This window comes from Hibiscus syriacus, unplaced genomic scaffold, assembly GCF_006381635.1.
Source record: "Hibiscus syriacus cultivar Baekdansim isolate YM2019G1 unplaced genomic scaffold, ASM638163v2 tig00008843_pilon, whole genome shotgun sequence".
NCBI lineage: Eukaryota > Viridiplantae > Streptophyta > Magnoliopsida > Malvales > Malvaceae > Hibiscus > Hibiscus syriacus.
Window position 1 is genome coordinate 560,560 of NW_024062175.1, and position 64,885 is coordinate 625,444.

General features: G+C 32.7%; 3 protein-coding genes and 2 non-coding genes across 6 annotated transcripts; 3 read left to right on the plus strand and 2 right to left on the minus strand.

Moving 5' to 3' along the window:
• The first annotated feature begins 8,355 nt into the window (after nucleotides 1-8,355).
• Nucleotides 8,356-8,482, plus strand: LOC120202526. The gene has a single exon (XR_005523739.1). It is a non-coding gene; the product is annotated as a small nucleolar RNA SNORD14 (small nucleolar RNA).
• A 211-nt stretch (nucleotides 8,483-8,693) lies between these two features.
• Nucleotides 8,694-8,820, plus strand: LOC120202527. Its single transcript, XR_005523740.1, has one exon. It is a non-coding gene; the product is annotated as a small nucleolar RNA SNORD14 (small nucleolar RNA).
• Nucleotides 8,821-19,677: 10,857 nt separating this feature from the next.
• Nucleotides 19,678-41,790, minus strand: LOC120202525. 2 transcript variants are annotated; one of them, XM_039202948.1, is made up of 4 exons: nucleotides 41,763-41,790; nucleotides 22,349-22,515; nucleotides 21,588-21,668; nucleotides 19,678-20,168 (listed from the first exon to the last, which is right to left on the minus strand). In XM_039202948.1, exons 2-4 carry the CDS (start codon nucleotides 22,505-22,507, stop codon nucleotides 19,770-19,772), a joined length of 639 nt encoding a protein of 212 aa, XP_039058879.1. In that variant the 5' UTR covers nucleotides 22,508-22,515; nucleotides 41,763-41,790; the 3' UTR covers nucleotides 19,678-19,769. The 2 variants fall into 2 exon arrangements, with proteins under 2 accessions (XP_039058879.1, XP_039058878.1); XM_039202947.1 differs by lacking the exon at nucleotides 41,763-41,790 and having other exon boundaries at nucleotides 22,349-22,602.
• On the plus strand, nucleotides 30,131-34,084 carry LOC120202524 (protein BRASSINOSTEROID INSENSITIVE 1-like). Its single transcript, XM_039202946.1, has one exon. It carries the CDS (start codon nucleotides 30,379-30,381, stop codon nucleotides 33,937-33,939), a length of 3,561 nt encoding a protein of 1,186 aa, XP_039058877.1. The 5' UTR covers nucleotides 30,131-30,378; the 3' UTR covers nucleotides 33,940-34,084.
• An 8,391-nt stretch (nucleotides 41,791-50,181) lies between the features above and the next one.
• LOC120202481 (probable WRKY transcription factor 13) lies at nucleotides 50,182-52,941 on the minus strand. The gene is made up of 3 exons (XM_039202893.1): nucleotides 52,568-52,941; nucleotides 52,198-52,410; nucleotides 50,182-50,371 (listed from the first exon to the last, which is right to left on the minus strand). Exons 1-3 carry the CDS (start codon nucleotides 52,795-52,797, stop codon nucleotides 50,200-50,202), a joined length of 615 nt encoding a protein of 204 aa, XP_039058824.1. The 5' UTR covers nucleotides 52,798-52,941; the 3' UTR covers nucleotides 50,182-50,199.
• Nucleotides 52,942-64,885: the final 11,944 nt, after the last annotated feature.

Below are 64,885 nucleotides of genomic sequence, written 5' to 3' on the forward strand. Positions count from 1 at the left end.
TAGATTTCTATACAAATGAACACCACAAAGTCCATGAAAAACATCTGGGAAACACCTTCTAACAGCGTTGTCAATTGAGTTTGCCCTATCGGATATGATTGTCAGATTGCTAATAGGACCTATGCAATCCCTAAGATACCCCATAAACTATGTCCATGAATTAGAGGTTTCAGATTTTCCAACCCCGTAAGCTATTGGCAATATCCCATTATTAGCATCCATGGCTACTGCTAATAAGTTTACTCCAAGGTATCGACCTTTCAAATGTGCTCCGTCAATTATAATAATTGGGCGCATGCAAGTAATAAACGAACGAATCTACAAAATAATATACACAAGAAATATAATCATTTAAATGTGAAATGCATGTAACTAACAAAAATGAGTCAACAAAATTATATTGATTTACTAACCGCAGCACCAATGGCGATAAACAGCAACTCAAACCGTCAATCTCTATCTGTTTTGATATGAGTTATCGACCCATGATTTTTCAGCTTTAAATTGTGACAATAAGCCGGCAGTTGGGCAAACGATGCTTCTGGCGACCCCCTCAACAATTCCAAGGCATAACATTTGGCTCTCCAAGCTTGAGAATATGATATACTAATCTTGAACCGAGCATTCATGTCAGTCATAATTTCATGTCCCCGATATACCCTGCCATTCAAAAACATTAACTCAGCCAGAAAACCACCCAACACCTTTTTGTTTGTCTGTCTATGGTGAGGAAAAACTTGGGTTCTTGAACATGTATGTTTATCAATAAAAGTCCTAACTTGAAACATTTCGCAATCTTTTATCCTCTTTGCAATCATACGCCACGTACAGGTTTTATCAATCATACACCTTGTTTCGAAACGATCTTTGCTTGATTTGTTAACTTTTAGTTGATAGCCATCTTCCACACATTTCGTATACAAAGCTATCTTCAAGTCTTCATTTGTATCAAAACAATCATCTTTCTTGATACGAATAATTTTTGTGTAACAATCAACTGCTTTCTTTACCAACTCTTCTTCCGGTATCTGAAGTAATTCTGGCATATTCCAGTTATACTCCCGTGGCATTTTCTTTTCTTCGGGGACTTTTTCTTCTTCTTTTTCTTCCTCTTTTTCTTCTTCAGGGTTATATGAATTACAGAATGGATGTTCAATATGTTCATTCACAGTCGTAACTTCTTCCCCATTATCATCAACAACATCTTCCTCGGCAACGGTTGTTTCATCATCAAAATTCGGGTATTGACCAATATCAAAATCATTACACGCAGGGTCTGTTTCTTCTTCTGAAACATCATCAAAATCCGAGTATTGACCAATATCAAAGTCCGGGTATTGACCAAGATCAAATTTCGAATACTGACTAGTACTCACAATTTTTTTTGTTGGCTCATCATTGTCTAATTGGTCAATACGAAAATCGAAATTTGGTGCTGAAAGTTGATTGGGATTTGGATTAGAGAAAGGTTATGGGTTTTGAGAAAAACTTAGTTGATTACTACCCGCTACTGACCCAACAATACTACTTCTAGGTTCAACAACATACAATGTAACATCATCACTTGAAACACTAATGTAAGCAATGAATCGTTCAACATCTTCATTGTCAGTTAACAAATAAACTTTACCATTTCTCTGATAAGATAGCCTAAATCCACTTAGGGGCTCTAAATTCAATTTCTTTGAAACACGTAACATTATAGTTTCATAAGTTAACTTTTTTAATGACAGTTTTAGTTGAAGATTCATGGGTAAAGGCATATATTGTAAAACACCATGAACATTCTCCCATGACCCTCCAAAACACAAATCTATCCAAACATGATCAACATTAGATGATTTCATGGTTGTAAATTAATTTACTAAACAAACGAGCTGCGAAACTAAGACCTGTTGTCGGATGGGGAAGGATGTAAGAACGGATGTCGTCGGAGAGAGTGATAGATGGAGATAGAATGAGTTGCGATTTAGGGATTTAGGTTATGAGTTGTTGCTGCTGCGTAGATATATACAAAAAATATTTATGTTGCGAAACTAAAACCTATTGCGAACTTTGAAAATCGCATTGCGATTCTGTATTATCGCGTTGCGAAAGTAAGTATCGCTTTGCGATTTTCCTAATTCGCAATGCGAATAAGTAAATCGCAATGCGAATTTGGAAAATCGCAATGCGATACTGACTATCGCAACGAGATAATACAAAATCGCAATGAGATTCTGAATTTCGCAACGAGATTCTGAAAATCGCAATCATCTTCAAAATCCCAATCACAACCGGCTTCACCTTTTGGGACTGTTAACTTAGGTGATTTTTAAATGCAAACGTTGTATTCTGTGTATTTTATGTGCGCACTTTTAACATTTTCAGTTAGACATGTATTAGTAACTTGAGTTTGAACATTGCTATGATCTGTTCAGTTGTTATCACTTATTAGACATTCATTTGACTATCGCAACGGGGAAATCGCAACGCGAAAATGGCTATCGCAACTAGAAAATCGCAATGCGAAATGAAAATCGCATTACGATTTTCTCGTTACGATTTTCATTTCGCATTGCGATTTTCTCGTTGCGATAGTCAGTTTCGTGTTGCGATAGTCTGTTTTGCCTTCAACATAATGCAGATTGAAAATCAACAAATCAACTATTACATTTCAATCAATTAAACAAGCACAAATAAGAATTATGTACACACCAATTAAACAAATCAACATTTACAAATCATTTTTTACAAATCAATTAAACAATAAAAAAATAATAATAATTCTTATTTCCTCATCAATTATTGAATCAATGAATCAACTTTTGCACCCGTACATCCATTTCACGCAGCTCACTTAAGGATTAACCTGCAAAAACCAAACATTTGCTCAAACAAGACTTCCTACACATCTAAAACCTACAAACAGCAAATTATTGAATTCTAGGTACTTAACCAAACATTTTCAAACCAAAAGGAGTATATATGTTAACAAAACTTGCATTTGACTTACCAATTAACAATGGATACTTTCATAACGCGGATGTAGGTAGGCAGCGTCTAGAATATATCGCTCTAGCCATATAATGCCGAAACCACAAGCCTACTGCAGCTCTATCTCTATTGGTAGGAGGTAGAAACTCTGTGCTTCCCGTCGTCAAACGCGCCAAGCACATGCATACGAGAGGACCACAATCCCCTCTGGCTCCCGGCGATTGTTGTGGCACAGTCTCGTCTCTGACAACTGTGACATTGAACTTCTTTGGCTTCTTGTGTCCAGAATGAGTCCAATAATTAATCTCATCCAAGAATTTAGCCAAATGAGAGCTCCATCCCTTGATAATATCTCTCAAATCAGACAGTGATATGTAATTTATCATGCTGTCATATACTATTATCTTCAGGGATGGGAGCTGAAATTGGACGAGAAGCCAATGACGACGTTCCAAAACAGGGATAAACACCTGCAATCATAAGTAATAATTCATTTATTTGCGCACTTATTTATGAACACCTTTAAAAAATTTAAAAAATAAACACTAACTTTATCGACCTTCCACCATGCAGGATAAAGTTTAGCTTGTCCATTGCCTAACGAAAACGATTCATCTTGTTGATTCTTCAAGTGAACTGCGTGAAAAGCCGCCGGCATTATTGTATATCGCGAATTTTTTTTATTTTTCCTAAGCTTCCTTATTATTAGAAGACGTGACACCCACGCATCGATATGTTGTTTTACAAAAAAAAGACATATATTAGTGAATTACATTAATTTTTAAAAAAATTAATCAAAATCATATATAAGACAAATATAAGACTTGCCTCCCCATCGAAATAGCCACTGTCTTCAACCCCTAATAACACACCCCACCAATACCGATTAAGCAACAAATACATCTCATCGTTGAGTTTACTTATGTCAGTGTAACACCCTTGGCTCCGCTCATGTAGATAAAAATCAACTGCGGTCTTAGCCCAAAGGATATTATCCAGAATTGTTTCCGGTAGTTGTCTCCTCTCCACTTCAGATACCGGAAGGGTACTAGCCGGTAACTCATACGAGAGCCAACTCTCATCCATCATGTCCGGCAACGGTGGGGGTTTCTCAATAATTCGATATATTACCCCATGTGAATCGGGCTTTGGAATGGTGGGAGGGACCTCTTCAACGATGACAGTGGCCTCTTGAACGGTGGAGGGGACTCTTGAGGGATGATAGGAGCCTCTTGAATGATTGGAGGGGACTCTTGAGGGATGACAGGTGAGTCGGGCTTTTTCTTGCAGAGTCTCCGCACCATTGAGGTGAACAGAGACGTAATAGCACGTGCACGCCGTCTGATGCGTGAACTCTGTCGTGCAAGGAAAACTCGACGTAAAGCATCCACCTTATCGGGCCGCTAAAAAAAATTAATACATAAATCAGTAAATAAACAGACATGATATTAAACAAAGACAAATATGTTTCAAACTTGCATTGTATTTACCCAAGTCATTATTCTATCATAGTTCACAAAATGCATCAGATAACATTCCAGAAGTAAGCACTTATATAAACATTTAAAAGGACAACATATATAAACATTCAAGAAGAAGAATAGTTTACTTTCGCAACACGAAACTTACTTTCGCAATGCGAAAATGACTATCGCAACGCGGAAATGGCTATCGCAATGCGAAATGAAAATCGCAACGACAAAATCGCAATGCGAAATGAAAATCGCAACGACAAAATCGCAATGCGAAACACAAATCACATTGCGATTTTCATTTCATGTTGCGATTTTGTCGTTGCGATTTTCATTTCGCATTGCGATTTTGTCGTTGCGATTTTCATTTCGCATTGCGATAGCCATTTCCGCGTTGCGATAGTCATTTTCGTGTTGCGAAAGTAAACTATTCTTCTTCTGTAAATTGAAACTTGAATGGATTGCATTACTTCAACCAAAAGACAAAAAAAACCAAAAACAAATACTAACAAAAACAGTTTAGCAGTATTGGCAGCAACCGAATGAATTTATTAAGCAATCTAAGTGAAATGGTTAATCTAAGTGAAATTAGGAGTAAATTTATCATCAAGTTAAATATGAAAAATCTTAAACTTACCTCGTTGCGTAGAGTATGAACCTCATTCTGCAACGATGCTACCATCTCACGTAGAGCGGCTACCTCACCGCGTAAAGTAGACACCTCAACACGCCATGCACCATCGACTTTGCGTAAAGTACCGACCTCCTCACGCAAGGCATTGACCTCATCACGTAACTCTCCTAACTTATCCCGTGGAGGTGGAGGTGGAGAACAGGGAGATAAACGTCATGGCATCTTTGCCGGTCGCCTATCTTGCGGTGATGGTGGAGAAGAGGCTCGATGATGTGATAGAATAGGTGATGGCTATCGTTGTGGAGGTGTATAGTCGGGTCGATCAGGTGATGGCTCTGGGTGAGGTGATAGCTCTGGGTGAGGTGATGGCTCCCAAAGTGGAGGCTGCTCATCATCCGTGCCATCAAAAAAACGCTTACTAGCTTGCCACCAATCAGTGGCAAGCTCAGCTTCCGTGGGTGTCAGCCTCTGTAATGGAGTGTTGGCCTCCTAACAATATAAAAGCTCAAACAAAGTTAAACGTGTACTAGTAATAACTTGTTTATAAACATATGGTAGTATTTATGTTAACTTACATTATTTATTGTCGTATACCGTAGTAAATCTTCCCATTGCAAGGTCCGTTTCCTCTTCCAGGAAATAGCCCTGGGAATATCATTTGAAGTTTTTATTGCATATGTCTTCATGGCGGGAAATGCCTCAAATATCCAAATCTACAAACAATATAATAACAAACATTAGTAATTGTTAAATAATTACTTATAATTTTGGAAACATTATATAAAAATTCTTACCTTAAAGGCCCAAATAAAGCCTGTCAAAGTGTATTTGGAACCATCGCCATGCAAACTTTTTTGATCATCCAAGGCAGACGATAACTTATTCCATGTAGCTTTCCATAAATACGAGCCCCACGGAAACAGGTTCCACGCATTTAGGTCTTCTACCAATTTGATTAGATCATTCGGAATAGGTTGTCTGGCCTCTCTGCCTAAAAAGTCGGCATGCAAAAGTATTAGAAGGCATACTCGGACAACATCGACGTCATCCATCCGAGTAAAACCATCTTTCTTATTCAATAATATCGTCAGGTCTTCCACGTGTAGATTCGGCCTCTCCAGCTCAGGAAAAACCCGGGATAACCATGATGGGCGGGTAATGTGTCTAGTGTACCGACCTACATCATCGTGTCCGAAGCGTAGACCGGTGATTAAGCAAAACTCCTCCCGCCCAAAACACGTATACGCCGGTGGAAAATCAAACCATATCTCTTCATCACGACGTTGTATAGTATCTGGTAGATCCCTAGTCATGGTTTGAAGAAACAGGTGTGTCAACATCGCATCTCCACCGGGATGTTGTACTTTCAGCCATGGCCCGAAGCAAGTATCCTCAAACATTTTTCTTTGTGTAGGTGAAAGCTTCGACGCAATTGTTTTGGCCAGGCTGACTTTATTTTTTAAGGTCAATTGAGCCGAATAAAAGTTCTACAAAAAAAATAAACATACTAAGTTAGATATACCAAAAACTACACTGTGAAGATATACCAAAAACAATAATAAACATAAAGAGTAGTAGTTTATTCTTCAAACTTAAATTTGCAACACTGTGAATTTCTTATTTGTCTTTGTTTTTTGGTTGAAGTAATGCAATTCATTCAAGTTTCAATTTGCAGAAGAAGAATAGTTTCTGAAAATGAAAATCGCAACACGAAAATGACAATCGCAACGCGAATTTGACTATCGCAACGAGAGAATAAAATCGCGTTGCGATTTTGTCGTTGCGATTTTCATTTCGCGTTGCGATTCTCGGTTGATTTAATAAGCAATCTAAGTGAAATGGTTAATCTATTATTAAAATTACCAGTAAACTTATCATCAATTTCAATATGAAAAACCTAATAATAATGCAAAAATTTCAAAAAGAAAATAATTAAAAAAACTAACCCTCGGTGGTTAATTTGGTTGATTTTCCATTTCTGATTGTGAGGGTGGCTCTGAGAGATGGAGATAGACGGATTTCGCCGGATATGGGGACGGATTTCGTCGGAGATGGGTGAGAGAGTGAGAGATGGAGATGAGACTGAGTTGTGATTTTAGGTTTTAGGTTATGAGTTGCGATTACGGGATATACTGTGGACGGTTCAGTGTTCCAATATATTAATATTCGTGTTTGAAATTTGAAAATAAAATACGCTTTGTGATACTAATGGCGCTTTGAAAATCGCATTGTGATTATGTATTATCTCGTTGCGAAAGTTAGTATTGAGTTGCGAAATTAAGTATCGAGTTGCGAAAGTCAGTATCGCGTTGCAATTTTGTATTATCGCGTTGCGATAGTCAGTATCGCGTTGCGATTTTCCAAATTCGCATTGCGATTTACTTATTCGCATTGCGAATTGGGAAAATCGCAACGCGAAATTGGAAAATCGCATTGAGATAGTCATAATCGCGTTGCGAATCTGGAAACTGATTTGCGATAATGGAGATCGCGTTGCGAATTAGCGATCGCATTGCGATTTTGTTGGTCATTTTGGCAAATCCGGAAAAAGTTGGTTAAAATCGTATACTATATGGGATTTTTGGTCACTGAGGTTATTTTCTCTAATTTAAAATATAAAATAAAAATAGAAGGTAGTCGTTCGGTCCCAAATTTCATGGGTGGATTCACCTCGACCTCCTCAGTCCGAATCTAAATTCATGGTTGTTTCACCATCAGTCCGAATCTTGACTGAAAGATTTCGACTTCCTCACTTTTGATCTTCAATTCATAAACTTCAAAGCAAATTATGGCAAAATGGAAGTCAGATTTGGCTGATGGTGTCGAGACGAAATGACACATGAAATTTGGGACCGAACGACCACATCTACGACAGACGACGATGGCTGACAGTGGTATCCGATCCCCCTTTTTTATGTTATATTTTAAATTATTTTTATATTAAATAATAATAAAAATCCATGTCATATAATAATAATAATAAAATTATTCAAATTGATCAAAATATGAGTAATTCAAAAATTCATTAAGTAAATTAAAAAAAGATTAAAAGTACAATGAAGAATGGTGTAATTTACCCTAATATATGTAGTAAGAGAAAGTGAGAAACCCTAACTCGTTAGAAACGGCTACAAACCTAACTGCGCTTCTCTTTATAAACCCAAACTCAGCCATGTAACTCTCAGCAGCCCCCAGAACAATTCATAACCTAATTTCTCTGTTTTTAATTGTTTGGCATTTTTCTTTCGAAATCGTGTTGATTGGAATGAAATTGGTCGATGATGATAAATCCAAAGGGCTTGTTTCTCAGAAACATTCGCAGTTGCCGCCTGAGAGCTTTCGCCTTTCGCCGGGCTTGAGAGCTTCTGCTGCTTAGTTCCTTCCTTGGATGTCTGAGTCTCTTACTTCATCCTCTTTTTGTTTACATATGTAATTCGCAAAATCACAATGCGTTATCCCCTTCTGTTTTATGTTTAATCGAACCAAATCATTTCTCCCCCAAAATTTCCATATCCGTGTATCATCTTTTCGGGGTTTTATTGATTTTGCTTCTTGATTTTTATTTGCTAAACGAATGTGATTAATTGAATGATTGAAGCGAGTTATATATATGTCTATGATGATAACATGGAAAGGCTTGTTTCTCAAAAACATTCGCAGTGGCCGCCTAAGAGCTTTCGCCTTTCGCCGGGCTTGAGAGTTTATGCTGCTTTATTCCTTCCTTGGATGTCTGAGACTCTTACTTCACTGTCGCCTACTACTCTCAACACTGCCACTATCTCCGGCCGCCACCTTTGTTGTGGTCTTAATACCTCTAATCCCTTTGTAACCTTATTGCCCTTGCAAAATTGAATCATTGGAGTCGGCCGCAGTAAATTAAAACTCCATTGCAAAGTTAAATACTAAATCTCTTCCAAGTTTAAATTTTTGCACCTTGCTGCTCGCTGGTAAAATGCATGGCTATGGAAATTGAAATGGGATTTCAGGGGACAGTGGATTTAAAGATGATGGAGAAGGTAATGGCTGGTCGGTGGGCAGTGATAGAGACAATGGCCAGAGATAGTTGACGGTGGCTAGTAATGGGATTAGAATGATGAATTTTAAGTAATGGGTTTAGAATGATGAATTTTAAGGGTTTTTTTTCCTTTTGTAATTTTAAGAAGATATTATAGTTTCTTTCTCTTAAAATTAACAATATTTTTAAGGATAAAATATAGTAATGGTCATTGAATTTTTTTAAAGCTTTCAGTTAGGTCCTCTAACTTTTAAAACTTACAATACAATCCTCTAACATTTTGTCCGTTTGTAATATGGTCCCTAATGTAACCGGTCTTTTTTCGTCGTTACACTGCCGTTAGTATGGTTGCAATATGATTACTAAACTTTTCAAGCGCTTGCATTTAGGTCCCCTAACTTTTAAAACTTACAACAATGTCCTCAATTTCATTCTAAATCTCAATTTCTTTTTGATTTCGAATTTCCTTTTTCGATTCTCTCTTCTCATTTCCAGCGTAACTTTTCAGTCGGGGATGCATGAGAAGTTCTAATCTAACTTTGAATTATGTTGAGGTTTGACTTGAATAAAGGTCTATTGAGAGAAGACCCGACCAATGGACTATCGGGACCATCAACGATTCAAGGTGTAATGTTAGATATAGATCATCTCAGGTGAAACATAGATGTTCGATGAAATGCTTGTGAGAAAAAATGGGGGTTAAAAATGTAGAGTTGACAAATACTACTAAGATGAACTAAGTATCATTATTGAAAGTCACCAACAAAGATGAAATTTTATTGTATAAATGACATAATAATTTATTCGTTTAATCCTTATGGTTAAAGATTTTCCAATAGATGATCAAATATAATAAAATCTCAAACAGCGCATTCACCTCTCAGTCTCTTTCGCAACTCGAAAAGCATCATGACAGGGTCAAGTAGATGCTCCAAATATACTACCCTGTCATGATGCCTTTCGAGTTGCTTGCATGCAGAATTGTCTTCTAAAGCTATAATTCAATACAATTCAACTGTAAAATTTCCAAAACATGTAAAAAAAATCTAATTCGTTCATGATATATCATTACCATAATCAACATGAACTTATTAAAAATAATACGAGCTCACAGGACGTCGAAAACCACATGTCATATCAATACAATTCCCAGTAAACTGGTACCAGCAGTCTCTCGGATTGAGCCTGACAATTTCACTATTTCGATACCCACAACCAATTCACTGATTTAAAGAAAAACCAAACAAGATCAAAAACATTTAGCCTATGACTCTCTTTCACTTCTATTCTGATGGACTGAATATCTTATGAGCATTAAAAGTTTTGATTAATAAGAAAAAAAATAAAATTAGATGGTTTTGGTTCAAAACTAATACTGAATGTCCAGATCATTGTCATGCAATTCCAGAAATATAAAAATTTCAACAAAAAAACACAATACGAGCTGAAAATGGAAAAGCGCGAAAGAGGAAAAGCTTACTTCCGGATAGCACAAAAGAAAAAATAAATATATTATTGCAAGTGAGGGGAGAGGCTAAGAAATAAACGCAATTGGTGTTGCGTTCTAACAATTCTTCTTCCATTTTTTCTTTGTAAATAAAAAGCTGAAAGACAGAGTACTGCTTGGGTTTACAATTTTACATAGTGGAAAATTGATTAACATACCACATTCATGTTCGTTCAGTTCATTTACAAGCCTATAGCACCGAGACAAGATTTCTAGCACATTCTTTTAAAGTGCTATAATGTTACTTTTAATGGGCATGTGTATTGTTTTGGTGCAACCGTAGCAAGCAAGAAAAAGAAAGAACAAACTAAAAAAAGTTGCATTCCTAGAAAGCAAGAAATTGCTTATAATATAAACATGTAAATATATATGTAAATCATTTCTTTCATTATTTTAAACCTTTCTACCATGTATACATGTATGCACTCGAATACAAAATCAGTATCTAGGGGAAAAGATAGAAGGAGTTGAACTAAAACTAAGGGGTTGTTTGTTTGCCTCTTAATAGAACCATTCAGCACTGAATATTGAACCGTTCAGCATTCAACGCGTTTGTTTCGCACCTCTGAATAATTCAGTGCTGACTGATTCAGCAAAACAGTGCTGAATGATTCAGCACAGAAGTACATTCTGAATGATTCAGAGCCATTATCAAACAGCATGTCACATTCAGAGCTAATTCATACAGAGCCTCTGAATCATTCAGTATTTGAATCATTCAACGCTTAATCATTCTGAAGTAAACAAACATCCCATAAGCTAAACCAGCTAACACTTGTTTTTACAAAATTTTCCATTAATTATGGATCGGTGGCTTTCTTGTTGCTGGAGTGTAGTCCATAGATACTAATTCATCAACACTAATATCAGTTTCTCCTTCATCTTTTGTTGATGTAACCTCTTGATGATCAATGGGTTTTTGAGTTCCCTTGGCCGCCGGTAGATTTCGTGCTGAAAAAGCAAATCAATAATGCTAATATCAAAGAACATATAAAATTAACAGAATAAAGATATATAATTAATTGATGGATTGGAGACTCGAGATGTACCTCCAGCAGTCGTGGAGATGAAGAAGAAGAGGAAAAAAGCAGCAAGAACAAGATGCTTGTAAGGGACCCTAGCCATCTTAGAGTTTGGGTGTGAACAAACATCTTGAAGTTGCCTGATCTTATATAGAAGCAAATCAACCGGTACAGGTTTTGTACACTGATGACAGACATGGATCGACAAGTGGTGCATCAGTCGAAAATGAAATCAAATTTTAGGCGAGTGAAGTGGTCTTTTAGAGTCTACATCGATGTCTCCTGCTGTCTTTGGCATTGAAAATAGTAGCACAAGGCTCGGAAAAGAGTTTCCACACAGTAATGGAGGTGCCATTTGGACTATCATATTGGTTCAAGCGCTAAGTAGTTTAATATCATATAAGCGAAGTCTTAAATTTGAGTCATTGTGTATACAGAAAATTCTAATTTGGAGACTTATCCACCAAAACTAAATATTATATCCGGGTGAATCCAGATTAGTCATGTCAAACCCTTGGAATTAGAGGGGAAAAAGCTATGGGGGAAGTAGTAATAATAAAATTCAACTTAATTATATAATTTTATATATGTTTAAGTGAAAAATTAATGGTAAGTTATACTGAAGGGACTGTTATGCCTAACTTCATTAACTATAAATCCTTAGTTTTTTATATGAAAATTTGTTCTACTCTGCGTTGTTTTATTGGTCTTGTATAGGGTTGTAAATGAACTGAGTTTGAATAAATAAAGTTGTATTGGTGTTTGTTTGTTTATTTTTTGAGTTTCTGTTTGGTTCATGTTCGTTTGTTTGGTTCGTGTTCATTTGTTTTTTTTATGTTCATGTTAGGTTAAATTTTCAGTCTCGTGTTCGTGTTTACTTATTTAGCGTTCGCAAACATATTTGTTTAATTTTTATGAATATATTCGTTTAACGTTCGAGAACATGTTCATTTAAAGTTTGTTTAATGTTAGAGAACCAACACTCTTTTTTTACCATTTTATACGCAAGCCAAAGAAAAATAAAGAAATTATACTACTAGTATCTAAGTTCATCGTGATTCACAATTTGAACTCTTAGGATCACCTTATGTATAATTTAGTCTTTATCTTGATCAATATTTAAAATATAAAAAATAAAAGAAAAATGAGAACTTAGTAAACAATTTTATAAACAATTCGATAAACGGGTCGATAAAAGAGATTATAAACGAGTCAGTAAATAGGATTATAAACGAGTTTGTTCGTAAACATAAACGAATCAAATACACTTCTATTCATATTTACTCGTTTATTAAATGAACATAAAAATTTTATTCATACTCAATAAACAAACGTTATAAAAAAATTCACGAATAATTTATCACTATGATCATCCAATAAATTTTGCTTACTCGACTTGTACGAAGAATAGGGACCAGGGAGCAGCTTCTAGCAGACTTTTGTGGACCTAATTTTCCCATGCACTAAAAGTACGACAATAATGGTTCTACTTATCTCACTTGTATTTTTTATATTTATTTAATACACATTTTAATATAAATATAAATTATAAATCTTTCATGTATATTCATAAAATATTAAGTATACCCTTCATCAATTTTTTTTATATTTTTTATTATATATATATATTAAAAATTTAAAAATTTATTCATAACGTAATATTTTACGTATATTCCTACTTTGAATAAATTATGTACATACATTGCTTCTTAGTGAAGAATGATTAGATCATAGGGAAAAACAAGTCATTAATTGATGGAGGAGAAAATTTTGACACAAATCATTTTCAGATAGGGTCGCGTACGAAAAATCACGTGAAGGGTGCTAAAATGTATCAACTCAGGGGGTCCTCCTAAAACTAAATTAAATTAAAAAAATTTAAACTAAATTAAATTAGAAAAATAAAACTCATAATCTCAATTAATCCGAATCATTTCGCTCAACTTATTAGTGAGTAGTGACCCCTACTTCAGAGGTCACCGGTGCTAGCAACCCCCCAGACCAGCAGGCCCCAGCTCCTAAAACTTTTATTAATCTTGTTTTGGCATTTTTCCTACAGCTTGAGGGATGAACGCTGCATTAAATATATCTGCTCTTTAAATCAAATCGATTTAAAATAAAAATCTGATATATTAAATTTACAATCAAGGATAGATGGAGAATGATTGAGGGTAGTCTGCCCTTTTAAAAATTTTAAATCATCATATATTCTTTTAAATAGTCTTAAGATAATTACAAGATAATATATGTTTAGAATCTTTTTTTAACCAACAATAACACGTACCAACAGACACAACTGCTTAAACTTAATACCTCTAGAAAAACAATACTCTCTTTAAACACCGATGCTACTTAATAGGTCCAAATCTTTATATATTTTAAATATCTTCTTTGTATTTTCTATTGATATTATTTCAAATATCATATTGTGTTAAAAGGATTCTAAAAGTACTGAGATATCTTAGATATACTTAGAACTATATACCAATGGTAGATGTATGCAGCTCCCATAGGAAGCAATTGCACACTCATTAGTTTGAGAAAATTACTAAATTTAATTTATTGTATTAAAAGGAAAAAAATTGCACACCCATTGTTTTGAGAAAATTACTAAAATTAATTTAATGTATTAAAAGGAAAGAAAAAACAAGGAATTGTGCCTGTCCAATTTTTTTGGACCCCATTTTTAAATTTTTAAATCTATCACTGCTATGAACTAAATTATTCTAAATATCCTACCGTGTTTGAAAGATTCACTGATGCTAGTTGAATATCTAATATTTAAAATACTAAAGGCATGAGTTGATATATTTTCATATTAAGAGGAGTTGTGTCATGAAAATCCTCAAAACAAATGATTATAACTATATACATAATAAATTTTGAATTTATAATTTTTAACAATTTTAGAGAAAAGGTGAAATGACTAACTTTTTAGAATATATTCTTGAATGGCCAAAGTTTGTGCCCATAAATCCATAATATGTATATATTGTGATAACCAAACAATTATTGATAGAGCACAAAATATAATATATATAATGGTAAGTCGAGATATATGCACTGTCGACATACTATCATTAGATAACTGATCTCAAATAAAATTATATTTATTAATTAATTTTATAAAATCAAAATATAACATTACAGGCCTACTAATCAAAGGGTTGAATCGATATTAGGTTGATAAAATATCAAAAAATGAGATTAAACACATGAATGTTTTAAGGCGCTATATGAAGGAAAATTCAATCTAATTGATTAGAAGTCCCAACACCATGTTCAAAAGGACAAAAAGCACAACTTACTTGCATTCATTGTAGGACTCTTATCCCAAGTTCATTCCTATGATGAAATAATAATGAAAATGTGGAAAATATTAAACAATAATTTTAATGATCATTGTGTATTTTGGTGAACCGAACAACATAAATAATCTATGTGAGAGTAAAACGAAACTGCTTTAAGAAACTACGAGGACATAATTCTCTAAATCTCTTGCAGAAATCAGAAGATGTTCATGACTATATGAACATACTCATGAGAACCAAAATCATGTTTGAGAAATATTTGTGTGAGATATATCATCGTTTATACAAATAATAGAATAATTTAAGGACATTGCGTCTATTGATCCGCTAATAAGTAAATATTCTTTTATAACGGAAGGTGCAAGGGTTGATGTCTACTTATCGTATGTAAATATTTAACGTAGATTTTATCATCACATCGAATATTGAATTTTTTTTATCTATCAACTTTATCCATGTGAGAGATTGTTCAAAAATAATAAATATTTTAAAACTTTAAGGTATATTATCCGTAAGTAAAATTAAAGGTTTGAATAATAAAATGTCCAAATTGATTAACCCTAGGTATGATCTGTCAAAATTTTTGCTCTTTTTAAATATTTTTTTTCACTAGATTTTGTCTCTTAGTGTTCCGAAGATGGATTAAACAATTGCTAGTAGTTTAATTTTTGCTATTAATTCTTTTAATTATTCACTCTATCAATATGTCTATTAATATTCATTAATTATATTTAATCTCTTCAATTGATGTCTTTTCGTTTTATCTTATCTCTTTTACAAACAAGTTGACAACATAATATTCATACACTTAAAATAATTCCTTCTAAATATTCTATTTTTGTTCTAGTGATAGAGAAAGGTAAGGTTGAATTTCATTTATTTATTGGTGTAGTGTTACTGTCAGTGAACGATTTTGGTTATACCTTAGGAGATAGACACTCAACGTTTTCAAGCATTGAGGATATATATATATATATATATATATGTGTCTCAACAAATTCTGATTTAAATTATTTTTATATTTTTGAAGTCACCTTTGTTACTGTCATAAAGAAATTTGGATTTCAGAATAGGTGTATACTCACCTTAAAATATACATGCATCCGCCACGGATTACATTTTATACGAAAAGGAAGAAGAAGCATTACTATACGTTCAATGATACAAGAATGAAAGTGGGGAATCAGGTTGAGAAGTAGAATTATTATTACAAAATAATGATAAGATCTTAAATAGCTCTCCCCTTAGTTGACAAAACAACTAAAACATTTGTATTTCATGGTGCTCCCAAGTCAATAGTGTAGAAATTTTAATGAAAAAAATGTGGAGTATGGTCCAGGCAGTGATTAAATCAGCCATGCTTCAAATCAATAGGGTTGGTATGTCAAAAGAGACAATATAAATGTGATTTGGGGTTACCTTGTCCCCAAAACCTAAGACAACAAACATCCTCTAGATGTAACTAGATGGCCTGGACTGTGATCATTTCTTTCTTAATATATAAATTAAAGGGTAAACTGCACATTTAGTATTTAAACTATCAATTGTGACTTTTAAAATCATACCTAACGTTTAATTTCATTTCATTTTAGTATCCAACCGTTAAAAACTTAACGTGTTTAGCACTTAAATTATCAGTTTTGGTCCATTTTAATACCTGAATTTTCAATTTTTTTAAAACTTAACATTAAATATTAAACTGGGTACTAAAATGAAACAAAAACTAAAAGTTTTTAACAACTGTGTACTAAAATGAAATAAAAACTAAACTTTATGTATGATTTTGAATCTTTTTTAAAATTTAGATACTAAAACATAGATGATACTTCAGGTACTAAAGATGCAATTTACCATAAATAAAAGGACCATTCCATAAATAATAAAAAAGATTACAGATGTTAATATTCAAATGTAAAATCAATTGAAACTCAACTCTCAATAATTATTATATAAATAAATTGAAATAGACAAAGAAATTACATATGCTTGAATTTCAACAATTAACTTATTTAATATCACTTACAAAGATTATTAAATATTTTTTTACGCAAACTCATCAAGGCCTCAATAGTTGCTCGATGACCCTTTATTTGTTTTGTTCGATGACCTACACATCTGTAATTCTGCCTAAGTTTGGATGTTTTAGTGTCAAAGGGTATTTGCAGGTGCTCTAGTGGGTATTGGTAGGTGTTCTTTTGTTGCTATGTGGCTTGTACCCGGATGCACTTTGGTCTGAAATGTCATCCTTCGTTGTATCTTGTGGTTTCGTTTTAGCTTACCGATTGAATGTACCCTTTTCCTCCATCTAGGGTTAAGGAGGTTTTTAACAAAACATACTTCTCGAGTATTTTATTGATGATGCTCACCATGAAATTCTATTGTGCCCACCCTGAAATTTGAATTTTCTTTGATTAGCAACTCATTTTATTGATGGTTTCCACCTTGAAATTTTATTTATGTTTACCTCGTTAAAAAATTTTATGCTGTTAACATATATGTGTCCACCAAGGCTCATATGGTCCAGGGCTGGCCTGCATGGCATGCGGAAGCTGGCATGAATAGACACACAGATCTCATAAAATGACTTGAAGAATCCTTTAGAACAGATGATTGTTCCATTTATGTTTTGTGGTCGGAGGGTATGAATGAGCCGAGGCTGTTAATACAAAGGGTTCACTTGCCTTCACATTTAATTCAAAGAGCTCTTTTTAGGGTGAACTACGTACAAAAAAAATTATAGCACGTATTTTAAATCGATTTAACAATTTCAAAACATTCCATTATTTTTTTTATTATTAAAAATATTTTTAAGCGTTTGCAAGTGTTCTAAAGATAATAGGTTTCGATATTAAAAATGATTTGAAGGTGCTTTGACTTCATCCACAAACTCAAAATATTTTTGAAGTGTCAAAAACACTCAAATTAGTCTATTTTTTTACTCCTAGTTTTGAAAGCCTGAGTCAATATTAAACAAAAATTCCAATCTACCTTTTAGTTTTGAAAACATAATCTCGATTTTAAAACTGATCAACGAAATCTACGTCTCAACTTAGGATATTGTCAGGGTTCAATGATTATATTTTTTTTAAAACTATTGATCAGTTTCGAAATTCATCATTCGATTTTGAGACTGATGAGTTTCGAAACTCATCATTCGGTTTCGAAACTAATAATCGATTATTGAGGATAAAAGAAACCTATAAGTTTTTTTTTTTGAGGTAAAAATCCTATTTCTACTTAATTTTTCATTTTCTTATTGAACACTACTCTTATTCTTTGTTAAGTATAATATTTTATTCTTATTGAATTTGTGCAAACACATGTGGTGAGGATTTTCTTTGCTTGGTATTTATAATTTTTTTTTTTGAAAAAAAATATATTTGAAACTTTGGATATTAACTTTAAAAGAAGTTGTTTGATGGTGTATATTTTTGTAATTCTTTACCCAAAAAAAATCATTGAGTTTTACTATTTGGCCGCATTTATTGATTAATTGACTCAACACGGTAAGAATGGAAAACGGTCGGGACGGATGTGATACTTCTTCCTCGTACTCATCTATTTTTTCTTTTTGTATTCACTATTTATTTAACGTAAAATTTTTAAATTCGCACCCACTCACGCAGTTACTTTTTTAAATCTATCCTAACACTTATTATCAAATTAGATACTCACTATTAATCCCGTACTCGTCTGTGCCAATTTAAGATAAAAAAGACAATCTTCAATTCTAAAAGTATTCATATATTAATATTTGGTTAAATTACATGTCGTGTCTAATAGAATCTTAAAATTCACATAATAATCTCTAAAATTATATCTAAATTTATAGTGATCCAGAATTTATATGATAAGTAGTTAGTGTGAGGGCTGATGTGGGACAGACGTGCTCAGGAGATGTACGCATGATAAGTAAGGTTTCAAACTCATCACTTACCCACTATCCACAGCTAGAGGTGTACAAAAAAATCCGAATATCCGATTTTGGGTAAAAAATATCCGAAACCGGATTTTGGAAAAACCGGTTTTTTTTAAACCGGATCGGATATTTAAAAACCGGATAGTATAACCGGTTTGAGAAAAAATTGAACGACCGGTTTTTTTACCGGATTAAAAATCGGTTTTTTCAAACCGGATAAAAAACCAGTTTTTTACCGGATTAAAAACCGGTTTTTTCAAACCGGAAAAAAATCGGTTTTTTATCCGGATAAACAACCGGTTTTTTAAAAAAACTGATTTTTTATCCGAAAAAATCCAGTTTTTTTTTAAAAACCGGTTTTTTGCAAACCGAAACCGGTTACACCGGTTACACCATCCGACCCTCCAAACCGGTTAGGATCCAAACCGGTTTTTTTTTAAATCCGGTTTTTGGGTTGGGAGAAAAAACCGGATCGGTTTTTATCCGATCCGGATCGGATTGAAATCCGGCTTCTGTGCATCTCTATCCACAGCGGGTATAAATTTTTACATTCACACTCGCCCACTACCCATTAAACTTATAACCATCCCCGCCCTAATTGGAGCAAAATTGTATCCATGTGCCATCCCTACTCAACAGCAACTAATGAAATGACAGCATGAATAACTTGTTTGCATACTGAACTTTCATTAAACAAATTTTACAGGGGAGGATATCAGAAGTTTGATAAAATTTTAACAGAACCATATTGGATGACAAGAAGGCAAAACCATTATCATCATGCGCATTGTACGACAACATACCATTATCAAAGAAATATGACAAGGCAAACATATGAATTGAATTTTGCACTATTATGAAGAGGATTTCAGAAATTCTAACACCACAATAAAAGCAGATACGATATATTTTATTAGGGGGAATCACGTGCAGGGCTATCAGAATGCATGTCCATGCAGTCGTTGGAGGTTGGGGAATTGGCATCCCTATTTTGTTGGTGAGGGTAGTTGCTTTCGTTGTTGCGTTGTGCGTTCAGTGAAGATAAAACGTTGTTCGAGTTGTAACTGCCCTGTGTCAAGTGGTAGTGCTGAAGGCTCCGGCGAACGGGGCTTGAGAGGGCATTCGAGAAAACCGAATTCTTACCTTGGTTATCACCAGACCGAACTCCCTGCCCAGTAATTGCGGATGAGAATGGATTGGAAGAAACAGGGGCGCCTAAACTGTTCAACTGTGTTGGAGTTTGGGAATGCGGATGCAGCAAAGGCAGCCTAGGGGACATTGGCGGCTCCTCTACTCCATATTCGAGCTCATTCTGCAAAAGAAAATTATAGAAAATTCGGAAGCATAATCTCATTGAAACAAGAGTAGGTAGATCTATATATACAACGGCATTAGGAAAATGTAGATGAAGCAAAGAATTTGTTCAAATGAGAAAGCTCAAGGATAGAAGGATGCAAGTTGAACAAATCCACAGGAACAATCTTACATCGGTAATGAGAAAATAGGTTTTCAGAAATTCATTTTTAATCCGTTTCCACATGATATTTCCTCATTTATCCCCATGATTTTCAAATTTTATTTGGCAAATACCTTATATCTACCACCAAGCTTCTCTGTTCCTTTCGTTACAGTATTTTTCTTACAGAATCATGCATACACCATAGGCACGTCATCTCAATAAAGACATGACAATCATGCATATTTCGTAGATGCGGCATCTCTATACGGGAAAATGCATACTTCATAGATGCATCATCTCTATAGAGGCATATGCAAAATGCATGCTTTTTTATTCTCCTACAATCCTATAATCTCTCATTGCAAAGAAACCATAAAGGTTAATTGATTACTGCTACACGCAGCCAATTATGAAAACCCTAAGGGAATAAACTGGAAGCATTTGGCACTCAATCAAGCCCCAAGAGTGTTTAGAGGAAAGAAAACAAAAAAAAGATAGAACAAAATTATTAAATAAAAGTAAAATATAAAATACACTTAAATAATACATTTGAAACATATAAATATAAATCACTTATGGATTTCACAGTAAAATGTGTTTTGACCAGCTATTACTTCCATGATAATAGCATTAAGAAACAAACTTAATATTAATTTAAATGTAGATGCTAAAATTAATTATACATATATATATATATATATATATATATATATATGACTTCCTTCTAAAGGGGAAAAATACTTATCTTCTAGTATAATTTACTTGCATGCTTACTTGACTGAATTATATAATATTAGTAAAATTATTTTACTTCACATTATTATTTTTATAAACAGAACAAATGAAAGAGAAAATGTGAAACTTATAATAATAATAATACACTTAGTAAAATAAAGTAAAATATTGGGAATTTGTTTACTTATTTTATAAGTAGTACGCTTATTTCATAAGTGATACAAAATGCATGAAGATCAGCAAAGTATAATATTAAAAAAATTTAGAACCATTCAAATTGAAAACCAAAATGATATTCAAGATTGTCTTTCATAGACTGAACTCGGCAAAGGCAAACAATGCATGAATAAACTAAATTACGAAACCTAAAGCTCCTTTGGTCCTTTGAAGAAGGGAAATAAGAACTGGAATTAAATGGAATAGTATGGCCATCATATTATTTAAAATAGTACGCAAACAATAGGATTCAGGGACGTGAAGAAAGCATTTCAATCTCATAATGACACTTCACTTGGCATAGGTATGACAAAAACAAACCTGCAAATAAGCAACTATATCGACAGTCGTTGCCCTCGACCCTTCTTCTTGCTGCCTCAGAATCCATTGATAGAGTTTCTCCTGGGAAAGGAAAACGCAGATCTATACTGTTAGACAGGAAGTTAATACACAATGAGAATTGCAATACACCAAAACCACCAATGAATATAACTCAAAAATACCTACAAATGGCAGTTTATACTTCAACTGTAAAGCTCCATTAGATCTGCCCCTTTAGTAACTTGTTTATCGCTTTGATGAATTAAAAAGCATTTGAATACCTTGAGGTTTTACTTTTACATGAAAAAAAAGATCGAGCATTTACCCTACTTTATTGTTCAATTTCAATCATGTAAAATTTTAAGATTTCATTTTTTTTACAAACAGGAAGAAAATTAGCAGAGATCCAGTTCAATATTTTTCCGACTACATTTGCAATAAAGTTCATGTTTCTTCACAAAAGTTATCTATAAAGCAAAAATCAAATAAAAATTAAAAAAAATCATGCAAAGTTACAGATGATCAACTAAGATGTAACAACACTCAAGACATTATAATCGTTGCACGTAAATCCAAATTGTGGTGATATCATATTTTAATTAGGATTATAAAAGAACGGATGCAAACATCGAAATCAAAGAGATTAGATTTGGTTAAGATAACAGAAAAATACAGGACTTAATAACGCATAAAAATATTAAAGGATTCATTCAACGAGGAAGAAAATAGTATCAGGGGAAGGAGATGAATAGGAATCGAACCAGCGCGTGACGTTCACCGGCTTGGAAGGAAAGGCGTTGGTGGTTCATGGCCTGAGTATAGAGCTGGGAGAGGGAGTTGGCGGCGCTGCAGAAACTGGTGTACATGGTGCGATCAACCTCGTCAAGGCGCGTGGCATCGGATTTTCTCTTCTTCGTCATTATTATTTATATTGACAAAAAATGGAAGAAGAAGAAGAAGAAGAGTTGTAGATTAGGGTGAAGGGGAATTTGCGGATGTTTAGAGTTCGAAAGAAAGATATGATTCTGATTTAGGAATGAAGCATACGATACTTCCCCATTTATTTGAGGGAAAATTGGCCCATTCTATGTGGGCTAATTATTTAGCCCAATATAACATCGTGTTTTTTATTTGGAAATTACGATATTTGCTACAATAGCTTCAAGCTCATCACGTAGGAAAAAAAATATTATTTAGATAAACTCGTCAGATAAACGTGACGAATTTTTCCTACACTGTAACATTTGACGTATACTTTAATTAATTTTAAAAATGTATTAATGTACCAATATTTCTCTGATGACCTTTTAGGCCGAAAAAAAAACTTTATTTGAGCTCTCACATGGGCCCTTATGGGCCACCTTTCTTCTCTCTTCGTTTTCACTCGGATAAAATTATATAAATAATTATTAAATTATATTAAAATGATTTTTATAATTACCATACTTCAAGAGCTCTAAAATATATATAAAACTTTTATTATTATTATTTTGTTACGAGGGAATGATTTTTTCTCGTCAATAAAATTACTTTTAAACTTTTTATCAATACAAATGATTGAGTCTACCAATCTCATCCATTGAATTGATTGAACATGTAAGTAGGTGTCAGATTGATGAAAACGTAGGCCACGACCGTCACTAGAAGAATGTGATCGAAGAAGCAGCTTAATATAAGGTTAAGGTGGCGCTACCGAATATGTTACAAACAACTATAATATTTTTGATTGGGCGTAATCTAAATTCTCAATATTTTTCGGATACAAGCATTCTTCGTAACGTTTTCGGTTAACATTTTAGGTTGCAATCGAAAACGTTATATTTTTCGTAATATTTTCGATTGAACCGAAAATATTAAAAGGTTAACATTTGAGATTACGCTCAACCGAAAATATTATATTTATTTATAATAATTTCGGTCGTATCTTTCTTTAACTTTATATTAAGCTGCTATAACGTAAAACTCCCTAGAAGAAGAATGTTATGAAATTCACATCCTCGTCCTAAAAAAACCCGAGTCCAAGGTTGAAGAGGCAGTACCAGATTACTAGTAATTTAACTTCCTATGTAACAAAAGGTATATACGATTGATTTGGATTAGTATATGTACTTTACAAACTATACCCTGGCCATCATCATCCACTAGGGTTGCCTGAAACACAAGGTATCGTAAGTTAGTAAACCTAACACGCTAAGCTAACCCATTGACATTGAGCTTGCAATAGATTTGCAGATAATTTTTGAGATTCCTAACCTTTAGAGACAATTCGCCAGAAAAAAGAAAAGCAGCAATGAGTGAGCAGAGAGAAATATCAGAAAAGAAAACGTTGGTGTGGACTATCCGTATGCATGTCCATGCAATCAAAGACAGACCCAGAAATTTATGTAAGGGTTGTGAACTTAAGAAGTTAAATTAAAATTTTTAGAGGTACGTAGTTATAAAATTCTTGGGGGAGAAGGGAATTCGAAAAGAGAAAATAACCTCAGTGACAAAAAATCTTAGATAATATACGATTTTGACCAACTTTTTTTGGATTTGCGAAAATGACCAACAAAATCGCAATGCGATCTCTAATTCGCATTGCGATCTCCACTATCGCAAATTCGCGTTGCATTTCGCGTTGCGATAGTTGAAAATCGCGTTGCGATTTTCCATTTCGCGTTGCGATAGTCTACAGTCGCGTTGCGATTTTCCATTTCACGTTGCGATAGTTGAAATTCGCGTTGCGATTTTCCATTTCGCGTTGCGATAGTCTACAGTTGTCGTTGCGATTTTCCAAATTCGTTGTGATAGTTAAAAAAAAAGATTTTGTTTATCTAAAAAGATAGTATCCGCGCGGACGTGTCGAAGACACGTATTACCATTACCATTACCATTACCATTACCAATACCATTACCATACCAATACCAATACCAATACCAATACCACGACCACGACCACGACCACGACCACGAGACGAGACGAGACGAGACGGACGGCGGCGGCGGTGCGCGAGAGTCCCCCTTGTTCTCTATCACTCAACAAGGAAGTGAGAAAGCCAAGCCTTAAATACCATTCCCAATAGTGTTTCCAATACAATGTGGGATTGAGCATTACCAACACTTGTTTCCAATACAATGTGATTATTCAGGAAACAATTAACAATCATGCACCTTAAAACAACTGAATCAACAACCAATTACATTAGTATTATACGATTAAATATGTCATAATTAAAAGTCAATCTACAATCAATCGCGATTATTGCAATTTTAAGCAAAACATTCAAAAATAATATCACTATTTAAGGCTCAATCCCACATAGTATTGGGAACAAGTGTTGGTAATGCTCAAATCCCACATAGTATTGGAAACACTATTGGGAATGGTATTTAAGGCTTGGCTTTCCCACTTCCTTGTTGAGTGATAGAGAACAAGGGGGACTCTCGTGCGCCGCCGCCGCCGTCCGTCTCGGGTCGGGTCGTGGTCGTGGTCGTGGTCGTGGTCGTGGTCGTGGTCGTGGTCGTGGTCGTGGTCGTGGTCGTGGTAATACGTGTCTTCGACACGTCCGCGCGGATACTATCTTTTTAGAGAAAATTCTTAAGAAACAAAATCTTTTTTTTAACTATCACAACGAATTTGGAAAATCGCAACGCGATTTTCAACTATCGCAACGCGAAATGAAAAAACGCAACGCGATTTTCAACTATCGCAACGCGAAATGCAACGCGAATTTGCGATAGTGGAGATCGCAATGCGAATTAGAGATCGCATTGCGATTTTGTTGGTCATTTTCGCAAATCCAAAAAAAGTTGGTCAAAATCGTATATTATCTGGGATTTTTGGTCACTGAGGTTATTTTCTCATTTGAAAATTCAAGGTGAACCGCACCCCAGCACCCCGTGTCCATCCCTGCATGCAATCATTAGTGGTTGGGCAATTGGTTCCATTATCCCGAGAGAGCTTTGTTTTATAATATCATACATGCAAACATATTCATCAGGACAATTAAGAGAAGGAAATCACAGAAGATACCTGCAAGTACGCAACTATATCGGCTGTCGTCAACTTCAGCCCTTCTTGCTGCTGCCTCAAAATCCACCGGAAAAGTTTCTCCGTTCAGACCAAACGGGAAGGGGAAGGGGAAGAGGAAGGATTTATATAATCAGATGCAGCACCAAACGACCAACCATGAAAGAAACCGTACTTAAAATCATGGAAAATAGACAAAGGTGACACATTTTTACGAGATTACAACAAACAGAAAATTCAAATGTTGTAATTGGCAATCAAATATTAAAACGAATTAATTTCTTATAAGTTTATTCCTAACAACATATCAAGGAAACTTATACTAAGAAAAAGATTGAGATATGAAATTAGGTCTCGTACTCACCCCTAATCATATGTATATGTTATCTAATTTGATAAAAATTTAAAGAGTTAAATTTAAAGTATTTCTTTTAAATCAAATTTATTTATTTTATAAAATAGCATTATATAAAACTTAAAAGAGATAATCAAATCATTCAATATATATATCATGAATGTAAAAAATAATGATAATCATAATTAATATCAATATAATAATATAATATGACAATATGTTAATAATGGATCTTATCATAATTTAAATACGAAAAATGTTATGAAAATCAGACCGAAAATCTATAATAGTGAGTATGCGATTAATCAGTGACAATTTAAACAACTATCAATTAGAGATAGATAATGAATTCAACCATGAAAAAAACACTTGTTAAAGTAAGAGTAAAACATGTATAAAACAAGGTTAAGGGACAAATTCATGATTTTAGTTCAATTCAAAAGTTTAAGTATAATTAACAATAGAAAATAAAGAACAAAATCAAAATAAATCAAAATTTAAAGACCTAAATAGGTACTTATCCTTATATTTTTTAATGGTACAAAATTTTGGGTGCCCCAAGGGCCTACATGGCTCCGTCCCTACCAACAATCACTTGGTATAATAGGATGAGATACTATATTCTTTAATCAAGGGCAAAAATTCAAATCATGGCATTTTCACATGGAATAAATTAAGTTAGGATGGTCGCCCCATAATGGACCACTATAAAACTCGATCTGGATTAGTCGGTCAATAAATCAAATACCAGTGATTAATTAAAAAAAACTTGAAGTTTTTCTTTATGTTAGTTGTCCATTTTACTGAAGGTGTCTACCCTGAAATTTTGTTTGTACTCGGTCCATACAATAAAATTGTTATTAGTACATATATTTCCACCATAAAAAAATATTTTTGGATCCGTCACTGACGCCTCTGTAGATGGAAATATATAGTTAATAAATGATAAACACCCCAAATTAGGGGTCTTTTCTCTAAAAATGAAACATTGAGGGCTATAATGCTCTAGGGAAAAATAAGGGCCAAAGTAACTATTCTATCAAATGTTAGGGGTCTTTTTATCTTAAAATAAAATATTGGATCCAAAATACTCTAAAAAATAAATCAAAGTAACTATTTTAATAAATATTGAATACTAATTTTAACATTATACCTATTAATTAACACATTATATGATTCTTTCTTAATTTTCAGGGTTTTTTAAAATTTTGTTTAACCGATAACGATAACGGTTTTGATGATGGTTGTCGTCCGTTAGTTATCTTTTTTCTTTTTTTTTAGTTTTTTAATAAAAATAATTATATTTTTGTGACATGTTTTGCTACATTTATGGTATGTTTATCTCTGCATTTGTGGCAAGCTTTTCTCTACTTTTTGGTAGCCTACGATTTTTTATCGTTGTTTTCATTTATTTTTTTCTCATGGTTAGATTTGGCATCGCCACGACTGGTCAAGAATGCGCTTATTTATTATCATGATGATATTTCCTGCTTGAAGCCCTCGAATTGATTTGGATACTCTTTTTGCATTCATAAATAGTTTTTTCACGTCGTTTGACTATGATTTGCGATTTGTCGGTGGCCTTCAGTAGCTTCATCTCCTTTTGTGGTTCGTTTGTCGATGCAGTCAGATTTGTTCATATCTTTATTTTGTTTGAGCTTTTTGATTAGGTTTTTTTAACATTTTCCTTATTTGATCATTATGTTATCTAGGTAGTTAGTTTTTGTGTCATTGGTTATAGAAAAATATCGAAATTATAATTTTATTTACGTTTATGTTATACTTATAAATCATCATTTTAATTCTGAATATTTTTTATTTTTAATAAAACTAGCCGTTTTATGTTAAAAAAATTCAAGGCTTTTGCCAGCTAACAACAGGGTTTAATATTTTGTTTTTCTTCTTCCAGATTCAATTCTGGGTTCACGGTTTCTTTGATTCTTTTGGCGAGATTATCAGCACATTATGAGCTTTTGATTTGACTGACGTTGGCAATAATTCTCTTGAGTATGATTGAAAAAAGACAACCTAGAAGAAAAATCAGCACCAATAAAAAGAAAAACAATTAATGAAAAATAATATAAAATCCAACCAAGTACCAAAAAATGAGTTAGGAGAATTCTATATACTATCTAATTTCATTCATTAAAATTTGAAATGTTTTTATTTTTTGTTAAATGAAATGGTAATGATAATTAATTAATAGTAGTTTCAATAATTTTTTTATTGCCCTCTGATTCTAAGGTTTTGGTTTGACTAACCTGAATCGACCAGAGTCACACACCTAGTTTTGGTGGGTGAGTCTCCTAACGAGGATTTTCTGCATACACAAGGACTTGAACTTGAGACTAGGAATGGCAACGGGTCGGGTTCGGGGCGGGTTTTTCTCGCCCCGTCCCTGAACCCAAAATAAATCCCCATCCCCGACCCCGACCCGATCCCCGACGGGTTTTTTATCGGGGCGCCCCGTCGGGGATTTTTTCCCCCGTCCCCGACCCCGACCCGAAATATTATACCCAAACTCGAACCCGAACCCGAACCCGAAAATATTTTATATATAATTAATATAAAAAATATAAAATATTATATATATAATTAATATAAAAAATATAAAATATATATATATATATATATATATATATATATATATATATATATATATAATCGGGGCGGGGCGGGGATACCTTTCCCCGAACCCGAACCCGACCCGAAAAAATCCCCAAACCCGAACCCGATATCATTCAACCCAACCCGACCCGAACTTGACCGGGTTTCGGGTTTCCCCGTCGGGTTCGAGTCATACTGTCATCCCTACTTGAGACCTTGTTTAAGCGATATCAAGCTGGTTACCACTTGAACCAACCCCGTCAATAAATTAAATAATTCTTTAAATATATCGATAAATTCTTTAAAAATATTTTTATGTAAAAATATTTTTATTCGATTTACGTTTGTTTTATTTAATTTATTTTATGAAAATGTTGATTTTTTCTGTAAATCTTTTATAATTTAATCTAAATCTTTAGATATAACATATGTGTTTTCTTTATTTTATGATGCACAAATTTATACCCATGTAAATATTTATTTATTCTTAATAGAATATTAAGAGAACTCTCTTTATTTTTGACATTTTAAAAGAAAATTATAAGAGAAAAATTTACCTTTCATTAGTATAAATAATTTAATAATATTTTTATTATAAATAATATTGAGTAAACTATTATAATATTTCAAAAATAATACTATTACATTTTTATAATAAACAATATTATTTATTATATTTATATTTATAATAAATATTTAAAAATATCAAACATCGTAAATTAATTTACACAACATCATTTAAGCATAAAAAATATTTTTCAATTTTTTTTTAAAAAAAATATAATTTATTTTCCAAAATTTTGTGTTTATTAATTGATGATGTTCTGATAAGCACAACATAAATCTATATGCTAATAATGAATAAAATATAAAACTAATAAAAGTTACCCAAATCATAACTGATTTGTTTAGATATATAAAGAAACAAACATAAAAAAAGATAGTGAAATAAAAATATTTTTATTTGTGTGGGAGATTAAGGATTAAGCCATCCCCTAATCTGAAGCACTTAATCACCAATCTAGAGATATAAACATATCATTATAATTATTAATTAAATTAAGGGTAAAGTACACAAACGGTCCTCCTACTATAATATATTACTTTATTAAGTACATCGACTATTAAAAGTTATAAAATGATCATTAAACTATACAGGGTTTCTTTGTTGAGTCCATCAACTATTAAAAGTTACAAAATGAGCACCTAATTATAAAGGGTTTCTTTGTTGAGTCCCTCAACCATTAAAAGTTACAAAATGGTCATTCGACTATTCATTACATTACAAACTCATCATATTTCGTTAAAAGAATTGTCGGTTGTTTAAGCTGAATGTTAACATGATGACTGAGATATGATGATCGTTCTGAAATCAAATTTTATCTTATTAAATTTTTTCATATTCCATTAAAAGAATGTTGTTAATTAACCGAATCTATCTAATAATATTTTGAGAGAGAGAGAGAAGAGGAAGTGTCACATGGCATGTGAGCCACAACAGCTGTTTCCACTCCCCCACTCTGATAAATACCCTTCTTACCGTCTTCACTGCCTCTTATGGCTCTCATTTCTTCTCTCTTTATTTCAGTAACTCCATTGCTCTATGCCAGTAGAAAACATCAAGACCCAAGCTTTCTCTATCATTTAACCACTGTCTGAAACCAGAGCTCAAGCTTTCTCTATCATTTAACCTCTGTCTGAAACCAGAGCTCAAACTTTCTCTATCATTTAACCGCAGGGCTCATACCTTATGCTCCTCTCTTTCTTTCTTTTTTTCTTACAGTTTTATTCGAAAGGAGTTAGCTTTTCCCACAAACATGAGACCTCTCTTTTCTCACTTCATTCTCACCTTTCTTATCTACTTTGAAGCTGTTGTTGTTGCTTCTTTTTCTTCTTCAAACAAGAGGGATTCTCAGCTACTGCTCAGCTTCAAAGCTAGTTTGCCTGACCAATCTATTCTTCAAAACTGGGTTCCTAACCAAGACCCTTGTAGCTTCAATGGTGTAACGTGCCGAGGCTCCGAAGTTTCTTCTATTGAGCTTAGTTACACGTCCTTGAGCACCGAGTTTCACTTTGTTGCTGCCTTTCTTCTAGCTCTGGAAACCTTGGAATCCCTTTCTTTGTTGAAAGCCAACATCTCTGGCAACATTTCCTTCCCTTCTGGATCCAAGTGCAGCTCCCTGTTAACCACTTTAGATCTGTCTCAAAACGCCTTGTCCGGTCCACTTTCGACCGTCTCCGCCTTGGGTTCTTGCTCGAACTTGAAGTTTCTCAATTTATCAACCAACAGCCTCGTGTCTCCTGGTGAAGAATCCAGGGGTTTGCAGCTGAGTTTGGAAGTTCTCGATCTTTCTTTCAACAAGCTCTCTGCTGGAAACGTGGTTCCTAGGATCCTTCATGGTGGTTGTAACGAGTTAAAGCACTTGGCCTTGAAAGGAAACAAGGTTACCGGGGAAATAAACGTCTCGAATTGCAGGAAGTTGAAGGTTTTGGATGTTTCTTGGAACAATTTCTCAATGGGGACTCCTTCATTTGGAGGCTGCACAGCTTTGGAACACCTTGATATCTCAAAGAATAAGTTTTCCTTCGACATTGCCCCTACAATTTCTTCGTGCGTGAACTTAAAGTTCTTGAATCTATCAAGCAACCAGTTCTCCGGTCGGATTCCGGCTTTGCCATCTTCCGGATTGCAGTATCTTTATTTGGCGGATAATAAATTTCAAGGACAGGTTCCTTTGTATGTAACTGAAGCTTGTTCAAGCCTTGTGGAGCTGGATCTTTCTTCAAACAATCTTTCTGGTATGATTCCTACTGGCTTTGCTTCTTGTTCCTCCTTGGGGTCTTTCGATTTATCTACCAACAACTTCACCGGTGGACTCCCCATTGAGATATTCAAGAACATGAGTTCCTTGACGAAGCTCGGTTTAGCTTTTAATCGCTTCTCTGGTCCTTTGCCCGAGTCTTTGTCCAGTCTCTTCAACCTGGAGGCTTTAGATCTCAGTTCCAACAATTTCTCAGAATCAATCCCTGCTTCTCTGTGTGAAAATCCCAGAAACAGGTTACAAGTTCTTTATTTGCAGAACAATATGTTGACTGGTTCGATTCCTGCTAGTCTCAATAATTGTTCTCAGCTTGTTTCTCTCCATTTGAGCTTCAATTACCTCACGGGCACCATCCCCTCCAGCTTGGGTGCTCTCTCCAAGCTCAAGGATTTGAGGCTTTGGTTGAACCAGCTCCATGGAGAAATCCCCCAAGAGCTGAGTAACATTCAGACCCTTGAGACTTTGATTCTTGATTTCAATGTGCTGACAGGGACCATACCTTCTGGTCTAAGCAACTGTACCAAGTTGAACTGGATTTCATTGTCTAACAATAGGTTCACTGGTGAGATTCCTGCTTGGCTCGGTAAACTTTCGAGCCTTGCGATCCTCAAGCTCAGTAATAACTCCTTTTATGGAAGAATCCCACCGGAGTTCGGGGATTGTCAAAGCTTGATATGGCTGGATCTTAATACCAATCACTTGACGGGGACTATCCCTCCGGTGCTGTTCAAACAATCTGGTAAAATAGCTGTCAATTTCATTGCTGGAAAGAGGTATATGTATATCAAGAATGATGGAAGCAAAGAGTGCCATGGGTCGGGAAATTTACTTGAATTTGCTGGGATCCGGCAGGAACAGTTGGGTAGAATTTCCAGCAGGAACCCCTGTAACTTTACCAGAGTTTATGGAGGCCACACGCAGCCTACCTTCAACAATAATGGTTCCATGATTTTTCTTGATCTTTCGTACAATTTGCTGTCGGGGTCTATTCCGAAGGAGATCGGCACAATGCCGTATCTGTTTATCATGAATTTGGGCCACAACAATATATCCGGAACCATCCCACAAGAGATTGGGAACCTAAAGGGCCTTGGCATTCTTGATCTTTCCTACAACAGGTTGGAAGGGTCGATTCCACAGTCCATGACTGGCATCACCTTGCTGAGTGAGATTAATCTGTCAAACAACCTTCTCTCTGGCATGATCCCGGAAACTGGCCAGATGGAAACGTTTCCGGCTAGTGATTTCGATAATAATGCAGGTCTATGTGGGGTCCCGCTTCGCCCCTGTGAGAATCCAGCGGCTGCTTCGAGTTCTGAGCATCGGAAGTCTCATCGCAGACAAGCTTCTCTTGCTGGGAGTGTGGCAATGGGATTGTTGTTCTCTATTTTCTGCATCTTTGGTGTGTTCATAGTTATTGTAGAGACCAAGAAAAGGAGGAAGAAACAGGATTCTGCTCTTGATGTTTATACGGACAATCATTCCCACTCCGGCACCGCGAATGCCAGCTGGAATCTAACCAGTGCACAGGAAGCATTGAGCATCAACCTGACCACATTTGAAAAGCCCCTTTGGAAACTCACCTTTGCTGATCTTCTTGAAGCCACTAATGGCTTCCATAACGACAGCCTTATCGGCTCTGGTGGTTTCGGTGATGTTTACAAGGCCCAACTGAAAGACGGGAGTGTCGTTGCTATCAAGAAACTGATACATATCAGTGGACAAGGTGATCGAGAATTCACGGCCGAAATGGAAACCATTGGGAAGATCAAGCACCGCAACCTCGTTCCACTCTTGGGTTACTGTAAGGTGGGCGAAGAACGGCTTCTAGTTTACGAGTTCATGAAGTATGGCAGCTTAGAGGATGTTTTACACGGCCAAAAGAAAGCTGGGATCAAACTGAATTGGGCAGCAAGGAGAAAGATAGCCATTGGAGCTGCAAGAGGGCTGGCATTTCTTCACCACAGTTGCATTCCTCATATAATTCACAGGGACATGAAATCGAGCAACGTCCTGCTCGATGAGAACTTGGAAGCCAGAGTTTCTGATTTCGGGATGGCAAGGCTTATGAGTGCAATGGATACGCATTTGAGTGTCAGCACATTAGCGGGTACTCCTGGTTATGTTCCTCCTGAATACTACCAGAGCTTTCGATGTTCCACGAAGGGCGATGTTTACAGTTACGGTGTATTCTTGCTCGAGTTGCTAACGGGTAAAAGGCCTACAGATTCATCTGATTTCGGAGATAACAACCTTGTGGGGTGGGTGAAACAGCATGCCAGACTCAAAATAACTCATGTCTTCGATCCAGAGCTGATGAAAGAAGACCCCAACCTCGAGATTGAGCTTCTACAACACTTGAAGGTAGCCTGTGCGTGCTTGGACGACCGACATTTGAGACGACCCACAATGATTCAAGTGATGGCAATGTTCAAGGAAATACAAGCTGAGTCTGGACTCGCCTCTCGATCAACCATCGCGACGGACGACGGAGGTTTTGACACCGCCGAAATTGTAGACATGACCATAAAAGAAGTCCCTGAAGGTAAGCAGTAGAAGGGAAAAAACCGAAATTTTCACCAGAAATTCTTTGCAGATGGAGAAGAAAGAAGCAGGTGGGGATTGATTTCCCACAGAACTTTCCATCTTCTTTGCTTCAAAAATCGCATAAAACTGCGCCTTTGTATCACTGCCATTTCATGTATCTATCTTGCTATACATTAAAGCAAAGAAAACCGGTCGTTTAACCTACTGTAGATGTGTAAATGTACAGCTCCAGTTGTTATGGTGTTTCATTTTCCGGTTATTTTATTGATTCACAAAAATACTTTGATGCAAGTCCTCAAAGTATGACCCTCATTCTATATTGGTCGCTAAACTTTTAAATATTCTGATTTTATCCTAAACTATGACTATCATTCTAAATTAGTCCTTAAACTTTTACATTTCATTTTCATCCCCAAACTACGACCTTCATTCTAGACTGGTCCTCGAACTTTTCGAACATCCTGATTTCATCTCAAACTATACATATATACTAATCATGTCTCTTGTTAGTAAAATCGTTAGACAAGTTATATTATTATATGTTTTGTGGAAAAAACAAAATTTAGGTTAAACTATGGTTGAAACAAATCACATGTTTGGATGGATTTGGGGAAGATAATATTCAAAAGTTTAGAAACTAATTTAAAATGAAAGTTATAGTTTGAGGATGTATGACGCAATTAACTCTAAATTGTGAGATATTGTTGGAAGAAAGAATATGGGTTGACATCAAGTGCGGGAGATTCTGATGATCATTTGATGGAATATTTGTATTGGCAAAGTGAATGAACTGACTTTTATAGCAACAAAGTTGCTCGTTTTTCCGGCCCAAAAAGTATCTTCTTATTAGGAGTGTACAAATTCGGATATCGGATTTAATCAAATCCAAAAAATTCAAATATTCGAAAATTTCAGATACTTAAAATAGTGATTCATATCCGATCCAAAAGAATGATATCATAATTTTCGGACCAGATATCATAATATCTTAATATGAATGTAAAATTTAATTTGATAAAACATAATTTTAATTTTAAATTTCATAATTTAATATAAATTATTCGATACTTCTACTATATTTAATTACCCACACACAATAAATAATTAAATATCTTAATTTTTATTGAGTTAGAGCTTTAACGGGTTAGTAGTTTACTCATTTATTGGGCTAAAGAGTATATAAAATCTAAAAACTCAGTTTTTTTCGATTTTTTGAATAATTTAAAATTGAAATTTACACAATCTGATTACCCGAATTTTTTTGGATATTCGATTTGTATTATCCGAAAATCAAAAAATGATCATATATCTAAATTTTCAGATCGAATGACCGGATCAATGGATTGGATCGATCGGATCAGATCTTTCTGCACACCCTACTACCTATATGCACTCTTGTTTGGGTAAACTATATAAGTAGTCTTTAATTTATTTTTTTTATTTTGATTATCAAATTATTTTTTAAGTAAACTACATGCTTAATATATAAATTATTACTTTTATTCTATTTTAATATTCAATTTTTATTTTTTTCAATATCATGCCTAACATTTAGTTTATGTTGCATTTTGATATCCCGTCTTTAAAAGCTTAACTGTGATATTGACGTGTCATTATAAGATAATGTCATGTCATTATTAAAATAAAATTAAAAAATTTATAAATCAATATTTTTGTTAATTTTTAACGACGGGATATAAAATTAAAACCAACTATGATTTTGAATAAAAAGATAAATTTGAATATCAAAATAGAAGGAAAGTCATAATTTAGATACTAAACATGTAGTTTAGCCTTACCATAACTTGTCAAATAGCTGGAGCTTTATATAACTCGTAAAATAACTGGAGTTTTATATAACTGCTTAAATTTTGTTGATACTTGATGGGTTTTTTTTTTAACATTTCGGCTTTCACTCATATTATTATTTCGTCCCTCAGGCAATAGTTTACCTTTTTTTTAAGTATTTCAAGAGAGTCGATATTCACATGTCTTAATCTAAAATATCATAAATAGATATATTCAATAATTAGGGATATGTATTGAGCGAGTCGGTTAAAAAAATTTGTTATTCGACTCGTTAATCGTTAAAATTTTACTCGATTTGTTGCTCGTTAAACTCACTATAAATTTTACCCTTTTTTTTTACTGTGAAACGTCGACGGAAAATCTTATAAAAAACCAAAAGAAACAGTAAGCCAAATGGAGCGAGCAGAAACTCCTTGAAATTCCAAGCCTAATAAAGAAAACATTAAACGACTAAAAACAGGTCCTAAGAAAGCAAAAAATAAACAATCACCACAAAGACGCTGACCTTTCATTCCCTCGCAAAGAAAACCCAGAAAGCAACGAACGAGCAGCAAGGAAATCACAAAGTAACACCCAAATTGATCATGTTAACATAGACCGTGAAACCACAGCCCATCAGCTAAGGGAAAAGCAACCACCGACGATCCTCCGTTACCCGAAGAAAAACGCGAGTAGGAGCTTCCTCGATCCAAAATTGATACTTCAGCCAGCGTGGCTAGAGAGTGCCGAGGCTCGAGAAACGATCAGGAATTGGGAGGCCGAATTAGTCAAGACAAGGTCTTAGAACCGGAAGGGCAACAAAAAAATAATAATCAATATCTATCTAGTTGGAGGAAAATCCAAGATTGGAGGAAATCATAATCAATATCTATCTAGATGGAGCAACAAGAATAATAATCGAATATAGTAAAAACGGGATTAATTAGGGTGACATAAAACTAGTAGTGTTGAGGCTTGGGAAATGATAAGGACAACCGAGTTACTTTAGTTAATGATATTGGTGTTTCGAGAAAATAAAATTTGTCCGGATATCCCTAGGTAGTGCACCAGGCACTTTTAAATGACTAACTAGGGCACGAGGCCCGACACTCGCGAGGGGTGGGTTAGTCGAGGGTGTTATGTCCGATGTAGAGATTTCAGACCTCATCCTAGGTAGATTAGAGGGGTGTGTGAGCTCCGAGATGTAGAACTCTCAGCTGCACCATCCATGATGTATACTCTAGAGTAAAGAGTGAAGTATAATACTCACTATTTGCATTACACTTGATAGCATGAGCATTTGATAAACACTTTTAGTATGATTTAGTTGTTAGCGTAGCACTGTGCTAGTGAGCTCAGCATTCGAAATTTGTTTTCGTGTGCAGGTATCTAGGAGGAGCTTTCGAGGAGCTTATCGCACAACCGACATCCCAAACCATGTGTGAAGCAGAGTACATCTTGAGTTATATTTTTTAGAGGGAATGTATCATTTATAAACCCTTTTTATATTTGAGTCGTAACTTTATTTTGAAATGTTGGGTTGTATTATTTTGATATACTTATTTTGGGAGCTCCCCCATGTAAACTTATTTTATACAATTATGGTTGAATCATTTTATTCGAAATGGTTTTAAATAATCTTTTTAATGAAAAATTAAAAGAAAAAATTTAGGTTAACTATTCCGGTAGTTTCGTGTGGCATTCTAATAAGTCGACTTTATGTCGTATTGAATTAGATGTACATCACCAATACAATTTGTAAAGTTTGATGGCTCAATTGATGATAAGCTTTTAGGATGAGTTTAATTGGATGCTAGATAACCCCTATGTACCCCCGATAACCTTTACAAGTGGAGTGCGGCTTTAAATGTAATTTGTAGAGAGGTTTTGGGGGTGAATTTCGAGTTTAAAGTGATATTCTTTATCGTTGATTTCGATATTATTCTTCAGGTATTGATATCATATGATATTGTAGTTAAAAATTGGGTAAAAACATTTTTTAAGATATTTATACTCATTTTATGAGTATTGATACTGATCCTTTCTATCCATATAAAACTATGAGTATCGATACCAAAATCGAATGATATATTCTAGTGTGCCAATTTGATATTATTACTACCTAAATATCGATATCATAAGATTTAATATCGATGCCCCATGCATGATATCAATTAGGGATGGGCGCTCAACCCGAACCCGACGGGTTCCGACCCGATCGGGTCGGGTTTTTCTAAAAAAAATTAGGTTCGGGTTTAGGGTGAAAAAAATCCGACCCGACCGGAAAAATGTATAATTTTATCCTATATGTTTAGGGATAATTACAATAATATCCCTCTATATATAATTTTTTTTTCAATTAAGTCACTGTTTTTATTGAATAAAAATATTTTTTTATTATTTCGGGTCGGATCGGGTTTCTATGTCATATATTCTGGTCGGGTCGGGTCTCGTGTGGAAACTCCTTTGTTCTCGGGTCGGGTCTCGTGTGGAAACTCCTTTGTTCTCGGGTCGATCGGTGGACCAAAAATCCGACCCAACCTGACCCATGACCGTCCCTAATATCAATACTAAAGGTGAGGAAAAAGTTATTTTATCCCTTAAAACACACGAGGGCGATGGATAATGGCGTAATAAGATTAAATGGGGTTAATAAGTAATATCAACTCATTAAATGATTGAAGTATCCTTGAGTGATATAAATTATATATTCTTAGAAGCGTAAAATTGTGACCAAATGGGTAAAATTGATGGTTTGAATGCATAAAAGATTAAAAGGGGTAGGCGTAATTGAATCTTAACGTGTAGCCTTAATGGTGGAAAAATAAATATTTGTATGGCCTTAATAGCCGTTTTTATTATAAAAGTCTATAACGATTTTCATCGATCAAATGGTATCATTGACGTAATTTGAAGAGTTTGAGGACTAAATAAAAATAAGCGACAACATTACTGATTTAGGACAACTAGGAAGTAAAATTATACCATAAAGTCTTTATCTGTATTTTTATTATGATTATTTTATAATTATATAATGTGTTAACTATATGGATGACCACTTATGTTTGTGTTTTTATCTAATTTCGGTCACTGATTTCAAAATACATAAGATATGATCATCTTCGTTCTTATTTAATTAAGATGTGGCCACCACGAGTTAACTGTCATTAAATATTTTGGTATAATCACACATTTGGTTCATGATATTTACATATTCTCTCAATATAGTCATATTTTTAATAAATTAAAAAAAATTAATCCTTCACTCAAATGATGCCACAGTCATTGGTACCACGTGTCGTATCATGTGTTATCATTCGGTTGGAAGACTAACTTTATTTTAATTTATTTTATTTTAACAAAGCAAAACAAAGCAACTTGGTGGAAAATAAATATATTAAATTAAAATAAATTTAAATAAAGTTAGTCTTTTGATCGAATGATGACATGTGGCATGACACATGACATCAGTGACACATGACATCATTAATTTGGAGAATTAAATTTATTTTAATTTATTAAAAGTATGACTAAATTGAGAGAATATATAAATAGCATGAACCAAATGTGTGATTATACCAAAATATCGCGTCACTTAATTTATTAATAGTTAGCAATGGTAAAATCGTGGTGATCACATCTTAAATAAATAAAAACAAAAGTGACAATATCTTAAATGAATAAAACTGAAGGTGGCCATATTTTGTGCATTTTGAAATCAGTAATCAAAATTAGACAAAACATAAATTTAAGTGATCATCTGCGTAGTTAACCCTTATATATTTTAGTTGATAAACATAATTAAGGGATTATCTTTTATGTGGCTCTAACAATCCTAACTACAGCTTTCATTCAAACACGCGCACGGTGGGCGACACGTGGGCCATCAGGGCAACCTGGTTCTGTCTGCTCCGTTCCACTACAACGTCGCCTTCCGTAATCCCATGCTATCACTTTCTGGGCCCACCTTTCATTCAGCTATTCATTCCCATCTCAACATCTCTCATTTATTCCTTAATATATACTATAATAAAATAATTTTAATTGATTTTTTAGTTTAACCAAAATAACTAAATTTTAAAAAATTTAAACAAAAAAATTAAATTTTAAAAATAAGAATAAAAAATTAGTAATTAGATTCTAAACTTATCATGTGAAAATAAGTATGTATAGATGGTTTTTATTTTCTGCCCCAATAGGATAAATAGGTAAATTATTTGAGAAAATAGGATAAGTAGAAGTTTATTTTTGGATTTACGATATTTTATTACAGTGTTTATGGAGCTCGTCATCTTGAGATGACAAGTTTTAATAAAATATAATTTTTTAATTAAAATTTGTCACATCAAAATAAAAAGTTTAAATAAAAAATATTTTTTATCACCTCAATTTGACGAGTTTTATGTCACTGTAAAAAAAAATCGTAGATCTCAAAATAAATCGTAGGGCAATTTTACCATGTATAGATATCAATTTAAGTTTGTTCTAATTTATGGTTTCATAGCTTATGAAGATGTCTAAGTTTATTTTATTTATTAATTTGATCGTGCATTATAAGAATTGTTATATTTTAATTGTTACTGGACTTCTATTTTTTTAAAAAATTAATTATAAGTATTATAATAATTTTGGACTTAAATTTTGATTTGAAGTTGAAAAAAAAAGAGAAAAATGTAATGAGGATCCTACCCCTTTTGAACAAATGCACATATGCAAAACGTGGGAAGCCTAACACCTTGTATATTTTATCTTCTTCTAGGCAAATCAAAGCCCCTCCTCTTCTTTTTTCTTCCCTTTCGAGTTCTGTACCATATTTTTATAGATCTGAATTTTTTTCTTTTCTTTTTTTTCTTTTCTTTAATTTACAATAGTATAGGCTTTAGTGTTGGTTTTTGTCTGTTGATTTTCGTTTCTCTTCGATTTTTAAAGTTTAATAAAAATAATTATATCTTTATGATATGTTTTTTTCTATTTTTATGACACGTTTTTTTGTTTTCTTTATTGATCATTTGGTTGTTTTTTTATTGATATTTTTTCAGGGTGAGGTTTGACAATAGCACAACTGATCAAGATGATATTTACTTGTAATCCTGTTGATATTCTCTGTTGTAGACCTTCAGATTGAATTTGGATGCGAGATTTTATGTTTGTGAATAATTTCTCACGACGATTAATTCTGATTTACAGTTTTCGATGATCTTTCAATAAATTAATCATTTTTTATGATTCATTTATCGTTATAGTCAAATTTATTACTGTTTTTTTTAATAATACTAGATTCTTTTATTTTAAAAACTGTATAATTTAATTGTCATTGAAATCAGTGTTATTGAGGATTCGAATCGCTTTTCAATTATATAGAAAATATACCAACGCACGTGGGAAGCTGACAGAGGACATTCCGGGCAGCATACAGGGGTGGGGCAGAAGAAATAAATTACTAATAGCAACTCTCTACGTCAGCAAGGTCAGTGGGTAGATCTGCCCACGTGCGCTTGTCCAGGCGCTGGTCCCCACTCAGCCACATTCTAACCTACACCGACGGCCCTGATTTCATCATCTTTTCTTCCCATTCTCATATTTCTCGTCATCTGTTCAACGCCACGAACGAACCAGCCACTTCGATAATAAATAAATTTGTATTATTATTTAAAATCTTGAGTTTGGATATAAAAAATATTAAGAGTATGAGTATTTATTGTCAAAATTTTAACAACTATCTTAGAATTTGAAATGCAATTTGATTTGAATTTTGTAGAAAAATTCAATTTAATCCCCAAATGTTATCTTATTTGTAATTTAGTCCTTGATAGTCAGTATCGTTTCTATGGAAACATGCTTAATGTGTGTGTATATATATATATATGAAATGAAATCTCAAATACTTACAATATGAAGTATTTTATTCTAAAATTACAATTTAACCCACAAACTTTTTAGTATTTCAAATTTAGTCCTCATTGGTTAAAATCGATTCAAAATCCATGAAAACATGCCTAGCAGACATGAAATAAAGTCTCTTATACTTTCAATTTGACTTGAATTTTTTTTTTGTAAAATATTACAATTTAACCATGGAACTTTACCTTTCTATGATTTAGTCCTCATTGGTAAAAAATGATTAAAAATCCATGGAAACATGCTTAGTAGACATGCCTAAAATGAATTCTCCAATACTTTCGATTTGAATTGATTTTTTTTATAAAAAATATATATAATTTAGCCGCTAAACTTCACCTTATTTGTGATTTAGTCTGTAGTGGATCTAGAAATTTAAGAATGAATATCTAAAATTTTAATATTATTTTCTTAAAAATAATGGGTATACAAAATTTTTTATTTTTTCTATTTTCCTTAACATATTAAACTAAATTTCATAATTTTTCCCTAAATAATGGGATGTACTTGGCCCCTGAATTTAGTCATCGTTTGTAAAAATCGATTTAAAATCCAAGAAAACATGCTTAGCATACAAATCTAAAATGAAGTCTCCAATACTTTCAATTTGACATAAAGTTTTGAAATTTATATGCTATTTTTCTATATGAAATTTCAAATAAGAGTTAAAATATACTAAAACAAAATCACTTAAGATGAACTTCGAGCATTGTATCTTGATAGATTGAGACATTTCTTTCTCAAATGGACTTCACTCTTGTAAAAGTCACATTTACTTGTTTCGTGTTCCTCCCTAATATTCATATCATTATGAATATGAGTGGATTCGGGTCAACCCTTGACGGGGTTGTTGAATTATTGCAAACTAAAATCTAATTTTACTAAACTAACTTGTAGTAATAGCGAGATCAGGTAGAATCCCAAGAGAACTGAAATTAACAATTTCAATGACAACATCGATACACTCCCAATGTTCAATGTCTAAAATTACATCATTTTAGGCATCGAAAAAATCGTACCAAACTGACATTGTTTTGGTGTACTACATCAGCAATCGTTAGTCATGTTATCGTCTTGTTATTGAATTAACGACGGAGTGGTATAAGTGAATATGAAACTAATGTCTAGTGCTATAATTAACAAAATTAAAAGTTTAGTAGTACAAACGATTTAAGAGGTAAAGCTCAGTGGTATTTCAAGTACTTTTCCTTAATTTATATTATACTATGAAATTATTTTATATAAAACCATCGGAGTTCGCTCCCCCTCCTTGAAATCAAACTACACGAGTAAGTAAAATTATTGTATTCTAAAATAAATTATGGGTTACACAACCTGCATTAAGATTTGTATCATTTTCAACATTTATAATATGATCACATGTAGGGGTGGGAATAGGCCAGGCTAGACTTTAATAGGCCTGAGCCTGGCCTACAATGATTTTTGTAGACCTGAGTCTGGCCTGTAGCTTGTCAAAGGCTTTTATTTTGGCCTGGTTTGTTTAAAAATCTGTTTAAAAGCATGTTTAACAATAAACATTTAATATTTTCATTTTAGTCATTAATTTTAGAGTAAAATCCCTATTAAGTCACTCTAATTTAACGTATTTTACAAAGTAGTCACTCTAAATAGGCCGGCCTATCAGGCTTTTTAATAAGCCTAAGCATGACCTATTTAATTTAATAGGCTTTTAAAAAGGCCTGAGCCTAGCCTTTTTATTAAATAGGTCAGGACATGTCAGACTTTATATAGATCAGGCCGTAGGCCCCTGTAGGCCGGCCTAGCCTATTCCCAACCCTAATTACATGTATGGATATGACAAAAAACCATAATATAAAATATGATATTATAACGAAATTTATAAATCTTAAATATAATATATTAGGTATAATTCAATTATATAATATAATACTTTTCTAGTGTTATATTAATTTGAACCGTAAACAGTGCCAAAGTTAGGATTGTAGCTCGAGAGCAATAGCGGAACTTGTTGATAGAGTTTGTGGGAGGTCAACCTAAAATTTTAAAAAATTTAGAGATTTAAAATTAAAATTTTTAATTTTTTTTGAAAGATTTAGTTTACAATTTTTTTTCTAAAAAGTTAGGGTCTAGCTAAAATTTCTGAAATTTTGATAGGCTTAATTAGAATTTTGAAATGTTATGAAAGAGAGTTTAATTAAAAGCATTAAAAAAAATTAAAGTTTACTATGAAATTTTAAAAAAATTAGGGGTCAAATTAAGGATTTAAATTATAATTTTAAATTTTGAAAAATTCTTATGTTTCGTCCATGTTCAAAAGTACAAAGTAAAAATGAGAGGGACAAAATTAAAATATTATCTAAAGGTCTAAATATATATATATATATATATATATATATCTTATATGTTTTAATGATAAAAAATTAGGATGCAGCGTCCCTTAAAATCATACATAACTTCGTTCCTAATCATCAGATTAATATAATTCAATGATTAAGGTTGAAAATTGAAAATAAAAAATTACACCACAATATAAATAATCTCAGTATCGAGTTTATTTCTATAATAATCATAGTGTTTATTATATTTATATAATAATCATAGTGTTTATTTCTATAAATGATCAATTCGGGACATTTAATAATAAGTGGTTTGATATCGTTTAAGTATCGAGTTTAAGTCTTTGTGTATGCAGAAAATTTATGTGGAGAGATACAACTTTCAAAACTAGGTGTATGAACCGGGATGAATCCAAATCAGTCAAGAAAAAACTTTAGAAACTTAAAGACAATAAAAAAGGGACATTTATGGCTTATTTCTATTAAAATTTTAATTTTTTTACAACTCATTATTTCTAATATGATTAATCTTTTTTATTTATTTTGTTCATATTAACTTCGACTGCTTAGATTTTGTATTTTAATTTTCATAAATTAATTTTATTTTATAGGTTATAAATATTATGTGATAGCGTTTTAAAATCTTTTTTATGAATATTTCTTAAAAATTATTTTTTCAAGTAAAAAAAATAAGTAAAATTTTACACAGCGTTTATTCTGTTATTTCACTAATTTTTATATTAAAATATTTTTATATTATATAATAATTAAAATTAATTATAAATTAAATAAAAACCAAATCTGGTTCAATTTAATTTTTTAACATATATATCATAAATCGTCCAAATATTATTGACTCTACCCAATTTCCAAATGAATCGATTTTTGTTACTCGCTCAATCACCCTACTGCAGTCATTGGTTCTCGAATAATTCCTTTAACCATTAAAATGATTTATTGAGTGATCATTTTAACAAAAAATTATGAATTTAGAATATAATGAATAACCGGATGATCATTTTATAACATCTAATAGTCTGGGACTCAACAAAGTAACACCTTATAGTTGGGGGACTATTTTATAATTTTTAATAGTTATAGGACTCAAAAAACCAACATTCTATAGTCGGGTGTCCATTTATGTACTTTACCCTAAAATAATTACGATTTCTTTGTTTGGGATTGGTAAAGAAATTGTGGATGAAATATGAGTTACTCAAATCATATGTTTATCACTTCATTTCAGAAAAGACCCACCCCAAGTTTTAGAATCTTATGTAAATAACTGAGATGAACCAACTTACCTCATTTGTTAAAGAAAACATTGTTGTTCATAGAGATCACGAGTTCGAGCACCAGTGGCTGTAGCAAGGTGATTGAGTTTTTATTGTCAAATGATTGAGAGTATTTACAACAGATATTACTTTGTAATCGTTTAGCTTAATTAGAAGAATGATGTAAATAACTGGTTTCATAGGTTTATAAATTTTAGGTCAAATTATGATTTTAACTCACTATAATTTGGTCTGTCTACTATGATTAATATTACTTGTTAATCCAAAATCATTATGAAGGTAAAAAATTCTATGAGTAGGTTGATGTGTATTTTGTCTTTTTAACATAACAAAAATTCTAAATCTTTAAACATCAAGATTTTTTTTGTTGCTCTCCCGTTTTCAAGGCTTTGTCATGACTAATCTAAAACGACCCGCGTAACACACCTGGCTTTGATGGGTGAGTCTCCTAATAGAGATTTTCTACATGTACAATGACTCGAAATCAAGACCTTGCTTAAGTGATACTAAATTGCTTACCATTTGAACCAACCCCTATTGGTAAACATGAAGAATTTCAAAGTCCATGGCGTGAAGTGGAAACAAACAAAAGATGGACGACAAAAATTGCAAACAAACAAATTTGTACCTATCAATAATACAATGTGTTGTCAAAACAGGGGCCTGGGGTCCGACTCGGCCTGCTTTTCTTTGCAGTTTACAGAGATATCAATGCTACATTTCTGTAATTTTTTTCCCTTATTATTATCACTGGAATACATATTTTTTTATATAACTGCAAAAAATGAAAATGTGCATCGAATATTTTTGTACTTTATATTATGATTGCACGATTTTTCATTATAATAGTGTTGCTATTTCGTAGTTTGCCAGTTTGAAACTATCATAAAAAAGGTACTCATTGCAGAGTAAGTATATTTATGAGGCGTGTGGTTTATAGAATGTAAGATTATCTTTAAAAATAACATTACTGAAATATAACATTATTATAAGAATATTGTATTATCTTATTTGGTTTGTTTAATAGGAATATAAAATTATAGTGTTTGGTTAAAAGAATATAAGATTACTTGGTTACATATTTTACCAAATTATCCTTGTGATATATTTTTTTAAAGTTAATCTTTAATATTAATTTATAAATATTTGAATGAAAATTCATAAAAATATTTTAATTAGTATACTATCTAACTATTGAGGAAAAATTACATTTAATATATAATAATTAATATAATTAGTATATTAAATTTATATTTTTAAATAATGTTCATAAGTATCATATTTATTTATATAAAATATAATATAAAAAATAATATTATGGTAGTAAAATATTATTTTAAATAATTACATTTTTACAATAATACTCTTTTTTTCATCCTATAAAATTATAAATAGTAAAGTATTGAATATTAAAAATATAAATATTTTAAATTCTCAGAATTATTAATATTTTAGTAAATCAAAATCTTTGTATATTATTATTATTTTTATAATTTTGAGTAAAATATAAAAAATAAGAATTTAAAAAAATCATTATAAAAAGAATTCATTAGTCCAAGGGTATTCTTGTCCAAAGTGGTGGGAATGTAAAATTACCTAAGAATTTGGAGGTAATGACATTCTCACCATTTTAACTAAAAAATGCTAATATTGGGAAAAGAGTATTCCCAGTAATGTAAAATTCCGTTGACCAAACGTGGGAATACAATTCCAGAAAAAAAACATTTCCTTTGGTAATGTAAGATTCCGCGAACCAAACTCACCCTTACTGATATCTTTTTTTTTTCGTTTTAGTTTATATATAAATTATTTTTAGGTGAACTTTTATTGATTTTTTTCACAAACCAGTTTACTGTGAAGTTGTAGTTGAATTTATTTAATTTTAAAATATATATTTAAATTACTAAAAAGATTAAAAAAAAATTCTTGCAATAAATTTTCACTTTTAATATTTGGCTTAATACCAAATTAAGTACTTAAATTCTCGAATAGGTACATAAACTATTTTTTGACATATTTTGGTGTCAAATGTTACAAACGTTACCCATTAAGATGCTCAGGCAATCAACGACATTAATTTTTCCATTAAATGACACGCGTTATAATATGATAATTTTAGAATTTTTTTTAAAAAAAATAAAAACTAAAAAAAAATTTATTTTCGAAAAAGGCACATTTTTTTTTTCAAAAATATAAAAAAACTTCAAACTCTTAAAACTTCTTATTCTAGTCTCATTTACTCCAACTTTCAGTTATCTCCGACCACCCATTCGCCGACTACCAACCACCCAATAACCTGTCACAACTCTTACCATCATCTCAAAACCCAAATTCTCAAATCCCTAAATTTAAATTTTTAATCTCTAAAATCTCAAATACTCAATCCTTCAAATTCAATCGTGATAATCGATCGTTTCGTCGATCATGACACCCAACCATTTGGTCAGTCGTTTAATCGGCCTTTTAGCCTTTGGCCATGGAAGGAGGGAGAAAGGGAGGGAAAAGAGGGGCACGCAGGGAAGAAAGGTTCTGTTTTTTTTTATTTAATTTTTTAATAATTTTTTTTAATTTTTTTTAAAAATTCTAAGATTGTGATACATGTTACTTAACGAGATTTTATAACGACCGTATGATCGAGACACCTAAATGGATAGCGTTTGTAATGTTAGGCACCGGGATAAGTCAAAAAATAATATAGGCACCTATTCGAGTATTCGAGAATTTAGATATAGTTTAGGCACATATTTTAGTATTAAGCCTTAATATTTTGTCTCTCTAAATTAAATTAGTGATATAGTTAAATATTATGATGCAGTTTTACCTAGTAAAACCATATTTTAGCTGTAAAAGCTTAACGTCACTGATAATAATAATTAGGGTAAGAGTTTCCGAATGCTATTCTCCAAGTGGGCTATGAGTTATCATAAAAGCCCAAATTTCAAATCAAACTCATCAATAGCGACTTGGATGGGTGAACGTGTACAAAATTTCACTATACATTTCTTCGGGTAAACGACATTAGATACCATCGAACTTCAGGCGTTGTATCTTTTATTTCATTGAATTTTTAATTTTACCAATTATAGTACTAAATATTGGTTTAAATTATGTCACTGAACCATTAAATCGTTAACAACACGATGATGTGGCCGACATCTGTCGACGTGGTTGATGGCTGCCAACGTAGATACCTCACCAAAACGACGACGTTTTAATTCGAATGTTAAAGATTTAATGGTCTAATGGTACAATTGAAACGTAAATCAAAGTTCAGTGTAATGCTATAATAGATAAAATGGAAAGTTTAGTGGTATAAACAATATAACATTAAAAGTTTAGTGATATCTGGTGAAGTTTACCCCATTTTTTATAGTATGAAGTGATTATAAGGTAATATTTGTTCAAAATCTTTTTAGTTATTAGCAGCATTAACACACTTTACAAACACAATAGCTCGAATTCATATTTTCTAAAAAAATAACATTTTTTTTATCATTGAGTATGTTAAATAAATTCAATTTCATTACACTTTCTTTTTCCAATTCGGAGTAAGAATATGATTATTGATTTTTTTTTAATTTATGTGGTATGATAGTTGTTTGTTCAAAGTTTAAGTTTTTAATTAAATTTATAATGTACTGATAAATAATATCACTGTAATCTTAATTAACATTAACTTTCGGTTTAATCTTAAATAGGAATGGGCATGAGACCCGAATTCGACGTGTTATGACCTGACCCGATCGAATTGGATTTTTTTTAAAAAATTGGGTTAGCCCGGGTCAGGTTTTTTTAAAGTTATGTTCGGGTCAGGTTTAGGTTTAGAGTGAAAAATACTTGATCAGTCCGACCCGAAAAAAGTTATAATTTTATCTTATATATTTAAGGATAATTACAATAATATACCTATATATTATTTTCGTTCAATTAAATTGCTATTTTTATTAAAAAAAGATAATATTTTTTAATAAATATATTATTTCAGGTCAGGTCAGATTCAGATTTTATCTCAAAAAACCGGATTGGATTCGAGTCGAGTGAAAAATATATATTTTGCAGATTGGATTCTAGCCGGGTGGAGGATTTAAAATTTTTGGGTCGAGTTGTATAGACCGAAAATCTGATCCAACCCGACTCATACCCATCCCTAATCTTAAACAACTCTAATCCTTCTTTCTATGATCTTATCTAAAAGAAAAAGATCTCTTAACTATGTGACCACATGGCCGGATTAAGGTAGGTCCAATCTTGGATTTTCCTCCAACTAGATAGATATTGATTATTAATGCATAAGACAAACAAGTTTACATTTTTTTTCTCACAAAACTTGAACTTCCTAATCGGAAAATGTTACAATAGATGTTCACGAACCGTGACAAGCTATAAACAGCCTTTTAATTACAAACTATATTTTTTTATTAATCTAAGATAATTACAAAATAATATTTATCCTAAATATTTTTCACAATTTGACAATAAAAACTCAAACACCCTTTACAATCTCTGGTGCCCAAACATGAGATCTCTGAAATAACAACTATTCATTTAATCACTAAGGTAACTTGATTCGTAATGCTTCAAACTATATTTTTAAATAGACAATTTAACCATCATATTTAATTAAACATTATAATAATAAAATAAATAGTTAATATATGTTCGTGATCATCTAACAATATCAATATAGTTAATATAGGAAAAAAGAACAAAGAGGGAGAGAAAGAGAGGCTCGATACGGATTGCATCCACCTACAACATTACCCTTTCTAAAACATTTTAGAAATAAATTTAAATCGTTTTTACGAATAATATATAAAATTATATGAATTAAAGACATTAAAAGAAATTAATTAATTGACTAAGTGATCAAGGTGTTTACGTTGTCTGATCTTATATTGATTCAAGCTCTGATATTTATCTTGAAAATATAAACATACTTCTACTTAATAAAAAACACAAAATAAAAGGCACTAGAAGAGATTGTTAAGGCGAGTGTCCGAGTTATTCATGTCATCGAGATCGCGAGGAGGCGAATGAGCGTGCCTCCCTTCGTAGCTTGTAATCACCATTCTTGGATCCTCCGCTGATCTCTCCACTCGTTTCTTTACTCGACAATTATCTTGCGTACATCGATAGTAGCTCCTGCATTCAGTCCAAATTCAATTTTTCATTGTAGAAAGAGCTCGAAACTGTGAAAATGAAGTAGAAAACTAAGGGTTCTTGTTGTAAGAATGTGAAGGCTTGAATGTGAACTAAGTGATGATGAAGTTGATCAAAGTATGATAAATCGTTAGTTATGATTATTACCAGTTTGAAAAAGTAGGTTTCCTCTTTCACATAAGTCAGGGCTTGGAGGCCCTACTTGCTGCATCCTCATTATTTCGTTTGGAAAACATCACTCTCCCACAAATATCATACTATTCAACCCACACTTGTGTTCCATTATTTCGTTTGAATAACTAGCAAATTTACTACCTAATGGTCTCTACAAAACCCATATTTAAAATAAATAAATAAATGATAATCAACCCTAAAATTATACATATATGTAGGTGCATAATGATGTAATCTTTATTCAGAGTCAAAATCATTGCCTTACATTTACTACTTTGTAAGCAAAATTTACCTACTGGATTGAGACATTAGATTCCTTAAGCATGATGAAGAGTTTGAATCCTAACTTTGGTGAATAGAGCAAACTAGGTTGGGAGAGTTAGGACCGCCTATGTAATATCCGATCTGAATTAGTTGATTAATAAATCGGATACTTCATCATATATATATATATATTATATTATTAGTTAGCTAGGCAGGTTCTTAGCATGATATGATCACTGCACGCACTATGTGTAAATCTATTCATTTTATCAATAACCTGATATAACATAAAGAATTTGTCTTTTTCTATTGATTCGTTGGGATTGGTTCTTGCTGGGTGTAAAAAAAAACTATATCGGTTTCACCTCCTACTTTTATGAAAATATATGAACTTTTTATCAAAATATCAAAAAAATTGGGTCATCTCTTGTGAGAACAATTTAAAAAATCCGTACAAATCAGATAATTTCAGTGAATAAAGAGATGATTATTATCTCTAGAGGTCTGAACATATCATCTGTAAAAGTATTTAAACATTTATTGTCAAATAATTTAAAACCCAAAATTTTAGCATTTGCTAACAACATAATTGAGGCGGTCAATTAAGAGATAATATGTCCGGTATAACACCTATGATCAACCAATGATCGAGTGGTCATTGTTCAATGATGAAGCAGTAGGACTCACTGTTTTTTTTATATTATTAGAGGTGATTATAAATAGTATCAGTAGACTCATTAAAGTGATTATAAAATAATATAAGTAGACTCACCATTAACTGTCATTATTGTAATATAGAATATACACAATCGATTATAAGATTTTCCTACATATTATGTTTAACTTTTGTTACCGAAATGATGATAGCTGCTGAATTTTCAAATGATTCGTGGCATGGAACAGTGAACATCTATTTAATTCAATAGAATATTTCAATATAGTTTCATTATGGCCTTGCCAATTCGCTACGTATATCTCTAACTTTTGGCATTGTTAAAGATCTTCTAGGCCTTATAATTTATCAATTATTCTATATAATTTGCCCCTTTTTATTGTGGTTTCGTATCTTTTGAAGCTAATAATTAGTTCTTTTAGGCTTTAAAATTTATTTTATCTATTTGTGATTTCATGATTAAAATCTCCATCAATTTCACATCTCATGCAATATGAGTACCGTAAAGCCTAGTAGTCATGATAACCAAAGTATAATAACATAACAGGGAAACATGGCATGTGTAGGAAGTGGCGGATGTATGTCATGAATTTGAAATTTCAGGATGCGACTACGGGTACTCCTACACCCTTCGTTAGTAATTGAGATCTAAATGTTAAAAAGAGAAGAGAAAAGAGAAAAGTATTTTTGTGTGAACCTGGGATGGTGGGTGTTCTTTACCACTTTCTGGCCGTATTTTCTCCACTTGTATCCATCATCAAGGACGTCCACATCGCTCATGGTCTTGAAGCAAAACCTAGGTTCCCTTACCTTTCTTCTTGCTTTTATCCTCTTCATTTTCTTTGCTGAAACCCCTGGATGATCTTCTACGCCAATTTTCTTGCTTCCCAAACAGTCGTCTCCCCATGCCCTACAATCACGAGATCAAATATATATTTCTAAAGAAGTTACACTTTGAAGAGATATCTCCATGAAAACCAATGTTTGTAATATTTTTGATGGACTATTGAAAACCATTTCATTTGCATGCAGGGAAGAAAACCAGGGACTAGGAATAATCTTTGCACCTGAAATTTGCTGTAGATGTCTGCAAAGAAAGGAGTTGGGTTTGAGATTGGGTTAGATGAAGCAGTTCATGAATATCAAAGGGTTTGAGACATGGATGATGGTAAGCAAATGGAAGAGGACAAGATGAAGTCGGGTTTTGTGGAAAAGTGAAGAAATCCATTTGAGAAACAGCAGCAAGCTTCTCTTTTTCATCGAACAAGCCCTGGGCTTGATGGGAGCTCCATGACATCTTCTATATCTTCTTTCTCTATACCTCTACAGGAGTCTTGTGGAGGATGGTGATAATAAAGGATTTGATGTTGGTTTTGCTTTTCCCTATGCGATCAGAGGTGAAGATATCATGCAAGAGGCCCTATTGACTTTTGCTCCCCAAAAGGATTCTTCACTTTTTGTATATACTTCTCCTTCCAAACGAAAATGAAACCCGACTATCTAGGGATCCCAAACGGGCGGGGCGGGGTGAAGTGGATACCCGTTCTTCCATCTCCATATTTTTCTAACATTTTTAAATCCACTATTTACCCACCACTCACTTTGGATAAATTTTTTAAATTCATACATATCCATATGTGTTTATTCTCAAATTTATCCTCACACCCACTATCTAACTAGATATTCACCATTCATCCCGCATTCATATGTATCTATTCATACTCACCAATTTGATATAGCAGAAACGACGTCTTCAATTCTAAAATTGTTTATACCTTAACATTTACTTAAATTATAAGTCATGTCCAATAAAATCTTAAGATTTACATAATAATCTATGAAATTATACTTAAATTTATAATGGTAAAAAAGTTACATGGCAGGTAGTTAGTGGGCGGGTAAATACAAGGTAGATAAAGTCTTAAACCCATCACTTACCTATTTTCTACGACGAGTATGATATTTTACATTCACATCCGCCTACTACCTATTAAAATTATATCTATCCCTACCCAAATTAGAATAGGTAGGATACAAATTTCACAAGATTATTCCCGTCTAATAGCCCTACCACCATTTATCATTCCAAACCCACCACCATTATGTTGTTATCATTTTCTCTTCAATATTCAACATAATAATTACACTTTTTAAAAATTAATTTCTTCTTTTTCTTTTCCTAGTTCTTAGTTTTCATTCCTAGATAAAATATACCTTGTGGACCATATATACCCTCCGCTTTCATCATTTTGATCACTGTGAACACTTAATTATCTCAATATTATTTACCTATTATGTTCATTTTGTACTTTTGATGGTAATTACATTTGTGATAAAGATAAAAAAAAACTTCCATTTTTTTAGAAAAAACAATGAGTGAACAAATAGGCGGGTGTATGATGGTTAAAAATCATTAGACAATTTTACAGATTATAAGGTTGTAGTTTTTGATCGATTGAAACTAAAATTGTGCATGAGCAAAGGAGCCTATAATGATGTATCTATACTTATAACATGCAGCATTTAATTTATATATAATTATAACTTGGTAATTAATTTAAAGTAGTTATATTTTTATTATTTTTAATTTACCCAATTGCATCCAATGCTATTATAAATTAATTTTTTATTGATTAATAATAATAAAATATTCCGATGCTAATGTTTTTCACAACTTTTCTTCTTTGAAATAATACTGGTTAATGATTCTAATATTTTTTTGCAAGACAAATATTTTGTTTTCTTTAAAATCTACATATAGTGGATAAAATGATTCTAAAGAAATCCATACAAGATCCACACTTAAATCAACCCGAAAAAGATAAATATAGCTTTAACATTTATAACGGTTGGAATGATTATAAGATAATATTTGTTCATAATCTTTTTTATCCATCGACAACACACATATTTTACAGACGTAGTTGTTCAAATCCAAACTTCACGGAGAATAACACTCCTTTTTTTACTATTAAAACCGGTTGATAAGTTCTTATTTTAACTATTGAACAAATAAACCAAATAATTAACATACTTATATATCGCAGTTGAAGCTGGCGAGGAACTAACGTCGCCATGACGTCGAAATCGTACGTTTAATTGGAATAATTATGAAGCATAATTTGCACTTTGAAGTGACCGATTTTGGGTTCTTGTTAAACGAGAGATGTTAAACCTAAAGTTCAAATAGTAATATTAGTTTATGGTATGGGCCCTAATTGGGGAAGATAAGGGGGTTTGCACTGGCAACCGTCAAGCCCCGTTTCATTTTGTCTGGTTATACCTAGCAACGGATTATTATGTCACTTACATTTCTTCTATTGCCTTACTAGTTTTAGCCTATAGTATTTGGCAAACCGGGATTCCGGGTTCACGACGAATCATATCTAGACTAATATTCCATGGAATGATTACACTACGCTCTCATATATATATATATATATATATATATATATATATAATAGAAAACAACTAGTTATATTGAAAATAAAAAAATATCTAGAATTATAATAAAGATTTACAAGTATAAATGTAAACTAAAATATAATTAGGATATTTTTTCTATAATCATTGATACAAAAACTAGCCACCTAGATCATACAAGGACAAAAAATCTCACACAAAATAAAGTTACGAACAAATCTGACTGCATCGACAAACGAACAACAAAAGAGGATAAAGCTACTGAAAGACTACCGAAAAATTGCAAATTTCAGTTGAGCAACACGAGAAAACTATCGACGAATGCAAAACGCGTATCCAAATCAATCCGAAGGTCCAAAGCAGGGAAGATAAAAATGATAACAAATAAGTGACATCTTGATCAGTTGTGGCGAGGCCAAATCTAACCCTTAGAAAAATATAAACAAAAACAATAACCAAATGATTGAAAACTACCAGAGAAAAACATGTCACAGAGGCATAGATAAACGTGTCGCAAAAATATAATTATTCTTATTAAAAAGCTAAAAAATAAACAAAGAGAAAAGACAGCCGAGGGTTGACAATCAACATCAAAACTGATGTCATTGTCGGCTAAAAAAATAGAAGAAGAAGAAGAAGAAGAAGAAGAATAATAAGTTGATTTGATCTATAGAAAATGACAGAAATTGTTAAAAAAGTAGGGGAAATGAGGGAGGAAGAGACTGACTAGGATTAATAAGAAAGTATTCTATATATTGTTTTCTATCTCACATGCTTTCAAACGATACAAATAGGATTATATATAACTTAAAATGATGTAAAGTTCAAAGTCACTATCAATAATTTTTTATGTGAGATTGGACCACTTAAAATCATATTATTTTAATAAAATGTTTTAGTGTGTGGAATCAAAAACTGAATTCGAGAGTCGATTACATGTTTCAGATGTGGGTCCGATAACTATTTCTTAAGGGATTGTCCAGAGTTAGCTCTCACCGTTCATACACGAGTTCAGACTGCCGCTCGTACTCAAAGTGCAGTTCTGGAACCAACTTCGGGTCATAATCAGTAGAAAGCATTTGGTTCTGCCAGTAGGGACCGACCTTCTCAGAGTAGGGGTACAGCTCGAATTGAGGCCAGATAGCCTGGGTTGTTATATGATTCCAGATGTCGACATGATTACGATGAGCCTGATGTTATTGCAACTACCATCACTATTTATACAATTAAATACTTTGCTTTATTTGATCTTGATTCTACCCATTATTTTTTATAGTATTTTGTATATGAAGCTCTCAATATTCTGGTTGAGAATACCTAGAGTTCTGTGAAAGTTCAGATTCTCGTAAGTTAGTTTGTAGAGTTGGACCGAGTTATAGAGGGGTCCTATAGAGATTTATAAGGAGACTTTGGAATCGATAGAGGCTCTGTTCTCGTATATGTTCATACGAAGTAAATTTTGAGGATGAAATTTCTTTTAAGGAGGTGAGTTATCACACCCCAATTCCAGGGCTAAAATTTTTCTTATCTTATTTTAGGGACTAAGTTGAAAATTTAGGGGAACATTTTAGTTAATTCCGAGTTTGAATCAGAAAGTTTTAAAAGTTGAAGGACCTAGGGAATAATTTACCTATTTTTTATTTTAGGTTGGTTTATACACCCTTAGTGTATGTTTTGTAGCTATATTTGCCAATGTGTGGAGGGGTGAGCGAAAGCAAAATTCTGATGAAGCGTAATCGAGTTCTCCTGTTAGGTTCGATGAAGCTCGTTCGATCAACTAAAAATGAGCCAACATAGGGTGAATTGGCTTTTTGAAATTTAGGGAGTAAGGAGTATAAGAATAAGAAAATTTGCATAATGATTTATAGTAGTTCAACTTATCAACCAAGTCTACATCCACTACCTAAGCTCCTCACTTAGGATTTTCCAACAAATCCACTAATTTATTCTTTCTTTTTCAAGGATAAAGAGATAAGCTTTACAACTCCCTAGTTTTTCACTTGGCTAAACTAGAACCAAAACCTCTTTATAAAGGATAAGAAATGTGTAAAAAAGAAGACCTCTCTAGGTTGGTGTTTACAAAGATTTAGCTCATAAAACAAAACCTAAGGATATACAATTAAGCTCAAAACACAAATATTTACAAGAGAAAGAAAACAAGGATTGAAAAACTTTTCTCTTGTGTATGAATGCTTGGATATGTGTTGGTCACTTTCTTCAAGTGTCTTGAACTTGTTTTTATAAGTTGGAATGAGTTACTAGCCGTTTTAGATCCATTAGAGATTAAAATTGTCATTACCTGCAACTTTTAAGGCACAAGGGATCGATCCTTTTTGGGAAGGGGTCGATCCTTTTCCTCAAGGGATCGATCCACTTGTTAAGGTATAGATCCCAAACTCACTGTTGTCTAATAGATCAATCCTTTGAGCCAGAGAAGCTTGGAAGCATGACTTTAAAAGGCAAAAATGATCTAATATGTTTTGAAAAGGTTCGACTAAGTTTGAAAAACATTTAAAAACACATTTTAACTTTTATTTGGACTTTGAATTATTTTTGAAGACTTTAAATAAATTCAATTTAGTCAAAAAACATTTTCCCCTTATTTGTTATATCAAAATATAAGTTCTACAATCTTCTCTTTTTGATATAGCAAAACTGTTGAAAAATAATCTTTGATAAAACTCTACCTTAATAAAACATTTAATGAAAAAGTGACATATTTTAGAAAACATTAAAGCTCCCATTTTTCATTCTTGAAATTGAATTTTTTAAACCTATACTTTTGCCCCTTTTTGTTATATCAAAAACAATTCAAACTTTAAGGTTCAAAAATAACAATGAAGGGTAAGTAGTAATTTTAGCATTAAAATCATTTGAAAAATCAAAAGCTCCCCTTCAACAAATGCATTCCAAACAAAAATTTGACTATAAAAGCTTGACACTTAAAAGACATTGAATTTCAACAAAGATGAACAAACAAGTTAGTAGCACATGAAATTCAATATATCCAAGTCTAATATACTTTATGCAATACCAATTGTTGTATTTAAGTACATGTGCATAAAACTATCTAAAAATGTTATAAATTTGAAAAATTGATATAAATTGTTAGAGATATATCATTTGCGATAAATTACATGCATAAACATTTAAATTAAGGTCAAAATTTAAAATTTTGTAAAACAAAACAAAGCATTAAAATGAATTTTGACCAAAATTCGTTATGATGAACAAACATTTATGAAAAATCATTAAAACTTTAGAAAATGCTAATCACAACACTTTTTAACATACATGAGATAGAAAACATAAAATCATTTAAAATCAAAACTCATGCATGCTTAAACCAAATGAGCAACCAATTATGCAAGATAATCAAACTAAGCTTAGAGGTTACCCATTCCATATGAAGTGTGGCTAGAGCATTTGAATATCTTCACTTTCATCACTATTGCTCCCACACACCTACAAAGACATTTATTTGAATTTTGGTATCCAAATTTCTTTGGATCCTTGAATGTTAGTGCAAAATTCTCTTATTCCCTTAAGAACCCATACTTGTCTAATTTTAAAATGGTTTCCTTTCTTTAAAGGACAAGTATGTTCCAAATGACCATGAAAATGGCAATGTGAGCATTTTGCCATTTTTAAACATAATGAGTTGTTTTTAGAAATTAATTTTTTTCTTTTGTTAAGCTTTTAAGCTTAACTTTCAAATTAAAATTTTCTTTTTCTAAATCATTGATTTTGATTTTTGAAAGCTCTAAATCATTTTTCAAATTTTCATTTTGTTTTTCAAAATCAACTTTTACTTTCAAAATCAAATCATTTTCAAATTTAAAATTTGAAATTAATTTATTGTATTTGGAATTCATGGTCTCAAATTCCAAATACAACCCATCATAGGCATCTTGTAACTCTTTAAATGAATAAGAATTTGAATTAAAAAAGTTAGAAGTTACCATTGAATATTCTTGAATGACCAAGAGACATAAGTTGACTTCTTCTTCATCGGAGTCTTCTTTATCACTCCAAGTCTCCACAAATGCCTTATTTTTGCTTAATCCCTTATTCTTTAAGAGATGTCATTCATACTTGACATGTCCTGTCCTTTGGAACTCAAAGCATATCGGGGGACCTTTGTTCTTGCTCGATTCATGCTTATTTTCTTCTTTGGGTGCCATGAATTGTTTAAATTTCTTGAAGAACTTGGTCATTTCTTCTTCATCATCCTCTTCTTCACCATCGTCTTCTTCACTTGAGATGCTTTCATCTTGAGTGGAGGATTTCAAAGCAACACATTTTTCTTTCTTTTCTTGTTTCTTCTCTTCTTCTTGTTCTTTCTCATTTTCCATCATCTCATGAGTGAGAAGAGAGCAAATAAGTTCATCAAGTGATAGAGTTTTTAAGTTATTCGCTTCAATAATCGTCGTCTTATTTGATTGCCAAGATTTTGGAAGAGAATATATCATCTTCCTAACAAGCTTCTCGTTAGGGATGATCTCTCCATATCCCTTAAGACTATTGACAATCACAAAAAATCTATCCATCATAGCTTTGATGTCTTCATCTGATTTTATCTTAAAATTCTCGTAGCAATAATTGAGAAGACCGATTTTCATTTCCCTCACTTCATCGGTTCTTTCATGAGTGACTTGGAGCTTGTCCCATATCTCATTGGCATTTGAACAAGAGGAGACTCTTCCATATTCATCCGGGACTAATGCACAAAACAAAATGGGCATGACCTTAACATTGAGTTGGAACTCTTTCTTCTCTCTTTCACTCCATTTCATCATAGCTCTAGTTGAAGTAGAGTGACTCGTCAAGATAGAGCTCCAAGAATATAGATCAGTAGCTTGAATGAAGAGCATCATCCTATTCTTGCAATAAGCATAATTTGCTCCATTGAAATATGGTGGCTTGTTAACCGGTTGAGAATCTTCGATGTAGTAAGTGCCGGAGGAAAAAAATATTCTTCTCAGTTTCTTTAGGAAATTGATGTAGAGCTTCAAGGATCTTCACAAGGTTGTTAGAACTTCGATTTGTGACCCACTCCAATAGTAATTATTAGGTTTGATGAAGCTCGCTCGATCAACCGAAAATAAGCTAAGAGGGGGAGAATTGGCTTTTTGAAATTTAGGGAGTAAGGAGTGTAAGGATAGGAAAATTTGCACAATGATCTATTGTGGTTCAACTTATCAACTAAGTCTACATCCACTACATAAGCTCCTTACTGAGGATTTTCCAATAAATCCACTAATTTGTTCTTTCTTTTTCAAGGATAAAGAGATAACCTTTATAACTCCCTAGTTTTTCACTTGGCTAAATTAGAACCAAAACCCCTTTACAAAGGATAAAAAATATGTAAACCAGAAGAACTCTCTAGGTTGGTGTTTACAAAGATTTATCACACCAAAACAAAATCTAAGGATATACAATTAAGCTCAAAACACAAATATTTACAAGAGAAAGAAAATAAGGATTGAAAAACTTTTCTCTTGATTATGAATGCTTGGATAGGTGTTGGTCACCTTCTTCAAGTGTCATGAACTTGTTTTTATAAGTTGGAATGAGTCACTAGTCGTTTCTAGCCATTGGGGATCAAAATAGTCGTTACCTGCAACTTTTAAGGCACAAGAGATCGATCTTTTTACGAAAGAGATCAATCATTTTTAAAATATTTCGACCATTATACCAAAGGGATTGATGCTTTTTGGTAAGGGATCGATCCCTTTGTCAAGGGATCGATCCCAAACTCACTATTGTAAAATGATCGATCATTTGGTCAAAGGGACCAATCATTTTTCAAGGGATCAATCATTTGGTCAAAGGGATCATTCCTTTTGCTAAGGGGTCGATCCTTTGAGCTAGAAAAGCTTGGAAACATGACTTTAAAGAGTGAAAACGATTAAGTATGTTTTGAAAATGTTCAACTAAGTTTGAAAAACATTTAAAAACATATTTTTAACTTTTATTTGGACTTTAAATTATTTTTGAAGACTTTGAATAAATTCAATTTAGTCCAAAAACATTTTCTATTATTTGCTATATCAAAATATAAGTTTTACATCTCCATCGTTCCCTATTGTGAACCGAACCTTGTAAGTTCCTTAAAACGCTCTTAATTATTTTTAGAATGTTTTTCGTATTTTTCGCATCGCTAGAAACTACTGCACGTGCCCACACACACCGCTGCAGCGTGTGAGGATCATCCACCACATGTGGACCTTCTAAAAGTAGGTTGACTCGTACTCGATCCAAACCGACCGCCTGCCCGACCCATCCGTACCCGCATCTAACATGTTCGATCCACTGAACTGCTCAAACCAAACTGCACCATTTTGAGTCGACCTAAACTGCACTATACTGATACGAATCGGTTCAACCGTTTGATGGCATCGCACCACAATGCTACAACGCACTGCGCTGTTGACCGTCGATTGACTGACGGCGTTGACCGACCGTTGACTTTTTTCAAACCACCTATCATGAGGTTTTTCGACGTCTTGAATCTGATTTTGCAATTTGTTTCGCTAAATTCTGACCCTAAAACCCCAAATTAAACTCATTAATATAAAAATGCTTAATATTTTTAGCATTTCTGTTTATTTATTTGAGATTTGATTATGAAATTAATTTGGTATTATAGGTACTTGTGATTTCCTTAACCAAGGGTCGACCAGATCCAGTGCTTCCTGTCTGGTAGATTATTACGGTCTGCGTTCTTCGAAAGTTACTAGTAGGTTTTCGTAAATTATTTAATTAAAGTTTATTATTTATTTTCTGTTAGGATTTTGAGATAGTTTCTCTGATTTGTAAGGTCTAGCGCTGGACTTTTTAGCTCATTCTTTAATTTTTAACTCTTTAGATAGTACTAGATAGTATACTAGTGGGCATGACATTAGGAAGATCGACTATACTCCACTTTTGCATCACTGTATATTTTTGTATGCCCTTTTTGTTATACTTTGGTGATATGTGTTTTTACTATTTTCTTCACGCATCTGTATTATTGATATTTTATTTCTGACGTTGTTATCTCTGTATATTTACCGTATAGATTTTTCTGATGGTTGTATATTTCTGTATTTTACCGTTAATCTTGTTTACTTACTGAAATGGATTTTAAATGTGTTTTGAATCTAGAAATGCTTCTGTATACGACAAGTGACCGCCTAGATTCGGGCGTGCCGTCCAAGCCGAGTCTAGGGGATTACATAGGGGTTCAAATCATGACGATTGCGAAGGGAGTAAACTGGGTTGGGAGGGTCGTTATTGCTTCTAAAATGCCCGATCTAGATTAGTCGATCAATAGATTGGATACCAATGGTATACCCAAAAAAAGGTTAAGTCATCTTACCCACGAAAAAAAGTAAGGTAAAGTACATATTTAGTACCTAAACTATCACTTTTATTATGTTTTAGTACTTAAACTTTCATATTTTTCAAAATCATACCTAACGTTTAATTTTTGTTTCATTTTAGTACTATTGACGTTAACTTTTTATTTCGTTTTTATACTAAATTTTCAAGTGTAGGGTACTAAAATGGAAAGTTTAAGTACTAAAACAAAATAAAAGTAATAGTTTAAGTATTAAATATGTAGTTTACCCAAAATCTAATTATAGTGGGGAGTGAGGAACAGCGGAGGGATAAGATAGGTAGGGAGAATCTCTTTCACAGCAAGGAAAAAGCAAAGCACCAAAAAGAAAGAGGGGGGTTGAGATCAAAGTGAAGCATATGTGCAAAGTGTTTTGTTCATGCTTTTTTCCCCTATCAAATCCAACAAAAGATACCATGCCCATTTTCCTATATAAATTACACATGCATGAACTTAATTAAAAAACCTAATCTAATAATCAACCAAATTTGAATTTGGGGCTAATTTTCATTAGTTTGTTCCTTCTACCCATAAACTGTGGCCATTAAAAAATTTTAAAAATTGAATTTGGGTCTTGATTTTGTTAGTTCATACATTCAATATATTTGGAGTTTGAACATCGGTTACATTATAAAATACAAGCTCCTTTGTTCTTTAAAAAAGTAAATGAATTCAGGGTAAAGTGCATAAATGATCCCTTGACTATAGGTCATTGCTTTGTTGAGTCCCTCGACTATTAAAAATTACAAAAGGGTCCCTAACTATGAGACATTGTTTTTTCGAGTCCCTTGACTATTAAAAATTACAAATACTTATCCGACTATTCATATGTTCCAAACTCGTCACTTTCTGTTAAAAATTGATGGATGTCTGAGCTGGACATTAAACTGTTGACTTTGATATGATAAAAAAAATTGGTGCTCCGATTATAGAGTGTTGTTTTGCTAAGTCAAAATGTTAACTTCCAGGTCAGATGGTCGTCAATTTTTAAATAAAAAATGACGAGTTTGGAACGTATAAATAGTCGAGTGACCATTTTGTATATTTTAAAAGTTAGGAGACTCAACAAAACAATTTCTTATGAGCAATGAATCCCAATGTGTTAGATTAAACTCTACAAGGCACACTTCTGTTACAGAATTCAGTAGCAAAAGAAAAACCTTTTTCTTATGCGTATTGGCCAGATATATATTCTGCTTTGTTGGTTGGTCATGGGTTTCCTTTTTCCTAGGACTGAGTTTTAAGTTTTGACTGAATATTGCAGATATATGGGAATTGAGGGACCTGATGAAAACATCAACATATTCATGGAGTAACTCAGAAGCTCCTTTCTATTAAACAACTTTCGCACTTTCTCTTTAAGATTCCAAAAGTTTAATAATCTCTCTTTTAATCCTTCTTTTCCTTTCCTGTCTACCCCAGTACCTCCTTATTCCTTTTTCTTTTCTTAAATATTTCTTTGGCTCTTTGGCATGAACCAAATGATCTTAATGTTAAAAAAAAGTTTAATACCAAAATAAGTGTCTAAATTATACTTCAATTTTCGAATAGGCACCTAAACTATTTTGACTCGTTCATGTATCTAACGTTATAAACGTTATCATTTTAGGTGTTCAGGCCGCCAATGACGTTAATTTTCCCGTTAAGTGATACGTGTCACAATCTTTTGATTTTAAAAAAATTATTTAAAATTAAAAAAAATAAAATTATATATATTTTTAAAGAAAAACATTAACATTTTGAAATAACCTCAAAACTTTGAAAACTTTCATTTCAACTCCTAAACCCAAGTCGGCCATTGCCCTTTTCCATTGACGAAACTCACCCGACCTCATCTCTCCCCAGTGACCAAAACCCACATTAAACCGTTACCAATCGACGACGAATTGACATTTTATACCCCACAAACCCTAGGATGAAAATCACGATCCAACACAATCTCAACAACCAATCGACGACAACTATTATTGCGTATGACTAAGAGGATGGTAGGGACTACATCAGCGGCAGTGATCATGGCTGAAAAGTGGGCGGGTTATGGGGATTTTAGATATTTTGATGCTTTTTTATAATTTAAGAGAAATTAAGTTTTTTATAAATATAATAATATTTAAAAAAAATAAATTTCAAAATCACCAAATTGTTACATGTGTCACTTAACGAAAAATTCACGCCATGGACGGCTTGAGTACCTAAAATGATAACGTTTGCGATGTTAGACACCTAGATGAGTCAAAAAAATAGTTTAAACACTTATTCTACATATAGTTTTGTTAATTATTTTGGTATTAAGCCTAAAAAAATGATTGTTATTATTAAAACTTTCAGATTTAAACGTTTATTATCAAATTGTTGAAAATATTTCGAATAGATATTACTTGAACTAATAAAAAATATATTTCTTTGCCTTTTATTAGCTTATAAATCCACACTACCCTTAACTAGATTTTTCAACCAACTGGTTTCATTTGATAAACAATTCCTTCACTCTGGATATCTTCCCCCATTTTTTCCTTCAACACAGTTCCTATTACCTAAACGCCATGACTGGCAAAAGAAACCGACCCAGCAGCCCCGT

Coding starts and splice junctions, on each gene's coding strand:
- LOC120202525 (XM_039202948.1), bottom strand. CDS start 22,507: ATGACGAAGAAGAGAAAATCCGATGCCACGCGCCTTGACGAGGTTGAT. Junction 21,669..22,348: donor CCGGTGAACGTCACGCGCTG/GTTCGATTCCTA, acceptor TTCCTTTCCCAG/GAGAAACTCTATCAATGGAT. Junction 20,169..21,587: donor ATATAGTTGCTTATTTGCAG/GTTTGTTTTTGT, acceptor TTTCTTTTGCAG/AATGAGCTCGAATATGGAGT.
- LOC120202524 (XM_039202946.1), top strand. CDS start 30,379: ATGAGACCTCTCTTTTCTCACTTCATTCTCACCTTTCTTATCTACTTT.
- LOC120202481 (XM_039202893.1), bottom strand. CDS start 52,797: ATGTCATGGAGCTCCCATCAAGCCCAGGGCTTGTTCGATGAAAAAGAG. Junction 52,411..52,567: donor ACATCTACAGCAAATTTCAG/GTGCAAAGATTA, acceptor TCGTGATTGTAG/GGCATGGGGAGACGACTGTT. Junction 50,372..52,197: donor AAGAACACCCACCATCCCAG/GTTCACACAAAA, acceptor GACTGAATGCAG/GAGCTACTATCGATGTACGC.